The sequence below is a fragment of the Pyxicephalus adspersus genome, chromosome 5 (assembly GCF_032062135.1).
Source record: "Pyxicephalus adspersus chromosome 5, UCB_Pads_2.0, whole genome shotgun sequence".
In the NCBI taxonomy this organism is placed as follows: Eukaryota; Metazoa; Chordata; class Amphibia; order Anura; family Pyxicephalidae; genus Pyxicephalus; species Pyxicephalus adspersus.
In genome coordinates, this window is record NC_092862.1 from 8,680,739 (window position 1) to 8,741,686 (window position 60,948).

Here is a 60,948-nt window from a genome sequence, read left to right on the forward strand (position 1 = left end):
CCAGTGTCAGCTGTGTTATGATCTGGGGTCCCTGTGGGGGGCAGTATTATGATTTGATGTGAATGTGGGGCCCTTGTCATGATTTGAAGAGCCTGTGGGTGCAGTGTTATGATATGAGGTGTCTGTGGGGACAGTGATTTGATCTGGGGTGTGTGTGGGGGCACTGTTTTGATCTGGGGTGTAAGTGTGGACAGTGTATGATCTGGGGTATCTGTGGGGGCAGTGTTATGATCTAGGGTACCTGTGAGGGCAGTGTTATGGTCTGCGGTGGGACAGATTTATTATCTAAGGTTGCTTCCGTTGGTAAGGTCTAGGTACAACAATGGTATTTTCCCATTTAGGAATGACCAGGTTTTTGCATCAATTGATTTTTTTTCCCAATGGCATGGACATATCCTGAGATGACAATGCCAAGAATCATCAGGCTCAAATTGTGAAAGAGTGGTAAAGGAGTATAAACATTTCTTGAACATTTGAGTGCATTGGACACACACTGAGATGATTGGTTGTCTTACCACCATGCACGTTAACCTGCAGCAAAAAGCTCAATAATGCAGATGCGCCACAACAGCGCAATGGTGTGAATGGACCCTTGCAGTTGCCTTTCTTGTCTGCGGCTTGAATAGTCTGTGAAATAGGACGATTCATAAATCTCCTCATCTCGCTACTGGCATGGTGAAAACAAGATAAACACTAATCCCGCTCGTGCCAAGACCTCTTTTAGAATTGCTGGGGATAATCTGCAGAGGCCAGCGCTGGCTTTATGCAATGGTTACAGACAAAAATAGGAGAGATTTAAGGGAACTGTATTCTTGGTAATGTTTTGTTTAGATCATTGAATGACTGGCCATTAGGTTTTTATTGTAGTCCCAGGAATGAGAAGCCTTCATCTCACCACCCTCCCTTCCTTCCTGTATAGCAATCATTCACAAAATTATCACCTGAGCTTCTGTACAATGCTTTAGTGACAATTATTGTAGGATGTAGGGAGAAGTCTCCCCAGCTGGGACACAGACAGCAATAAACTGTCAAAATATCTAACCCTTACCTGCTTAATCAGAACTAAAACACACATAGTGTATTCAGTGGCGGATAACCTTGTATAAGTACATAAATGGTCTATATAGTAGACCAATGGCATCATCAGTTAATGGAAAATCGGTCATTGTAAAGGGGAGAGAACAGAGGTAATGTTCAAATTTGAAAAAAATCCTTTACGGTGGCTCAGTGGTTAAGACCCCTGGCTCGTACAGTTAGCCTTAAGTTTGACTTTGAGGCTGGATGCTAGATACATACATAGGATTTACATGATTTTGTGTGGCTTTCCTCCAAAGACAAAAATCCCTAGACCTTTAAAAAGAAAACTTTGTTCAAATATTGTCAATGTTACAGTACCAGTGAATAAAAATGTGACAAAGACTAGCACAGTGTTTTTCAAACAAAGTTTCATGGAACCCTAAGGTTGGTTCCATAGGGGCTTTTTTGGGTTCCTTAAGCAATGAGAAAATTGTGCCTCTCAGGTCAGATTAAGTGACCTGATCAAGGATCTTTTTGACTATCTGAAAGTGCAATGTACGAGCAATCTTCTCATTGGACACCATGCTAATGTACTGTGAGAGGTGGATATAGTAATTATAGCGGGGGTTCCCTAAAAGCTGAAAGTTATTTCAAGGATTCCCTCATGTTCCAAAGGTTTAGAAACCTGTGTTTCTACATTCACTCATGGCTGCCAAACAATATAGTAGATTGGTTATCCAATAAATATCTATTTGCTTTTGGGGATCAGAATCCAAACTGGGCGCCACCATTTCTTATTCCAACATCTATAGACTGTACCATGTTGGTATAAGTATATATACCGTTGTTTGGGGTTGTGGCACCTTCTTCATTGTGCTTCCAATACAAATTAATAAAATCACACTTGGTAAGGATTTATTTTACTTCCCCTGGATCAGCAGTAGAGGTGTCTACTTTTACTCAGACTAACTACACAATTATGAAAACGTGATGGACCATTACTGGAAAAACCATAAACATGGCAGATGATTAGTTGTAGTTGATACAGTCCCTTAAAAAAATGAAGTCTAGTGTTTTTGCTAGGCCATAAAAGATTGACATAACTATCAAGAGGGCAAAGTTCGGTCTCTAAAACAAACTTATAAACTTACTGTGCAGGATCTTTATTTGAGTTTTATCTTATCACCACCAATAAACAGGAGATATTAGTGTATTATGTGTGGTTGGGGCAAAGATTATGATGCAGGTTATATACCTTGTAGCAAATTTAACCTGAGTTGACCGAATAGTCCCAGGATTCATTTTATTGAATTGGCCTTCTAGTTCAATATCAATTCATAAAAGGGAATATGTTTCTATGGTTTTCTGAATGTTTCCCTATGACTGACCGTTATTCCTTACTCTTTATTCTACAGCTCCCCAACCCTCTGTAGAGAGGGTCTCATACTTTCTAAGAAGTATCCTTTTAAAGGACTTCTACTTGTCACTTCTGGCGTTCAGAACCTATTTCATATACCCTCTCCAATGAAAAGGCCAATTTCTCTTTGTCAATGACATCATGTACAATGCAGGACATGGATGTTACATAGGGACAAAGCATTCTGGGATTTCATTTGGCATAGAGAGCCAGCTACTGGCAAAATGTAAGGGGCTACAGTGGATCAGTAGGGAATGGGATACAAGAATAGAAAAGGATTTAACTCAAAGATAGGTACTGGTGAATATTCTTGGCCATCTGCCTGACGTTTTTGGGGCACAACTTCAGTTCATTTTTAAAGATCACTCAACAGAACAATAAAAGCACACAACAGTACTATATTGGGGAATAGCCTGGGCAATTAGGCCACTCATCATTGGGCAGTGCTCAAAATACAGCAACATTTGCCTTCTTGGTGGACAACCTCCATCAGTAAATGTTTAATGATTTGCCCTTTATTTGAAAAGAGTCCAGCTAGGATCATGATCCAGCTAGGATCATGGTAGGTCACAGCTATGGAACAAGTTATTAGAGGATGGCCATAAATCTCCTGACCTTTGTCTTTGGGCACATATCAGCCTCCAAAACTTGGGTATGTGTCTGATTTAGATTGAGCATAGAAGGAATAAAAATCCTTGTCAATTTATTTTTAGAAATATCCAAAATAAGTAAGGCAAAGTATTTCAATGGTCAATGGTGCTCATAGAAGAGAGAAACTCCCTAATAGTGATACAGAAGTTAAAAACTTCAGGTTTAATTTTTACCCACTTTAGCCAAAACCAAAAGAAAAATTATTGAGTTAAAGATACAGTTTAAGATGGGTTCTACCTGGAGATTAGGGATTTTCCTGAGTTTTTACAACAGGCTACATTGAGTCCTCATCTCCCATGTTTCATTACTGAACTGCTTCCACATCTTTGCCACTGCAAATACCCAGCAGGGGGTCCTTGATCTTTAATTATTACAACAAGGCAAAACAGGAGCTGCTGAATAAAGGAACACATTGTACATTTGTTACCACCTTTCATCTCAAGGTGTTTCATATCACAACATCACAAAACACAAGCCATTACTTTTAATGTGTTTTGTGTTTATTGTTTCAGCTAACAGAGGCACATGTTTGTCACTTTCTGAGTACAACCCCATAGGTTAAATACTTGTTTATGTCCAGGGGAAGTTTTTTAAGTGGAACTATAGTTCTAAAAAAAATGCTGACAGGCAGATTCTAGTCCTCTGTGCAATAAAACATACTTACCTGCCTAAAGATCTGACACCTGGAAGAAGACTGGGTGAAGATGGAAATGCAGCAAGGATAGTGTGAGTATAATTTAAAGAATAGCAATCACCTGCTGCGATAAAACACCTGCCTGTTCCCAAATTAATTATAAGGAAATTTAGGAGGAAGGAGCCTGGAGCATAGGACTGGACAGTTCAGAGGACAGGGAGAAATCAAAGCAAAAATTGTAGGAGCAAAGGTCAGACACGGGTGACAGTCTACCAGACAGAGTACACAGAGGCCAAAGGCAAAAGAGAAGTAAGCAGATGTAGTCTGGGTCAGTCACAGGTGACAGTCCACAAGGTACAGTATCCAAAGGCAGAAGATTAGGGATAGCCAGGTTAAGCAAGGGTCAGGGCAGGTAGCAGACTAGATGGGTCAGACAGGAGGTGGTTAGGATCAAAACACACACAGGCACACCCAGCAGAACAACTAAATTGGATGCAATGGACTGAGGTGCTGTTCAGAATTTATAACCAGCTCACCTAATCAGGGGTCAGATGGGGCCGAACAGGACAGGTCATTGGTTAGGGGCAAGAGGATGCACTAGGCAGAGTGTAACCTGCCATGTCTGGTGGGCAGCACAACAGCAAACACAAACACCCACAGATCCACTGGAGGAGATGAAATATCCTATGGCCATAGAAGAAACAAGCCACCAGGGAGCAAAGTGGGCATGGCTAGTCAGTATAATGCAGACAGTAATGTTGACTTTTACCTGGAAATTTATTCTCCTGCTACCAACATTGATGAAAAACAAGATAACGATTAGTGTTCACTATCCTCAACATTTTATCTCAATACAGTTTTAGCCCTGATGGAGAGAGACTTTCTTTATGAAATGTGTTGGCTTTTTATATTAAACATATGGAGAGGCGCTCCTATTGCTTCTCAATCAGACTGCTTTAGGTTCTATTTGATTGTGTCCATTCTTGATAGAGCTTATGTTTGGTAACAACACCCCACATATCCAGCATTCCTAAAATGTTACAATAACAACCTGAGGAATCACTATCTCCATGTTATCCAAAACCAATACTTGGGTTTGGTTGGCATAGTTGGATCTGCTTTTGGAAAATTCTTCCCTCTCTGCTTTATATATCATCTATCAGATTCAGGGAGTATCTTTAAAAAACATCAGATTGTGGACTGATGCATCCTATTTTCTGGAAGTGAAAGATAGCAAGGAGTCTGCATTGGGAGTATTTGGGAAACTTTTCTATTGTATCATGTACAGGTTCCCAAGTCACAGGATCACCAACACAAGGCAATACGGATATGATAAAATGTAGCAACCATTCTCTTTGTCTTTCAACTTGGCCTATAGTGTTTGTAAACCTTAAATAAATTCCATTTGGTATTTGTTTCCACTATTTTTTCTTATTTCTCATTGCTCAAGGAACTCCTAGCAATCTCTGGAGAATCCCAAGGGTTCCGCGGAACCCTGGTTCAGAAGTCACTTCCCAATGTCTCCTTTCTAGAGCAATGGTTGCATGGCCATTCTCAGGGTGGCTTTCCTGATAATGCCCGATGCACTATCTCTGCCTGTGTGATGAAATGACCACTTGTAACCTCTACAGGAAGCCAGGGTGACAACTCTGAAACACAGTTTGGATACAACCACAGAACGTTGCCACCCCATTACAGAAAGTGCTCAAGCAAGAACCTTCAAAGCAGGATTACCAGGTTCTAATGCAAGCCGCAGATATAAAATCATTGAAAACACCCTTTGAAATGATTTTAGATTTTCAAGGACAACATAGGTTAAATGTTCATTGGATTGCAGTGACTTAGAGAAATGTTGTGTAACATCTGCAATCATTTTACGGGATTGCTTTAAGTTTTATTGACTTGCGTTCGTTTACCACTTTTATTAGACCTACAATTTAACCTCGCGGCTAGGTGTCGGAGCTGGTGGAGACAGCTATCTGTTCCTTGCTTATCACTGGGAAAATGTCTATAAATGTTGTTCCTATGAGTGTAAACAATGAAATGATCGATGGCAATAAATCCATTGGGACTTAAGTGCGAGACACATGATAGATCAAAGCTGACTCTTTTATCTGTCGGGGATGACAATAGCAGCCTATCCAAAAAGTAAAAAATGTGCATGACTTACCTTTAAACTAAATCATAGTCACCAAAATATTCTTTAAATATATTTCAATAGGCATAAGGCCTATAAGTTAATTATTTGTGCAGCAAATACCTTTGCGAACCCAGATAATACATAAAAAAAGTGATATTATGACTGTGCTGCATATATCCTGTGACTTTTTTACATGTACAATTATGGGATTTTTAGGGTACATATCACAAAAATACATCTTTAATAATGAATATCTATAAAACACCTCTTCCATTTCAAGGTATGTGACAATTGCAGCTTATTCAAAATCCATACAAAGCATGTCCCTCTATGCATTTTGAATACATAGCTTCTTTAGGAAAAACATCATATAGTGGTATGTATGGACTGTACATCTTCCTGCTTGCTGCAGCTTCCTTAGGGCTTCTCCTGAAGAAGTATGCGAAACGCGTAGAGGAACATGCTTTGTGTGAATTTTGAATAAGCTGTAATTGTCACTTTGAAATAGAAGAGGTGTTTAATGGGCATGCATTATTAAAGATGTAATTTTTATATGTACCTTAAAAATCCCCAAATTGTTGGTGTAAAAGATTTAAAGTTTTGAACATTTTACTGAGGGTAATAATGATCAATTCAGATGCAGATATAAATGGTAAAATTATTGCAAGTCTCTAATCTTGAATTATCCATATCTGTATTTTCTTAAATTTAGGCAGCCAAAGTCTTGGTATGGACCAGTACTTGCAGGCCCTGTATAGCAGAGCTCAGAATGGGGGAGGGAGAAGCAGTACAAGGAGCTAGTCAGATGTGCTACATTGCAAGCAGTGTGTTAAATGGGGGAGAGAGAGCTGAATGGAGGATGAGTTCATTAGTCTTCTACTTCTCTATGCACTGTCCACTGATAGGGAGGGACAAAACCTGTATGTGCTAACTCTCTGCTAGATCGGGCTGTGCTGTGTGTCACAGCTATGTAAATCCTACTCACTTGGCAGATAAAAACTCCTATTTCACTAGCATAGCAGATTGAAGTTTTTTGACTACTATCAAATACTCTCACAGTCTGCTTCTGTATTGCAATCTCGCCATAAGGTTTGCAGTGTACAGTTTTCCCAAACCGTTTCATTTTGCTTTTCCAAATGTAACCATACAAACAGCTTCTCAGCCTTCTATTGATCAAGCTTGCATCATTTACTTCTGTTAAGTTTCTATGGACGGTTTGAGGTTTCACAATCAGCTGCAACTGCAGAGCCTTCCAGGTCTCCATGACCTTGGCGAAGCAGCCCAAATAATCCTTTGAGAATGAAGTGTTCCTCATTAGTTTTCCCAGCATGACAAGTGTGGTCTCCACCAAATCCAAATGATATTTCTCTAGAGTTTGAATTCTAAAGTTTTTTTGCAGATATTATTCCTTACAATATTAGAATTTTTCTTCTTTGGAAGGACCCATGACAAATGTGGAATGTTTATTTGCTTTACTTTGCTGTACAGCCTGCAGCAAGAACACCAATTATTGACATATTGATGTGTGCGAAATGCAACATACTTAAATCTTGGAACACAGCCAACTCACCCAATCTTTCTCATGTAATTAGAGATATCAACTTATACTGTTCCCATGAAAAAATGTTTTCAATTATGAACAATGGATTACACATATGACAAAACTAATCACAATGTCACTTAGATGTTTAACTCCCTAATGTATGCTTTTCTACTGATTATAGTGTGTGGTTACCTATCCCTTCTTCTTTCACTTTTATATATTTTATTCTCTTCTTTTCTTCTTTTCTCTTCTTCTTTTCTCTTCTTCTTCTCTTCTCCTCCCTTCCTCTTATCTCCTTCTTCTTTTCATTTCTCTTCTAACCATCTTCTCTTCTCTTCTTCTTCACGTCCCTTCTCTTCCTTGTATAGTGTCTTAATTTCTTCTTCTCTTCATCTTCATTTCTCTTTTCTTCCTCGTATAGTCTTTTCATTTCTTCTCTTCTTCTTCACTTCTTTTCTCTTCTTTTACTTCTCTTCTCTTCCTCGTATAGTCTCTTCATTTCTTCTTCTCTATTTCTTCACTTCTCTTCTCTTCCTCATATACTGTCTTCATTTCTTCTTTTTCTCTTCTTCTTCTCTTCTTCTTCCCTTCTCTTCTCTTTTCTTTTTCTCTTCTCATCTCTTCTCTTATCTGTTCTTCTTCTCTTCTCCTTCTCTTCTCTTCTTCTTCCCAATGTCCTACTTTACTAATTCTACCCATATAATTAAGTAATTGTTACTAGGCAATTACAAAGTTGTACAAGTTGTTTTCTTTAACTAGAACTTTCAGTCCCTAACTTTGTGATTCCTAAAAATCTATTAAAACATGAAGTCCCTTTGGCAATAGTTATTTGAGAAAGTGAATGTCTTGAAGGTGAGAAATCATGTTTTACTTTTTCTTTGCATGTCCTGTGATCTATAATTACAGTTTTGGTTTTGACTCAGCATGTAGGCACTTAGTCCTGAAGCGCTGACTGTTTCTACCGAGCTCTCCATAATGTTTGGAACAAAGACACATTTTTCTCTTTTACTCCTTAGGGGGATTATGTAGAAAAAGTATTGCAGGTTCTACATGATGAAACTGAAATGGATGCAAATACCCTTAAAGCCTGGAATATGCATTTTAACCATGTTTGAAGTTTTAATTTAAAAGAAGGCTAACTCAATGAAAAAATTGTCTTTGTCCCAAACATTGGAGGGCACTGTATATAGCCAAATGTTTGTATACTCCTAACCACCGGATGAGCCCCCCCCCCTCCTATTGTGTTTTACTTCCCCCATTTTTTAGATTGTAAGCTCTTCTGGGCAGGGTCCTCTCCACTTCTTGTGATACTGTCTATCTGTGATTACTGTGATACTGTCTATCATTTGAACCATACCATGTATAGGGAAGTTCCTTCTTGCAATCCTTATCAATTGTAATTGAAAAGGTGGTGGTGGGGAGATCAAAAGCTGCTACCTTGCCTAGAGTTCCATTCTGTTTTACGCCATGCCTGCAACAATATTTAGTAACCCACTCCTTGCAGATCGTCATTTAGAACAGCAAGAATAGTCAGGGAATTTATAAATATATATATATATATATATATATATATACATATATATATATATATATATATCACGACAGATATTGTATTTTTTCAAACAATGTTGCTGCTAAGTACACATACAGTCCAGCAAAATTACAATGCACATTACTAATGACCAGCCAGTCATATGTAAAAATCCCACTCCACACAAAGGTGCAGGAAAGGTATATCAATAAGAGTAAAGCTGAAAAGATAAAAAATTCCCCCGGTAATACATACATTTTTTCTACCCTTATGGTGACCGCTCTCTGGATCATTGTACTGTGAGCCGTGGCCAATGTGATCATACACCTCCAGGAGGGTGTCCATAATACCCTGGGATCACATGAAGTTGGTTGTATGACACTAAGAAGATGGGGATGCTAAAGACACACTAAACATGATGGTCAGGGGGACAAAAAAAGGAGTTGGGTTTTGAACTTTAATTAAAGTTTAAACTTTCATTAGTAATGGACTACGACTGCAAATTCTGTTTTGGCAAGGCTGCTTGAAATCTCCATTATCCGAGATGGTGTCAGCACAGAAGAACAACTGCGATACAATTGTCCCCCCATTACAGGAAGTGACTGAAAAAGACCTTCATGGTAAGATCAGCCAATGGAATTTCATTGAAGACTTCAGATTTTAAAATGTGGAAAATTTGTAATGGCATTAGCATGGTAAGTCTCTGAGGCTGCCAACTGTTCTTGGCTATAGACCTACAAGGAGAGTAAAGTAAAACTCTGATTGAGGGTAACCATTATTGATGAGAGGGTTGTCGACCCAGACTCTTACTAAAACTTCATGGCGTGAAGCCCCACAAAAACCAGGCTGGTGTTGCTTCAATAAGCCTGTCTTTGGCTCGGGCCAATGTTTGGCCAAACAGAGGCTCATATTTGGTTTTTGCTAACACTGAAGCTCAACCCAAGTTTGCTTTGCCAACCACTTGTCCATCAGGACCCCATGTTGAATGTTCAGGCAAAACAGCAACACCACACAACCCTCCACCCAGTGATGTGATCATTTTTGACTGTCATGTTTAATTGATAATTAGATCATTGCAAAATAAGACAGAGAAATTCCTTGATTACTTTCATTGCATCCCAAATGGCAGGTGTAGGACAGTCACTGCACCTGTTAGACATAATGGATTAGTGCTAATGAGCCTCCATAATCCATTTTGATCACTGAATCTAGCAGAGCCTTCTCTTTATCACCTGACTAGTATAATGAATGAGCCTATTAAGTGTCAATGTCATTTGGCAATATAATTCTCACCTGTCCAGTTATGGCGGCTGCAACACACTTACAGCTAGATCTGTGGATCATATAATTTTCTATTGGAGTTACAAAATAGGGCGGCATGATAAAAGTCTGGAAGATGCAACACAGAGGGGTAAGATGCTATTTACTTGTTCATTTTTGTGCTGTTGGCTGCACCTGTGGGCCAATGAATGCCTTGTTACCTGATCTGGCTAAGGCACCTGAAGCAGAACTGTACCTGGTAGGTGGTGAGCTTTGGCCATAATCACCTGAGTGTGGCATGGACTCACCTGTGTGCAGCCACCCTGCAGTGATGGCAGCTTTGGGATCCTGGAGTTGCCTAGGAAGTCACAATCTTTGCTGCCAACTGCACGGCAGATTTACGAGAGCATGGCAATCCTCTTCGGCCATTGGTCGGCTCTTTTGGCAATTACCACTACCTCCTGGTGACTTTTTGTTTTTTTTGAGTTTAGGTCTTCTTTAATTGGATTAAAACTCATTGTTTAATGGCTAAATCATGGCAGGTTTCAGGAGATTATTAGAATAAAAGATATTTCTAATGAATATGGTAAAGCAGAAGGTGATATTTTATTCTTTATCCAACTATACATCTTGTAACTCCTTTGCAGAAATCTACATTGATGTGAAATGCTGCAAATTAAAGTTATGCAGCCATTCCCTTGGCACGATGCATTGGTATTCATTCTGATTGTCACTGCAACATACCTGCTTAATGCTTCTGTGTGATATTCTGCTGAAAATTCTTTAAATACTCTTTTGGGTGCATTAGGCAGGCCATTGAAATAAATTGGCTGCCTTACTGCATCATATATTAGTAAGTGTGAGTTAAGCACAACAGTGTCAATAGGGACTTTTTTCCCAAAAAGCCAAAAAATGTTTTTGTACCTGTTCAAAAAGTGTTAGCGGGAACTGGGGTTTAGTTTGTATCTTGGTTCAGTCTATTTAATATATTCATCTTATCTAAAGGTTCACAACGCTGATGTGTCATTGACAGTGTTGTCCACTTGACATGAAAACACAGATCAGGATAAACATGAAATATTATTATATCATGGGGGGGATTGGCGATTGGGTTTGGGGGTTGCCTCATTACTAGTAGCAGAACACATTATTTATGGTACTTTTGATTTTGACCTTTAAAAAACCTATAATTTATGGAAGTTCCCATTGGTGACTTTTTTGCTTCTGCTAATTTTAGTTGCTTGGGTGTCACTCTGACCCCTTGGCTAGGGTACCCTAGATCATGCAGATTAAGGTCATTGATCCAAATATTCCTAATTTTTATCTGATAATAACCTGCAAGTAGTTTTCAAAATGAGTTTCATAACTTGGACATCGCTAAAGGTCCACCTAATAACAATATGGAGGTGGCACATGGTGGGCTTAGTATGTCTCTTATTCTTTGTCAGTGAGACCTCCCTGTCATTAATTCTGACTCTGCTCTTATCTATCTGAATATTGTAGAGAGTTCCTGCTCACATTGTATATAAAACACTTAAAAAGTCCATCAGGGATGTCAAAGACCCCAATATTGGTTGCAACAAGTGAGCAGATCTGGGAGCCAAGACCACCAAGGAGTTTACATTTTGGCACAGTAGTGGTAAGCTTGAAAATTATGGAGGGTTTTAAGTTGGCCTCAACACTTTTAGAGGGTCTCACAATAGTAAAGCTTTATTGTACGTTGAGGTACATTGCATCATTGATGTCAGTGGGCTTACAAAAAATACAATACATTAGTGCCAATGGAATCAGTATATGGCCCACCATTGGTATCAATAACCAAAGGAATATCCCCTACCCCTGGCAACAGTGACCAAAAAATAACCTCCAGCATTAGTGAGAGCAATCACAATAATAGCCCCCAGCATTGGTATCAGTCTATGCTTTAATCTCCCTAGCGGTATTCTCAGATGTGATTCAGGTTAATTTTCAGTACTAAAATAGGTGGCATTGTAAAGGGCTTACCTGGCCCCCATGAGCCCGTGGTGTCCTCCGGCGATGCCTGCCCAGAACTTGTGTCCCCTAGCCTTGTATGCCCGACAGGATCAATGGGACATGTGAGCGTGCTGCGACAATGCGCTGGGGGGCCGTGACCTGGTGAGAAAATATAAAATAATGCACCACTTTGACATTCAAAATTACTAACCTAATCAGAGCGCCAGGAAGGTTAATACCTCCCAATATTTATATGAGTGATCACAATATTAGCCCCCAGCCTTTGTGCCAGTGACTGCACTTTTACCCACAACATTGGTATCAGTGGCCATATTATTAGGCCTCAGCAATGGAGTCATTAATCACAAAATACACCTCAAACATTGGTGTCAGTGACTGCAAAATTAACCTTCAGTTTTAATGCCAGTGACCAAAATAATACCCGCCATCATTGGTGTCAATGACTACAATAATAACCCCCATCATTGGTGTCAATGACTACAATATTAACCCCCATCATTGGTGTCAGTGACTACAAAAATATCCCCAAGCATTGATGTCATTGACCAAAAATCCCCAGCATTGGTGTCGGTGGCTGCAATAATTATACTAATAAAATCATTTTTAAGTTGACTGACACCTTAAAAATTAAACTATTTACCCCTCAGCTGCTTCTTGATCACAAATTTGAGGATACACTGGCAGTGAATAGGTTTTCAATACTTTATTCTGCTCCTTTAATCCTGAAGCTGTGGATTTGGGGATAGCTAAATATTAGTCAGAACTACGAGAGCGTCTATGAGTGTATTTTGTAAATGTCATTGTACCTGGCAGCACTGCTAATTAGTCAGGACACAAGTCGTATGACCGCCCCCCCCTGATTTGGGGGATCAGCAGACTGCGGCTATTTAACTTTGCTTCCCGAAACGAGTCCGTAAGTCCGGCATCTGCTGGGGCGAGTGTGCGGCCAAGCGTGTAAGCACAAAGTATTTTCCAACTGTTCTTCGTCTGCGAATTTAACATTAACATATTTTTAGTCAAGATTAGAGAAGGTTATTTCAGAATTAATTTACTGCAAGCTGTTTCATAGTTCAAAGTCAAAACAAGACCCAACGTTCCCATTCACGCTAAACCCATTTCTCTCCGGCTCATGATTGGTGCGAGGTGTTGACTTGGCTTCAAAATCAAACAGTACCGCTATTAAATAGTATTCCCCCCATGGTGATCCATATGCAAAGGTATTTATGGAGATTCTTACATGCCTCTGTAATCATTGGTATTGGTCATTCTAGAGCAGGGTTTCTCGATCTTTTAATAGGGGGGAGCCCTTGAAATAACTTTCAGGTCTTTAGGGGACATTTGATATAATTAATATATCCACAGCTAACAGTATATTAGTGAGGTGGTCAGTAGGAAGAATTCCTCTTACATTGCTGGCCATTGGGAAGAATATCACCCTTACAGATAGCCAGAAAGATCATTGAGGTTCCTTACACTGACCCATGAGGCATAAACTGCTCAATGCTCAAAGAAAACCTAGCAAGGACACCTGGTTGGGAATCACTGCTCTAGAGGATTTTATGACATTTTTCGGTAATGGACTTTGAAGAGGAGCAGTTCCCTCACAATATTTACATTTTTAGGGTTGTATGAAGTAGGCGGTTTGGCCAAACTGGTCCAAATAGTTCCCAACACCAGTCAAAGCCAGTGGGCAAAGTAATTGCTCCAGCCAAGTGCACCAAAATAGCAAAGAAAGACCACCAAATCAAATGGAAAGAACATTGTGATAAATGGGGTAGGGTAACGGAGGGGCATTATATAAGGCTTGGAGTGCAACATGGTAAAGGCACATATCCTTCTGTTTATGGCTTTGTATGGTCCTTTTTTTCAAGTGCTATACAAAGTGACACACTAAGGAAATAACACCCCCTTTTATAACTGCACAGACTAACTGCAAACATACACACTATAATTTGTACACAATATACACAAAGAGGCTGTGACAACAAGTGTAACAATAAAGAAATAACAGCCCCACTGACAGAAACCAGTAGGAGGTTATATAATGTGCAGACTACTAACAGCAATGTTGCTCAACCCTTGCTGCTAAATATGCTGCACCTCCAAATAATCGAATAGCTTGATTTATTAAAGCTCTCCAAGACTGGGGAAGATAGACGATCATGGATGAATCTGAGCAATTCAGCAAACCTGGAATGGATCGGATCCAGGATTGAAAACATTTGCCAAGTAATAGCAAATGATTTGTAAGAAATCCATTCCAAGTTTGCTGGATCACCTAAGATTTCCCATGATAGTTTATCTCTAGCTTTGATAAATCAGGCCCAATGAGTCCCAGTGACAGCGGACTGCAAGAAGATCATGATCATGATGAAGATGATGACATTAGATTTCTGTTGCTGTAAATTATTTGTACTTTACTGATCTTTACCTTTTCTATAGGAAGGGGAAGGGAGCAAGTGGTACTGATTCTAGGTATTTGCACAACGTCTTGGTTTACATTCATCTGGCACGTGCACATAGATTTACATTACACTCCCTGCCTGACTCGACCCAGCCTGCAATAAGTTCCTGCAAGTGCAATACCAATAAACTCCCCAATCCCTACAGCAGGAGAAATCGGCAGTCCTTGCCTTCCCCTCCTTAAAAACTCAACAATAAACTATCTTGGCAGCAGAAGTTTGCAGACCTGAATGATCTGGTCAGATTTTACATTAACCCAAATCTTAAGAACAACACAAGCTTTCTAAAAAGAAACAATAGCAAATCATGCAGTCAGGTTTATTGGCCCCAAAATTGTCCCCAGACTTTAACAAAGAAATATGACTATGGTACAGATATTAGATTGCTCCCCCAAACAATCATCCTGAAACATGATCTAGAACAGTGTCTCTTACCTAGGGTTCCTCAAAAGGTTTCTAGAGGTTCCTTGAGCAATTTGTGATCCTCGGGTCAGTTTAAGTGACCCCAATGATCTCTAAGGGTGACATTCTTCCCAATGGCCAGCAATGTAAGAGGTATATTTTCTACTGACCACCACACAAATATACTGTGAGCTATGTATGTAGTAATTATAGCAGTGGTTCCGTAGGACCTGAAAGATATTTCAAGGGTTCCCCCATGGAAGAGTTCGGGAAACCCAACTCTAGAAGGACAGGGGAAGGTCGTCTGACTTCACAGAAGTGATTAATGTCAGGTGGAGAAAGATAACCTATCAATAACCTATCATTAACCTTTCATTATAAACCTAGCACAGGAAATGTGCCTGGAGGGCACCTCCACCCCCTGTGCTAAAAGGATTAGGTATACCAAATAATCATCTCATGAATTACTTTGTGATGTGTTTTTCACAGATATCAGCTATACAGCAGGTGTTGTACTGTTATCTAAAAAGTATTTATATGTTACATTAAATGTAGCCAAAACCTAATTTTAGGGGTTTTGTTGGAGGGTAAAAGAGGATCTGACCTCAAAAAGTACAAAATGATTCTATTATTTGAATTGGAAACATCTAGAAAAGGTAATTTTGCCTAAATAACACTATATCAGTGCATTCTACATACTTGGTATGCAAGGCGTCTAGGCACTCCTATGTGTCCTACAGCAACCTTTTGGGGCTTGCGGACCATTAATCTCACAGACTCCTGACCATGCATGTGCGGGAAGCTGTGTGTCATCCAAAGGGGAAGAAACTGGCCCACAGACCATGGTTTGGGGACCCCTGTCCTACAGCCTTATAGATGTATATCTGCAGTAAGAGATCTAAGGAACTGCTGCTGCTGTGACTGCTGGTCTCAGGAGATTCGGTATGAGATTTGGTGCTATCATTATTGCAATTCTTATTGTTCTCCTTGCTGGAGGCTCAAACATAGGGAAGCAAAGCCCTGCTTCTTCCAAGACAGCCATCCAAAGGATGGGCAAAGATCATTTGCATGGAGACTATTCTCAATATTGGTCATTTGCCCTCTGCCGGCCTTTTTGGTCTCAACTTCCAGAATTCAGTTCCTCTTCAATATGCACATATTTTAAGTATATACTTCCAGCAATGAGCTCAGTATAAAGAACTGATGACCTTCCAGCCTGACATCTTCTGCCAGAGAGAGAATGCAAGTAAATATTTAAGAAACAACCCCTAAATGGTAAAACTGCACTTACGTTCATATTATTAACAATCCAAATATTTGCAAATCCATAACTGGTTGCTTTAAGAAGATTTATGTCACCCTGCAAGTCAGAAGTCACAAGACTGAATGAGAATAGAAATCCATCCACGATATGATGCAACATCGAGACATATTCAGCAGTTTACAATGACTTCTCATTCCACTAAGGCAAAACATAAACTCCAAACTACTGAAAAAAAACACAGGAAACCACAAGCTGAGAGTGAATCATCATGTAATAAATCACTTATTCCAAGCTACAGCAGGAAAAGGCCAGAGACGGCAATATCTGACTCCTGCTTGTAAAAGTCGCTAACCTATGGTGATAATAGTTGTAGTAAGGGAAGTGTGGTGTAAACAAGACACATTGGGCCTGATTTATAAAAACTCTCTAAGGCTGGAGAGGATACACTTTCATCAGTGACGCTGGGTGATCCAGCAAACCTGGAATGTGGTCCAGGATTGAAAACATTTGCTAGCAAACCACATACCCTGATTCCTATTCGGTGCCATTGAAATCAAGCAATCATGAGCACCAGAAAAAACTTTTAATTATAAGGGGACCGCCAAGGTATTGATTCTGCAGGTGGGCACTGGTAGGATGGTGAGTCTGAGCAGGTAGTGGTTGGAGTAGCACAGTGTTAGTTTAGCATTGGTTTCTCATTTTAATGTCAGTAGAAAATGAGTTATTAGCCAATTCCACGTTTTGGGGTAAGAGTAACACTCCAAGGAGAGGTGGTCAGGCAGAGAAAGGTAGTAGGTAAAGTATTAGAGCATTGGTGGTTATTGGACAGAAATGGAAAGGGTTGGGTGACGAATTAGGGCATTACTTGGTGGTGACTGGGCATTAAAATGTAATAGGTGAAAAAATGAAGCTTTAGTGTGTGGTGGGCAGGCATGGAAAGGAAGTGGGTGAAGATTTGGAGTATTGGTGGGTGGTAAGCATGCATGGAAAGATAGTGGGTGTAAAAACTGGAGCTTTAGTGGGTGATGGGAGTGCATGTAAGGTAGTAGGTGAAGCATTAGAGCATTGGTGGGCGGTAGACAGGTATGGAAAGGTAGTGGGTAAAGAACTGGAGCAAAAATGGGTGATAGCCATGCATGGAAAGGTAGTGGGTGAAAAATTGGGGCATTGGTGGGTGGTGGGCAGGTAAAGAAAAGTAGTGGGTGAAGAATTGGAACATTAGTGTGTGGTGGGCATGCAAGGAAATATAGTGGGTGAAGAATTGGAGAATTAGAGGCTGGTGGACGTGCATGGAAATTGTGATGAAATCACCAAAGGTTGGTGGGCATGGACAAGTAGTGGGTAAGTGGCACAGCATTGGTTTACTATTAGTTTACATATCAGTAGAAAAAAACTTACTAGCAACTACTACCTTGTGGAACAGGAGTAGAACCCCCTTCATCTCTTAATGTCTCCACTGGCAACAAGTAAAAGTGCCAAAGTAAGTGTATAGTAGGGTAGTTTAGAACCCAAGCAAGGGGGCACCAAAGTTTAATACCACAATATAATACACAGGGTGTTAGGAAACATAAGGTCAACCTTGCTAACTGTTCCCTCTTTGTTCTTGTTTGGATGAAAGCTATATAATTTTGGATTTAGCTTTACGTTCAGACCCAATGACAATGTTACCAAAACAAACATAGGAAGTAATTCTCCTTAATGGGGACACAGACAGTAATAAGGCCCTGAAAGGACTACTCTCAACCCCATCCAAAATATAAGAAAAAGGGCCCTAAAACTAAATACCAAAATACATTACAGTTACAAAAAAGCAAGTTGTGTTTGGATACATATTTACCAGAAAGAAGGAACTTTGTGGGTGTTTGGAATGAGGGCAAAACTCCAACCCAATATCACGGGAATGACATGTTTTTTTTTAGTGGACCTCATTTTTGTCAGTTAAATGTAATATTTTGAAATGTATAAATCAGAAGATTGTAATTGTTGTCTAAGGAAGAAAACACAATTAAATGCCATCCAAGCAAGTCAAAGTTTTTCTTTAACTGGAGTAAGCAGAGCCATTGTCATTTCCTGTCACAGCTGGTAAAAAGGAATGGTTTCTCTAAAACCTCAGCTGTAGGGAAACAAATTTTGTTTCATGGAGGGCCAATCAGACCATCTTAAAAAATAGGCAATGTTTATTGTGCCTCATCACAAAAAAGAGTTAAATTTTCATAGCAACCTTTTCCCATGGATTTGACATCTGGAAAACCGGCTTGCTGATGGGGCCCCCCTGACCTCCTATGTCCTAAATGTTTATTCTGGTCACCAACATGATGATTTGTTGTAATAGCTGTGCTGGTGCCAAACTAGGACATATTGCAAGAGTAGTGGCATGGAGAGATTTTCCATGTTAATATAATCCAGGTATTTCAATCTAAATAAATCAGCAGCTTTTATTGCAGCAAAACCTGGAGATCCGGCCTTAAAGATCTTTGCCCAGATAATAACGTCTACTAATTGTGCTCGGCCAGTGTTACACTTTCTTGTGGGTTTATAATTGAGTCTACAGGTGGCCATAGTACGGCTACTTACACGTTCAATAATTTTCTTTGGAAAGGATCTTTCATGAAGTACATACAGCACCAGTCTGCTCTAAAGAGTGGGGAGAGTGAGTGAGTGGCACCCCGCTGTGCTCTCTCCCCTTCACTTGTGTTACGATAGTTCGTGGATCCTGGATGCATCAGAATGGATCCATGAACGACGTTGTCAGACAAGGGCCAGATTCTCATCCAATACTAGTGCTGAGGCGATTATCAGATGAGAATCATCTGACGTGTGTACATAGCACATTATAAAACCCTTCTGAGAGATGACACAAAAAAGTTGCTGGAGTAAGTATAAGCATATGGAAGCAAATCAAATGTCTGTTTCCAAGGTCAGGTTTTCCCTGTAGCTTTGCAGTAATGCCTTCAGTAATATCATGTGCTTTGGTGCTTTGTGGTGTCGCTAATTTTGAAAGTCATCAACTACATTGCGGCAACACCAGCTCTGTATCACATCACAATGTATGGCAATGCTCTACCATTAGTTGCTTTCCCAAGGTGCAGGGTTCAGGGAGTCCAAATCCAAACTTAGGGTTGCTCCAACTGACCTCCCATGATGGTGATGGTGCTTGCCTACTTCTGGGTCCAAGGCAACTCGACAGAGCCACCTGCATGACAGCAAAGATATTTTTAGATGTCTATAAGGGTGGTATATGGGTTAGGATTACCACTGTAAAGTGAATTTTCCTCAATGGTCTCAAAGAAATTTGTTTTGTAGGGGTTCCCCAACACTTGAAAATTATTTAATTGATTCCTCTGGGGTACAAAAGATTGAGAAAGTGTGGCCACATTACTGACCTTAGAGGAGCTTACAATATAATATCCCTACCACAGTCATATGGTTCTAACATAGTGTAGGGCTATGTGTGGGGAAACCGATTAACCTATCACTATGTTTTTGGTATGTTGGAAAAAGCCTATTGGGTGCGATACAAATATGGGGATGACAAACAATTCCAATGCAGAGAGTCCTGACCTGGAACCCTTGTGTTGCAAGAGCAAGAACACCACTTAAATATGACAAACTAGTAAGTGACCTGCAGGGCATTATGTAGTGTTTCATTGACTTCAGCATCTTCTTCCTTCTCTTACTGAGGTTTGGCTTCCATCTTTCGGTTTTGTGTCATCGTCATACTCCTTTGTACTTTGTATTACTTGACCTGGGCCATATTTCCTTGTAGCCTGCCTTGATCTTATGCCTTATGATTCTTTCTGAGCCCTTCTTGACTTAATACTAGATTATAGAACATAATCTTGCTCATTTGTACTCTACTTTGATAACCAGTTTGGTTACCAATGGAGCAAACTTTACGAAGACCCAAACTTCTATATAAAGTTTCTATGAAGACCAACAATTTAAACTTTAAATCTCAAGCCCAAGACTAGCATTGGCGACACAGAAGATGCACACAATATCCTGGAGCCTTCAGTTCCTCGGCACGATACCAGACTTCCTCTCCTGCAAATTGCAAAAATATTCTTTACAAAAACATTTTTATTATATTGCCTATATTATAAAATGTTGTAATGGCAGAAATATTGCCCTACTGCTCAGGAGTTTTCTGAAGTTCCTGCCAAAGTGCCAGAAAAGCAGTTCAAGAGTTCAACACTCATTAGAAGCCATCAAATGCAAAAAGAAACTTTGCTGGACCCTGCTGTGATGACCGCCACCTATAAACCTCAACGAAATATCAATTAAACCTTTTTATGTAACCACAATAAACAAAACAACTGTGCCGATCAAATATTCTCCTAGCCATAAACCTAAAAGATAAGATTATTTAATTTTATAATACCACTGTTGGATACACATAATGGAATTGGCAGTCTTGGTGGTGGGCCATTGGGTCATTAGTTGGTAGAGCTTGGTACCATTATCTTTGGGTTTGAGCTACCAGCAGAAAGCCAAAGATTGAAGATTGGAGTCCCAAAGGATATATTTTTATAGAAGTAGGTTAGTGTTCGGGTGTATGGAGATATTAAACCTCTTCATTTGGGTGACTTTTGTGGACATTAAAAACATTGGAAATGAAAGTCCTATCGAATCCCTACCATTACCCTCAACCTCCTCTAAATTTATTCAGTACTCCTACTTTGCAAACCCCTTTATTAACTTGTCCTCTCCTCCTGTGTCACTCTCTGTATCTACCTGTCATTTGCAACCCCTATTTATTGTACAGAGCTGCGTAGCATGTTGGCGCTATATAATTCATGTTTATTAATAATAATTATATTAATAACTTCAATACTTGGAGTATAACTTTTATGACCCTGGAATATTCCCAGCCCAAGTACCCCCCCATCATCATCCAGTAGGAAAACCTCAGAGGCCTAAAGGGGCATTGTCATAAACTAGAATGGGAGAATCTTAGCCCAGAGGTCAAACAAGTCACGTTTCCAGTAACAAAGTAAACCTAAATCATAGCACATGGGAAGGTGTCCCAAGTATTCTGAAGAAGCATTCCAATGGAGAGATTTTGTTTTTAAAATGAATGACAGGTCCTCTTTAAGATGGTAAACAATAACTCTCTCCATGTTATTAGTAGAAGGCCTTTTCTTCTGTTTCTTCTTCACTTGCAGAAATGCTGGCAAGGTTGTTTTTCACTGGCAACATTCACATTACTTCCTTATGCATGTATGCAACTGGTACAGCTCAGAACCATAGATCTGGTCTATCTAATTGGGTTTTCCTAAATTTCTTGATACCCCACATGAGGTTGACATATTTTATGGATGCCTGTGGTAATAGACCATAGGCTTCAACCCCCTGGTTCCTTATTTATCCTAAGCCTTATTAAAAAGTGCAATAAGGAACTAATATGGAAGCTCTTCAGGCACAACTGTAAAAGTCAAGATTTATATATAACCTTGCTTGCTAATCTTTCAGTTTTTTCCTTTTTTGACATGAGTTTTGGTTTTCATTGAGAGCCCTTTCACACCATTGTGCAGTGGTCAACAAAGTACAGTGGTATGCCATTCAGATTTAGTGGCACCAAAAGCATGTGTTACCATTGCATGATGATGTGAACATTCCCTGAAGAGTAACCTATGTATTGTTTATATATGTTCATTGATTTTTTTTCCTTCTGATCTCTACTCTATAGATAAGACGTGCTCCAGACATGCCAGAAACAGACACACTCAGCCACGGCAATGGCCCGTGTTTATGCCTCCTGACCCATATAGATATGAATATTGTTTCATGACTAAGCTGCCTGTGCAGTTGAATAAGTCAAGTTGATATAATTGAAGTCCTTGTTACTGTTAGTCTGGCCGTATACGAGTCAATTTACCTGTCCGGTCCAATCAACAGAGTTCCCCAAATCCATTCTTCAATTCTAAATTCTATAGACCAAAAGTGAGCAATGTCAAGTGTAAAATGAAAAGAACTTTGATCATCCAGGTAGAGAACATTTCTGTAAATTGTTCCAGTATGGATTAGTTATTGAGATCTCTCAGTTGATCAAATTTACATTATTATCATCATCAAGTATAATCAATCAAGTAATCAATTTGCATTTTTATCAATTGCAAAGAATCAAGAATCTACTGTACAAAGATAGGCCGATTTATTTATTTTCAATCAGCAGTATATAGAATAGTATTTATATAGAAAAAGTTGATTGAATTGAAAGATGATGAAATGAATGATTCACACATGGCCAGCTTTGCTGATTGGTAGAGCAGGCAGCTCCCCATTTCTCTGATGTTACACTATTTCCTCTTGTCACATTCCAGTGATTTCTAGTGTAACTCTCCCTTTGTTCAGCATAGTTAATCGAGCAATCAACTTTTGTATTCTGAGAAAGACAAAGTAACCTGTAATTGCTTCATACACAAAGGCCGGCTAGTAAAAGATGTGTTCACAATGAGGGATTCCGACAGCGGATGTATTCTGGTTGTATCTGTAAATGAATGGGAATAACCCAACCCTATGGATCTGATTTATTAAAGCTCTACAAGCCTGGAGAAGATAGACTATCATGGGAGAACCTGGGTGATCCAACATATCTCTAATGGATTTTTAAAAATCATATTCTAATATTTTTTAAATCCTGGACCAGATCCATTACAGGTTTCCTGGATCATTCAGGTTCTCCCATGATAGTCTATGTCTTGGAGAGCTTTCGTAAATCAGGATAAATGATGTGAGAATCAGACATTCGCTGATCACATTTCCATAATGTCGGGACAAATATAATATTTAATGTGCAGAGAAAACATTAAATCATGGACAGCATGGTGGCTCAGTGGTTAGCACTCTGGCCTTTGCAGCGCTAGGTCGCAGGATCAAATCTTGACCAGGGTGCTATCTGCATGGAGTTAGGTTAATTGGCTTCCCCCAAAAATTGACTTTAGACTGTATTTAAAAACTTATGACTATGGTAGGGACATTAGATTGTGAGCTCCTTTGAGGGACAGCTAGTGACATGACTATGGACTTTGTACAGTGCTGCGTAATATGATGGCGCTATATAAATACTGTATAATAATAATAATAAAGTAGAATTATGGGCAAAATAAAAACCACATATATGATGCAGATTGTGGGAGCAGTTTTTGTCTTCTGAGAGACTGTTACCACTATGGTTCTTTGTGTTGCCATTTGCAGTTGGTTTGGGTCAGTCCGTACATTTCAATGAGTTTCCAAACACAGCACAATGCATTGATATATAGGTGCATTGGCAAAGGGAATTTGAGGTGTCTCTGCATAGAATTGTGTATGGTAACACAACACACCGGTGAAAACAAGTCCTCCGCCCCTTCTGTAACTTTTTGTAATCTTTTATTCCTGCCAATGGAGCCATTATTTTTTTGTATTTGTTATTCATTCTGCAGTAAAATCGCACATCGGCGTTGTTTTTATGCACCAACAGCAATCAGTTAAAAAGCAACAGGAAAGTTACACAAATAATGAATGCGGTCAAGAGGAAATTGCTGAGTCCCCCTAAAGAAATTCGTTTTGTACTAGGAACAGCTGTCATGTAGACAGAAAAAAGGACAAAATCCAACGTTTTGTTGTTATCAGAACAGGAAATCATGTTCAGTTATCAAGGGCCTGTTTTAATAAATCTCTCCAAAGCTGATGTACATCAGGGAATCTGGGTGATCCAGAAAATATGGAATGGATTTTTTAAAGTCATTTTCTTTTTGCTAGTAAATGTTTTTAATCCTGGACCAGATTCATTCCAGATTTTTTGGATCACCCAGCTTCACTGATGAAAGTGTATCCTCTCCAGAATTGGAGAGCTTTAATAAATCAGGCCCCATGTGTCTTAGGATAAAGCTTCATCACACATCAGATGATTCTAATTCTGACATGTATACAGCCGTCCCCCAATATTGTTCATCAATCTGCTACAACGGATCCATTAATGATCATTTTAATGGAGCAGAGCACTGCAGGGTGCCACTCGATCATAGAACAGTGCTGTGTGTATGGTGGTTGATTCATTTGTTAGTGAAAACAATCACAAAATACAATTTCCAGTGACAATCATCTGATGTATATTGGACCTCTGTGCAGGTTTAATGAGTACTTGCCCCTAGGGCTAGCTGAGATTAGGGCAGGTGGCCAGGCAGCTGCCCTATAACTCCAACCTCATCCATCTATCCAAATCATGCCAAAAATCTGACAACAATGTTACCCATTACCTAATCTACCCAAAAAATGTGACCTTAGTTTTTCTGTAAAATTTATTCTGTTATTTATCAGATTCTGTGAAACAATGAATTGGGATACCCCAGTGTTTCTCAACCTTTTTAGCCTTGCAATAACTTTTGGGAACCCCTGCTATAATTTCTATATCCACAGCTCACAGTACATTAGTGTGGTGGTCAGTAGGAAGAATTCCTCTTATATATAAAACTCCTGCCATGTCTACAATGCTGAGATGTGTAGTTCTTTGACCCGTTTATCTTGCAGGCTGGGGTGATGGGACTGGTATTAGGTGACCCATATCAGTCATTAACTTATAATAAGCCGAGTTTTTCTTACCATTTTTACCATGAGGGAACCCTTAAAGTTATTTTCAGATCTCAGGGAACCCCTGCTATAATTATTATTCATATCTCATATTATTATTATTATTCATATATCATATCAAAGTATATTAGAGGAGGAGGTCATGTCTCTTACATTGCTGGCCATTGGGAAGAAGAATGTCACCCTTACAGATAGCCAAAAAGATCATTGGTGTCAGTTATACTGATCTGAAAGTCACAAATTGCTCATTGCTCAAGGAACCCCTAGGAACCTCTGGAGGAACCCTAGGGTAATCGGCCCGTCTGATTTTAGAACTGAAAATAACCATCACCGTGCTAATATTAACTCGCCCCTTGCTGGAATGTTGTAAATCTGATGAATACGCAGCCACTTCCTCTGTTCTTCATCCCAGACTTGCTGTGTACAGACGTGTGTACAGCCTGGAGTGGGAGGGAGAGTCGGCTCCATGCTGTTCCCCTGTTTACAAGGCGTGCCTGGCTGACCCACTCCTAAGCCAACCCTTCATCCATTACCCAGCCTAAGGGGGCAAGCCGGGGTGGGGCACCGCCAGACCCATATAACCCCCGCGCTGGGCTGTATGGATTAGGAGTAAAAAAAATAAAAAAAATAACAGAGAGAGAAGAGCAGCATCTGGGGACAGACTATCACATCTGACTGCGAGAGGTAAGCCGGGGGCACCGGACAAACTTTCCGTATGGGCTACCGGGGGACTACAAAACTCATTATGTGCAGCTGTTGGGCAACAAGTACTGATAATAATAATATTAAATATTGGTACTTTTTGGGTCCCATAGCTGAGCTCCCATCACCGGGCTGGAGCAGAAATGGCATTGGACTCAAGTCACAAAGCTTTCCCACCAAGATGAAATATCTTTATGTTAGCCATGTGACTATTACTTTCAAATCTCATTGGGCTGAGCTGGAAATAAATGTAACATTTTGTGTTTTTTATTATGTATCCTTTCCAAATCCAGGCCATTGCAGGGTTAGGTCAGAAGTGTACAACTCTTTATGTATTGTTTTTGTTTTGTTTTTTATCAGGAACAATATTTTGCTTTTTTTGTTCCTGGCTGTTATTATTTCTTTTAGATTTGCACCTTCCTATGAGTATATTTGGAGTCACGCAGTTTGCAGAGTTTTAACATCAAGCTGTTATTTCCTTATTGTGTCACTTGTCATGACAATCAATTTGTGGACCGCACAAAGCTGTGAAGGAAATACACATCTCAGTGTGCGTATGTTTGCAGCTCTAACATGAGACTGGCATTTCCTTGTTGTGTCACTCGCTATCACAACCACTTTGTGTCACCGAAAAAAGAAATAAAGAAAGTACACATCTTCATATCAGAATATTTGGTGTCACATAGTTTGCATAGTTCTACAAGAGGCTGTTATTTCTTTATTGTGTTACTTGTTATCCCAACCACTTGTGGACAACACAAACCTGAGAAGTGAATCTATTAGTTCGGCTATACAGGTGTGCAGTGAACAGTGACCTGCTTTTGGATAAAAGTCATCAGCCAATCACAATCATTTCCATCCAACTTTTGTTAGGCATTGTGATCATTATACAAATCGATCCCTAGCAGATCCTTACCACGTACTCAATGTACCATCTGCTTGTTTAATAATCCATCTGTACTGATATCAATAATTATAATTGGATGGCATCATTTATTTTATTGGCATTCTATCCAAATATTTATCAATAGAGTGATAGGAAAACACTTTTTGATTGATTTTGTATTGGTTTCGGGTTTTCTTTTTTTTGTCTAATTATTTGAAAATAATGCTTAGTTTATAGATGGTGTAAGCCGTACCCCTATATTGGGTTGGCTGCATCATGGCCTCCACATAGACGGGGCATTGGGGCAACAATGTACAGCGCTGCGTAATATGTTGGCGCTATATAAATCCTGTTTATTATTATTAATAATAATAATAATAATAATAATAATAATAACAAGGGGAGAGGCAGCAGTGCAGAAGAAATGTTATTTTGATAATATTTTTTTTTTTTATTCAGTGACGGACATAGCCAGCAGAGGGCCCCCGTGCAGAACTGCCCCTGTGGGGACCCCTGTTGGCTGATGAGGGTCTGAGGCCCCAGTGCAGCGGTACACTTTGCCCCGTTTGTTTTAGCTATTTGTTTGTGACATTCAGGGGGCAGTTAGGAAGTTGACTAGGCTAAGAGACCCCAGCTTCCCCAGGGCCCCAATCAACAGAATGGCAGCTGGTGCAGGAAGCTAAAATGGCCGCTCTTTATATTTACCCAGAACCCTAATTTGTATAAAACTGTCCCTGTTAGCACTGAGATTTTGTCCTTTCCTGGTGCCGACTCTCCTCCAGGTCATGTGACCAAAAGCCCGATTTCTAGTATCAATGTGTATGAATTGTGAGCAGCACTGTAGGGAGCTTGGAGCAGCATTTTCCCTAAGAACGTACTACAACCCTTCTATTGTTTGTTTCATTTGCCAAAGGATTTGTATTGCTGGCCATTAGGTTGTAAGATCTACACAGCTGTCTAAATGCAGTTTCACTTTCACTTACTCTGTCTTTCACTGTCACTGGACAGTGAAAAGAGAAGCAGCAGGCTGATGAACTTATTTTCTGGTTACTCTGCCCTCTTCGTTGAGTGGCTTTTTGTGCTGCTTCTCCTTCCTTCATGTGAGTTCTGCTCCAAGAAACTGATCTCATATGTTTGTTTCAGATATTGGCACTGCTTGTATTATTGATTACAGAGCTGCATTGATTTGTCTCTATGGTTCAGATTACAATCCTTCTCTCAGATGACGTTCACATATGTCTTCATAGAATTCTATACATTATACTATAGGGTCTTCATAGAATTCTATAGAGTCTTCTATACTATAGAGTCTTAGATAGTATATATAGTATATAGTATATATAGTATATAGTATATAGTATAGAGTTATACTATAGAGTCTTCATAGAATTCTATATATTATACTATAGAGTCTTCATAGAATTCTATACATTATACTATAGAGTCTTCATAGAATTCTATACATTATACTATAGGGTCTTTATAGAATTCTATACATTATACTATAGAGTCTTCATAGAATTCTATACCATGAAACATTTCTCATTATCAGTAATACCTTGCTGTATGTTTGGCACTGCAGATCCCTTCCCTGGTGACAGGGCCTCTTTATTATTTGCACAGATCAATAGCAATCCATAAGCCATTGCTGCAGGCGTGTGCACATTGTGTGTGTATATAATGTACAAGTGTATGTAAGTTGCTTGCATGTATGTTTTATGTGTGCATTGTATGTATAGGTGCATGTTTATTTATGTGTGTATGTATGTGTGTCTGTTTATGTATGTTCTATGTGTGTATGTATGTTACTTTCATGTGTGTGTCTGCATGTTGCATGTGTGTTGTATGTACGTATTGTATGTATGGGTGCATGTTTATGTGTATATGTAATTACGGTATATGTGTGCCGTATACATATTGGATGTGTGTATATAATGTATATCTGTATGAAAGTTGCTTGCATGTATGTGTATATGTATTTTGCATGTGCATTGTAAGTAATGTATGTGTGTTGTAGGTATGTTCATGTATCTATTGCAGATGTTGCATGTGTGTTGCATGTTTGTGTGTGTGTGTGTGTGTGTCTGTTTATGTATGCTGTTATATATGCTGCACATGCTGTATGCATGTGTGATTGTTTGTTTATGTATCTTATATTTGTATGTATGTTGTAGGCATGTGTATACTGTATATGTGTATATATGTTGCTTGCATGTATTTGTGCATGTATTTTGCATGTGTGTTGTAAGTAATGTACATGTATAAGTATGCATTGTAAATGTTATATGTTTGTTTATGCATGTTATATGTATGCGTGTATGTATTATGCATGTGTGTTGTACATGTGTTTTATGTATGTATTTCATATGCTGTATGTGTAATGTATGTGTATGTGTATGAGTGCTGCTTCCATGTATGTATGTTGTATGTCAGCACATATGGGACCTCGTGTCCTGTGCAGACGGAGATCCATACATCAATGAGCAGAGAAACATTGAAGGAGGGGACATTATATATAAGATATAAAAGTCTGACCCCCCAACAAAGAGATCGGGAGAAACAGACAAACAGATGGATGAGTATTTCTAATTCTTCTTCTACAATCTTAGGAAAACACAAATATTCCCTAAGACAAACACATCCATGGACCCCTAACATGCACACGCGTGTACAGGAACACCGGGCTCCTCTCCTCCTCCTCAGTGCCGTGTTCTGCTCTCCTTGTATTTATAGCCTCCGATAATGGACAGAACCACACCACACTCTGCACTGATTAGATAACCCGGGAGCAGAGGAATACTGATCAGGGAGAACACGGAGGGGACTCCGCATGGAATACACGGACATGACGTGACCGGAATGAGAAAATCCCCCATACACTCGCAACCAAATACATTCCTTCTTCCTAATATGTGTTCAATGAGTCCCCATAAATCTCTTCTTTCTCCCTGCAGAGATCTGCATGTTCCTAATGCCGGGGGCTACAATTCATGCTCTCCGTATGCATTTGTAGCCACTCCAATGAGAGCTGATATTACAAATGTAACCTGCAACACCTACAATGCACAATATGAGGAGTCATGGGACATGGAGTTTTCCTATAGGCTGGAAGCTGCATTGCAGCCACCCTGCTGCCCTCTAGTGTTCAGCCAGGAATAGTGTAAAATGTATACGACTCAGATGAGTGTTTGCTTGTGGTTCCTTATTCATTCCTAATATGACTTTGGAATGCAAATAGGACGCCACTGCTGATGTCCCCTTCCTTAACTGCTGTTTGGCTGGCTGATCCTCATCTGTTGTCTTCATAACTTTCTGAGTTTTTTGGCTCAGAACATAATATCAAATCAGAAGCTTTGGAGAAATTTGCTGCAGCTTGGAAAGTATTAAAGCCAGGAGTGGCCAGGCAGCCGGCATTTTCAGATTGACAATGGCAGCCCACATATTTCCCTAAATCTAAGCTGGGCCGTTAGAGAGAATCAGATGATGTTGCAATAAATTCTGCATGCCCTGCATGCCTGTAGTTGTGATTCCTCTTCCACATAGATAGCAGTGCAGTTTTACGCTCATGATTAGGCAGTGAAGCCACAAGACTAGGGGTGCTGATTTTCCCCATCAGCTGTCCAATCAGCTTAGAGCACAACCTTTGCTGATTGCTCTAACTCACAGGGGTTTGTATCAGAGAGACCACTGCTTCCATGCAGAGTAGAAGGGTCCTGCAGCATGCTGGCAGGGGACAGGCTTTTCTACTTAGACGGTGGGTGCTTTTTGGGGTAAATGACCTGTATATGTTTTCATGCATTTGGAATGCACTTTTAATTAAAATGAGAAATGCCCTCGGTATATCATTAGTGCCCATGGTACAGTCATTAGTCAGTATCTGCTATTGATATTTTTTAAAGGCAGCCGCATGCAACCAATATAATTGCAGTAATGCGATTGGGGGTCTCGGTGTGAATGCAGGATGATAGCTGTCTGCTGCTGTGCCTATGAACACACTTATACTGTGCTGGCATGTGCTCACATGTGACCTCATTCCATGGTCTTGTTTACTGCTTGTGCCCTCATTGCACCAGAAGCCCCCTGGCACCATCTAGAGGAGAGTGGCTGATCTGCGGCAAAGTGAATGCTGAGCAGAAATAATCATTAATCCAAATGGTCTCTGCATCAGATGCTTTGTGAATTGCAGCCACTGGGGAGCCACCAGTCCATTATTAACTCTTTAGAGTAGATTTAAACCCAGACTGACATTTACAAAGTTACTGAGTATCATGAACGACTGCCATGTTTTTTTTTATAAAATGTTTTTTGTCGCTAATCTCATGCAGCCTCGTTCTGTCTACAGATATGATATTTAATCAGATTCTGTGACAACTGTGGAACATACATGTACAATGGCCTTGATTTATTAAAGCTCTCCAAGGCTGGAGAGGATACACTTTCATAAGTGAAGCTGGGTGATCCTGCAAACATGGAATGGATCTGGTCCAGAATTGAAAACGTTTGCTAACAAATAGCTAGAGACTTTTAGGAAACTGATTCCAGGTTTGCTGGATCACCCAGCTTGCCATCTGCTTTTACAAGTTTGATCATAAGACTGGTTACCTATTACAGATCAAAGGTTAGGAATTCACTGATACGGCAGGTAAACATCTTGAAGGTGTGTCATCCTGAATAAAATGGTTTATGAAGTTTCCGATGTTTGCTGAAGTTGCAGAATTGCAGCCAATAACTTGGGGTAAAGTAAGCTCCTCGGGGCAGGGTCCTCTCCTTATCCTGTCACGCTCTGTATCTGTCTGTCATTTGCAGCCCCTATTTGATGTGCAGCACTGCGTGATATGTTGGCGCTATATATCCTGTTTAATAATAATAAAATAGGAAATAAACAAGTGAAATTGAGTTTGGTTGAGATTAAAAACAATCTTCTCTATAAAGGTTGCAAAGACCTTTGATCATTGAGTTTGTAATCATCGGTGATAACTTCATCGGTGGTACATGAGATGTCATGTGATTGAATGCCAAGAGTCATAAAGAAAGTTAATGCTGGAAATATGAAAATGTTCATCGGAATAAGTATATTTTAATCTTCCACCAGGACCACCAATCTCTCTTTCCCCATGGCATACTTTGTGTGCTTCATTTTCTTTAGCCCACAGAAGTCTGTCCTTTCTATTAAAAGACCATTTGGCTATAGTTGTCCCACCAAGGCCAAAGGTTCCCAGTCTTCTCTGGTTGTTTTCTATGTCTAGTTCATGTTGTGGGGTATAATGTTCTATGTATGGAGTCCCATAACATTGCATTATAAACATGGCCAATGGTTGCTCACGTTATGGGGTGTTGAGTTCCAAGTATGAAGTGTAATAGAATTGTATTAAGATTGTGTCCAGTGGTCGGTCATGTTGTGTTCTAAATATAGAATGCAATGGGATTATAATATAATAGTGTTCAGTGGTTGGTTACATTTGGGGTGTAATGATTTATGTATAGTATGTAACTGAATAAAATTATGATCATCTGCACTGTCAGTATTGTTGGATGTGTAGTGTTCTATATATAGAGTGTGATATAACTGTAATAAAATTTTGGTCAGTGGCTGGTCATGTTAGAAGTATTGAGTTCTATGTATAAAGTGTTATAGAGTGTTATAAAGTGTAATGGTGTTATGGTCATGTCCATTGGTCAGTCATGTTGTAATCTATGTATAAAATATAATTATATTACAGCCATGTTGGAGGTGTAAAGTTCTATGTATAGAATGTAATAGAATTATAATATTATGGTGATGTTGGTGGTGTAGTGTCCTATGTACAGAATTTAAGAAAATTGTATTATGATCATGTTGGTCATGTTGGAAGCGTTGAATTCTATGGATAAAGTGTAAAATAATTGTATTGTGATCATATTCAGTAGTCGGTCATGTTGGGTGGTAAAGTATACTCTGTATAGAATGTAATAGAATTGTATTATCATGGTATAAAGTGGTTGGCCATGTTGGGGGGTGCAGTGTTCTTTGTATAGAGTGAATAGAATCGTGTTTGATCATGTTCAGTGGTTGTCAGTTTGGGGGTGTAGTGTTTTATGAATAAAGTGTAATAGAATTGTATTGTGATCATATCTAGTGGCCGGTCATGGTGCATGGTGTAGTGTTCTATGTATTGAGTGTAAAAGAATTATATTATCATGATGTCCATGGTTGGTCATGATGGAGGGGGTATAGTGTTCTTTGTATAGTGTTCTTTGTATAGAGTGTCATTGAATTGCATTTGATCATGTCCAGTAGTCAGTGACGTGTTCTTGATATACAGAGTAAAATAAATATGTTTCATTATCATAGTGTCTAATAGTTGATCATAGGGGGGTGTACTGTTCAATGTATGGAGTATAAAAGAAGATAACAGAGACTGTTGATCCAGGTAACATCCTATTACCTTATGGAATCAGGAAGGTTTTTTTTCCCCAGTTGGAGCAAATTGAATTGAAAAATTGTTTTTTTTGCCTTCCTCTGGATAAACTATGTATATAGGGTTTATTATCTGGGATATGTTTATTTCTCTAGTGGTTGAAGTTGATGGACTTATGTCTTTTTTCAACCTAACTGACTATGTATCTATATGTAGACTGGTTTTATGATCGTGTTCAGTGGTCAGTAATGTTGATGGTGTAGTATTCTTTAAATGAAGTATAAAACAATTATATTATTATGGTGTCCAGTGGTCCGTCATGTTGGGAAGAGGGTTAAAGTATTCGATGTATGGAGTGTAATAGAATCGTATTATGATCATGTCTAGTGGTCAGTAATGTTGGAGGTGTAGTGTTCTATGTACAAAGGTATAGAATTGTATTATGTTCGTGTCTAGTGATCAGTCATGTTGTGTTCTATGTAGAGAATATAATAGAGTTGTATTATTAAATTGTTCAATGATCATTTATGCCTCAGGGCAGCTTCATTTCTGTGCTAAATACCTATCAGAGGTGACAAGTATTTATATTGTACCAAAGCTATAAATGATATATGGACCAATGCTGCAGAAGTGTTTAAAGAGTTACTTATATTCTTAGTGATATTTCCACATTTTTGGACCCCCACTACCCCCCCCAACATATGTACCCTGCCCAATTACACATTTGCATATCCTATTAGCATGGCTTGGTATAAGGTCCAGCATTGTAAATGGTAATCCCCCGGCCACCCCAAACCATGGAACACAGCCAAATCAGAGTCAGCCAAGGAATCTAAATGCAAAATTGTTACTTCTCTGTATCCAAACTGCAATCTGCTACAAGGACAAATTAGTGATTGGATACATTTCTCCAAAAAAACTATTACAAGCCAATTACCTGATCAATCTATTCTGTGTGTTGGAATTAATCAGATGTCCTTTCAGGTTGGCTGAGCTTCTATAAATGTCACGTTCATGATTAAGATCTGAACTAAACAGGGATTGATGAATAACAAACTCTTGGTAATGATCCAGCAAGAGATTTACAACCTCAGATAAAATACTTGAGACTAAATGGCCGGTTTTAGTAGCTTGTATACAGAAAACCTGAACTAGTAAAGGAAATTATTAAGTGTAAGTAGACAAATCTTAGAATATCAAATGAACAACTTGGAGGAAATTCAATAAACATCCTGAAGTGTGCAGATCTTCAGCGGTATTGGTTGTACCATTTAGACATTTATTGTACAACTCTATGACAAGTTGACCTGTCACCTGCAGCCCTGGTACTTTATGACCTCCTTAGAACCCTGTTAGTTGCCTCACATTATTCAAACATTATCCAAACATCTACAGCTAACACACCCTTCTAAATTGCCTGTTATCCTTAAATAACCTTATGGAATGGTGATATAGTGGAACCACTCTAATGGTGTTTACGTTTTTTTGTCCAAGTGCCCAATTTCTATTGATTTATGTTACATTGCATTGTTTATTTTGTGTTTCCTATGGATGTGCATGCCTAATGGGTTTTACTTTAATGAATGTACTTTTAAATGCAGGTTGATAAAATGTCGGGACAAGACTTTAACCTGGGGGAGGTGAAGCCACTCTTGGTGGAAGAGGTAAGTTTTAAATCTTTATTGTAAGACAAATTGTTCAACTGCATGATCAAGTTACTCAAAATCTCTTATGTAGATTTAGCTTGGTAGCAAGCAAGTGGTTAAACCTTTCAGTTGCTATATAAATTATTAATACAGGACAGGTCCACTTTAGGAACAAGAATGTCCCAGAATTACAAGCATGACTCCGAGTTCCTCCATTCTCAGGGTGTGTTTGCCAAACATTTTGGATATGAGCAATTTTTTAGGAATTTCCTTCAGCTTCGTGGCCTCCTACAGCCTGGCTTCAACTTCTTCATCGTGCAAGGGGATAGAGTGATAGAATAAAATAAACATGAAATGTGAGCATAGAAAAACATGAGATGAGATCAGACAGTGAGGAATTGAATGTACTGTATAGCTTACCAGTTGTCTCTGAATCCCATGGACAGTCCCTGGAAATTCTGTCCTTGGAAGTAAAAGTCATAATTGAAAGAGCCAGGTTTGATGGACTGCTTGGTCTTTCACTGCCATTGTTATGGGGTATTGTCCTCTCCAATCTATAGTACCCCACCCTGAAAGGCATACTTCCCTCCATCTATGTCCTCCTGCAAAAACCTTTTCTGAGCTGTCTATACCTGCACAGTTGATCCCCATAGATTTTAATGGGGCCATCTACTGTGGCCGGAGACATGTGGAAGACAGTACCACCAATATCTTTTGGAATCTACAGCACAGAGAAGATTTTCCGGATTTGTAAAATCCGTGTGAGGCCATGGGTAGAGGTTAGTAGGCATCTGTGGAAGGTGGTTTTTTTTCGGTGCAAAAAGGTTAAGTACAATTTGTTTGCAAGTGCACTTAGTGTTTGAAGCTCAACTCCAGCTATAACATTTTATGTTGACTTTGATAGACAAGGGAAGGGTTGGTACCACTTCAAGGTTTTATTGATGTTTACCTGCTGGCTAGATTTCCATTAACCTTCTATCAAGATATTTTGCCATATGTCACATTGTGTTCTTGTTTTAGAAAAGTAAGGCTTGCCCTTGCTCACTGATCCATATACAATTCCTGGTTGGCTAGCTTTCGTGGCATCACCCCCTCCTCCTTTATACAACTTTACAAAACATTAAAGCCACATGACCATTTTTGTGTTGGTCACAAAAACTGTGTTGTGCCTACAAAACAGTGCTGATCCATTGAGCAGAGGACTTCACAGGTCTTCTGCTATCTGGCACCAAGAAGTTGCCAGCCTTTAATTCCCACTGCTCCTGCCAGGATGTCTTTTTTCCATAGTGCACCCTTCTGCCATCTCTTCCCAAATAAAAGACGTACACCCACCCTGATATCCACATTATCTACAAGAAAAGTGGTTTCTCAGACCAAGCCCATATCTACCATGCTTCCATGGCCCAGTTCTAATCCAATGCCCATTGTGGGTGCTTTTGGTGATGAACAGGAGTAAGAATAGGCAGCCTGTGTCCATTGTAGTTGTTTTCAACAATAAGAAGGAATAATAACTGACAGTCTGTGGCTATGTAGCCCCATAGGTAGCACACTGCTCTGACGCCTTTCTCAATGGCCAACGTTAGATATTTTACTACTGTGTGTTCAGAGAGAGGACCAAACAGTCCCCTTCCTCACATAAATCAATGAGCTTGAAGAAATATTACAATGTCATCAGTTTTAAAGTTGCCATTTCTTAAGCCGCTTTTGGTAGCTACTAACCATTGCATACCAGGAATACCTAAGAAGACATGCCAATATGGAAATGCTCTGACCCATTCATCCAGACATCTTTATTCAGTCCTTGTAATTGTTACTGAGATCTTGTGCTCAGTTTTCCTGCTTCCAACACATTACTTTATAAAACTGGCTGTTCACTTGTTACCTAATATATTCTACCTCTCGTCAGGTGCCATTGTAACCAAATCCTAACACTTCCCCTGTCCGTGGTTTAATGTTTTGTGGATCGGTGTCAGTGTCAATGACATAAAAAGCAATGAAACCCAAATAAATAACATAGCAAAGATTTTATAACTATTTATTCGAGTCCTCATATGTTTGTTTTTCCAATTTTAGGGCATTACTGTGTTAATGCAAGACTATGAGATTAAGGTAAGAGACGACACTCTATGGTTACCTGCAAAATTCTGTCTTATATTTGTATATAAATCAGTTCAGTTTTATTACAGTTATAACAAATGATGTAAATTGAAAAATAACACATTGTTCTAGATACCTATTGCCTGTATGTTAACCTATTGCCTGTATGTTATAATTTTGATTTTGGGTTCAGATGTCCTTTACTTGTTCACAGTGCAACATACCAATAATTAACATTAAGACAACAGATATCTATACCCAGCATGTGTTATGTATTGCAGATCTTAGCTGCCGTGGCTGCATTTGATTTCTTTTTACACTTATTTCCCAGACTACATCTATGTTTGAATGTTCCCGCTTTGAAGACAGAGGGAAAATTGATATTTGGGTGGTGAAATCATTTTTCCTCCCCAATCAGATTCCAATAAAGAATTATCTGACATATTTGACTCTACTAGAAAGTTGAACCCTTCATTATCCAAAAACGAATCTGAAAATGTTCAGATCTCAGTAGACTGACCCTTTACTACTGTGTCTACTACTAGCTTAGTATATATATATATATATATTATCAGTCGACAATCACACCATAGCGAAAGTCCCATACCTGGTCTCCTGGTCTTTCCTTAGATCACAGTAGGAAATCCCCGGTCCTGTTACATCTTCCTCTTCCTGGTGACACGTATGTCTGGCCGTGTATAAGTGTGCCACTAAGTGAACAGAGGCTAATCCATTTATACAACCTTATATCCCACAAGGCCCAAATCTTTCCAATCTTCTTCAATTCCAGATCTGCTTAGACAAATGCCACTGAAGAGGGATTCTGGAGACTCTTCTTTATTTAGGGGATGCCAACATCACTTAAGGAGGGCTCCAGAATGAAAATATTGCAGGATGAGGTTGATGTATGGGGATATAGAGGCTAGGAAGATATAGGGGGATGCAGGGATGAGGATAACATAGGAAGGTGTAGGGATGAGGAAGATATAGTGGGATGTAGGGATGAGGATGACATCGGGGGATGTAGGGATGAGGTTGATGTAGGGAGTTGTAGGGATGAGCATGTGTTACATGTATCTGTGCTAACTAGAGAACGCCCAATGTAAAATTAAAAACAAATGCAATCCTACCTTCCAGGTTCTGCCTCTGCTGCTAGCTAGGGCTAGTTGGCTTCTCCATAAAAGTCTATAAGGCATTCCCAGCAATGAGCCAACTGCAATGTGGATCGGGGGGGGGGGGGTTAAATGAGAACTGAACTCTGCAGCTTGAGGTCCTTAAAAATAGGGGACATCAGTGTACTTACCTTATCCCAAGTTGGGGATCCTGTGCATATTGATTTTGCACAACTTTAAATCAAAACCATTGATGGGATACCATGGGATAAGGATTGGTCCTATGCCTGTCCCCCTCTTTCAATCTACTATATGAATTTTAGGGTGGACATACCCAACTGGTATTGATGGTGGTAAACTATGCTAAACTACATTTATTAGTCAAGTTGAAAAAAGACATGGGTCCATCAAGCTTAACAACAAGAAAATATTCATACCAGAAACCAGTATATTCTAGATAGAACACTATACATATAGTAGATCCAGAGGAAGGCAAAACCTTTTTAAACCCCTGTTCAATTTCATCCAACAAGGGAAAAAATCCCTTCTTGATCCCGTGAGGCAATTGGATGTTACCTGGATCATCCTTAAAGCTTTAATTCTCAGTTATATTCTGTAGTTCTAGAAGTCATCCAGCTTTTTCTTAAAGCAATCTATAGTAGTTGCTGAAACTACTTCCTGAGAGAGCTGATTCCACATCTTCACAGACCTTACAGTGAAGAATCCCTTCCTTATCCGGAGCCTAAACTTGTTTTCCTCCAGACGCAAAGAGAGCCCCTTGTCCTTTGTAATGACGATAGAATGCATAAGAGAGAGAGATGAACTCATCAGTCTGCTGCTGCTCCTTTTGTTGCCCATTCACAGGTTAGGGGGGTACCTTTATACGTGTTTATTCTGTGTATTTAGCTGTTGGCCTAGAGTTTCATTTTAAATCTGTTTCTCTTTATAAAATATAGGCCATCCTCTTTAGCATTAACAAGTCATTTGCACTGGAATAACCAGAGAGACTCGTCTGATAACCCGGCTAATCCAATTAATTCTCAAGTCGGAACTCTTTGAAAGAAAGCATTCTAAGGTGATGATGTGACCTGCTTAACATTGAGCAGTCCTTGAAAAACATGCGGGCCACAGTCTTGCTTTAAGATTATTAGAAGTCAATGAGGGGCCTTAGGGGTGGGGTCACCAATGTCCATCTGTGCAAGACCATTTAATGGGCCCCCATGCAAGACCATTTCCTAGGCCCCCTACAGCTTTTTAGCCTGTGTAGTGTTTGACAGATGTAAAGAATAATAATAATGAATAGAATAATGTCCACATCTATAGGTAAGTAGGAGAAACCCCAGCACTCATCTAACCCACATTTAGCAAATGAACCCCCAAGTCATTCAGGACCTCGTTGCAGCTCCAAAGTCTTCCCTAATGGTGTGTCCACCTCCTTGGAGGCAGGCTATTTCTCTTTATGTCAGCTCCATTCAGGGCTGTTTCCGGGCATTTTGCCCCCTTATTCAACTGGCCCTTTAATAGGATAGGAGGAGCTGCACAAGAAAGTGTAGAATAATATTCATAGCTACCTGTCACATCAAATAGGGATTGGCCTTTTTTAGCCCCAGTCTATTGGGCGCTGGAATAGATAGCTATGGATGTTATTCTATACTTCCCTTTGCTGCTCTGTAGTTCTTATCTAATGGGGAGCAGATATGATGGCGGGCATACATGTGAAATGGCACACCAACCAATCAGTGGTAATCTACCCATCTACTAACATCACTTATGCCGAGAAATGGCCTGGATCCATCATTGAACAAATATAATCAGCATGAGAAACAGAGCAGTAAAGCAATCATATTATAAGCTTAGTGCATAGTGAGCTTTTAAATTCTACCAATGTCCTAATACCACCAAACCAATGCGTAAGAGAGGACTTCATTTTTTCCACCTTGTCTCTAGAAGCACAATACATGCTTGGCTGAAAATGCCAACTTAGCTCATTAAACTCATGTGGAAAGGTTGTGACATTTTGATGTGTTGTTCTTCCTTCGTACACACACTTAACCGGCATTATGGCGGGAGCAACGCTGTACTAGATAAAGGTCATGGTGTCTGGACAGATGGCAGGAGCCTTCATCCCTCCATCAGATTACCCAACCAGACGAAGTCTGTATCCCTCCCCTTCCCCGAGATGGTGTTTTAATGCAAAATCGGTGTTTAAAGAGCCTGTTTCCTTAATAACACTGACGTTGGTTCGTTATGAGAAGCCATCTGTCTCTGCAGTCATAGGCTGAGCTTCACCTACAGGTATCTTGATCTGTAAACTATGGATAAAGGGCAGAAATGAAAAGTGTTTGACAATTAAAAATTAAACTGAGATGTATACAAGGAACATAGACGGCTTGCCGGGTAATTTTCTCAAGGACATTGCTCTAGTCCATCAGTCCACTCCACTACCTTGGGATCTGCTAATCCCAGAACTCCTTTGGCTTACCTGTTTATAATACAGGTGGGATTACCAAACACACCCACTGTAGTTGCTGCTTCTCAAATACAGAAAGCCAAAAGGCTAATGCCAACTGGCAAACTAAAATTTGGTTTTTAGGTTCATGGCTACTTTATGAATATGGTGCAGGGTAAGTGGCCAGCTTCCAAAAGCAGTGCTCCTGCTGAAATTTCAGCCAATTAAAACTATTTTTTCTAACAAGCTATTTTTCCTTTAAAATAGCCTCCTAGGCCCCATGCATGAGTTAATTTATATACATTTAGGATCCCAGTATTTTGTAACTTGCAGTGGTCATATTGTGCCATTGGGTTCATACATACCAGGTATGGTGGAGTTCCAATTGTATCAAGTGTTAATTTGTTCCTTTGAGCTCACTGATTGGTCACTTGCTAAAAGCACCTTTCTCATCCAAAGTTCCATGGAACCATTGAGTTCCTTAACAATTTCCTAGGGCTTTCATGATCTGTGGCAGACTGACACAGATCTGTGGCAGACTGACATCGGACTCCCAACCGATGAGTGCCTGCAAAGTTCTAGGCCGATGTCACTTTTCATGGCATGCCATCAATAGTCTCCTTAAATGTCTTTAAGGGTGATATTCTTCTCATTGATCTCCAATATCAAGACCATATCCTCTGATGATCAAGTTTAGTGATTGTTACTAATAATTAGTTTGGGATTATTTTTTAATTTAGACTACCCACCATGATTGTCAAATACTCAATGCATCCCTTTTTTTGTCATAAAATCTCTAGCTTACTTATAGTCATATAATACCATGAGGTTTAGATATCATCATTAGCAGGGATTGTCTAAAACTTGAAAATTATTTTACCTGTTACTCTGGGGAAAAAGACTCAGATCTATCAAAGATCTATCTGGATCCATAAAGGACATAAAAAAACTCAATGTCCCTTAGGTACATTTGTCCTTTATTCAGTTCATCCTACACCCTTAGGTACAGCCTACCTGTCCAAATGTATACCTTCCTCCTTCATCTCCTGCACATGTCTCTTTTGGGTCCTTTTTTTCGTGTGTGGCGTAGTCCCAATAATCAAATCACACCCATGGTTGCCAACGTTGGCCCAGCAGAGTACAGACCACTACTTATGGGAATGAACAAGGTTGTAGTAAACCAACAAAAAGGTTTTGTACTGTAAAGACAATGTGGCACCAAGCAGGGCCATGAAGCAACCATCAATGGTTTGGGAACAACGTAATTTTTTCAGCAGAAGTACATTTGATGTAAGCAATGACAAGTTCTCCCTTTTGGAGTTGAAATGGTGCCATGTCCAATTAAATGTATGTAAGGAATGAAGCTTCTTTGAGACATATTCTTTTCTTCATTCTTGATTATATTCTATTTTTGGAAATATGATGTTGTTGTCATCTCAGCCTTGGATTGGATGACGTGGTTTGAGATAAGCCCCATCCTTCCCATACCAGTGACAGGTGTAAGCTGCTTTATCGTGGCAGATTTTGAGTTGTTGTTTTGCATCCCGGGGCAGTCCTGAAATGCCTGGCTTACATCCGCAGCCTTGCACTTCTTAAGAGGTGGAAAAGGGATTTATATTGTTGGTGAGGTGCCAGGTTGCATGGTCCCCCAATCTTTTTCTTTGCCTTGACCTTGTTTTTGTTGTCTGAGCTGGATTGGAAGAGCATTTGTCATATCATGAATCTTTGACACAGATCCTGTTTAAGAACATCGTCATCCCAACTTAGCTTGTTGGGTTGGCAATGCATGCTGGGAGTTAGCGTGCTTAAGCGGGCTGGCATGTGATCTATATAAGCTTGTTACATAGAAAGCTTACTCTGAACTGTGCAGCCACCAGTCACTGGTCACCAGTGCGATCGGACTATAACGCTTTCTACATAATAATGGTTATGGATATGGATGATTGTGTCTTCTACAAAATAGATGTAAGTACAATGAAACATATTATTACTTTCCAGGAACTGAGGGTGGACGGATCAATGGAGAGAAAAGATAGATAGATAGATAGATAGATAGATAGATAGATAGATAGATAGATAGATAGATAGAAAGCTCTCCAAGACTGGGAAAAGTAGATCATCATAGAAGAACCTGCATGATCCAGCAAATCTGGAATGGATCCTAGGGTAGATCCTAGGGTAAAAAGATCAACAGTAAATAGATTAGATAGATAGTAGATAGATATATTGATAGATGGGGACCTGATTTACCAAAGATCTTCAAGACTGGAGAAGTTAAACTATCATAGAAGAACCTGCATGATCCAGAAAACCTGGAATGGATCTGGTCCAGGACTGAAAACATTTACCAACTAAATGTAAACAATTTTATAAAAATCCATTCCAGATTTGCTGGATCTCCCAGTTTCTCCTGTTAAAGTCTATCTTCTCCAGTCTTGGAAAGCTTTGATATGTCAGAGCCATGTATTGAGAGATGGGTTGTCTGATATTGTTGTCTGTTGTCGTACCGGGAATGGAGGCTTGGATTGTCCTTGTCACTGTGAAAGAGGGGATGATTATGGTACAAACTGAGGAGCGTGTGGATAATTCTCTTGCATCCTTAGCTATATATTCACTGATTTCATTTGTTCAATTAATATTTTTGGAATCAACAGGGCAATATTGTTTCTTGGAGGTTCATTGTCCTACCCTTTAGTTTAGCTTTAGATTTGTCTTGCTTTTCTATTTTAAATATTTTGTATAGGCAGAATGTATGGTTGCTCCCCCATTGTATGCTATGCCTGCATTACTGTTACTGCTGTGTTAAAGTTTATTTAATGCCAAAACCTTTTTTTGTGGTTAGAAAAGAAAATTAGTAAAATCCCAGCCAGTTTTTGTCTTTAAATTCCCATAGGCTGAATTTTGGGCATGGAAAATCTGATGAATAAAGCTATATACTGCAATATAAATGTTTTCATCATTGGAATTCTGCTTTAAAGAATAATATATCACAAAGGTAGCAATAACAGAGATCAGTACTGTACTGGAGGTTTTATGTAAACATAAAAAAATATATTTTCCTAATGATCTAAATAATCCTAAATCTTGCTATTAAACAAGCAGCAATGCATCAGCACCCTATTTAATGTACAGCGCTGCGTAATATGTTGGTGCTATATAAATCCTGCTTAATATTAATAACAATAATAATATTAATAATAATAGTAATAATAATAATAATTTGGAATGTACAGCAATGCGTAATATGTTGGTGCTTTATAAATCCTGCTTATTAACAATAATATTAATAATTTTAATAGTAATAATATGGAAGCCTCCACTCAAAGGAATGATCACCAAGAGTAGAGAGGAATGTAAATATAATTTTGTAGCAAAGTTTGTTTTATTACAAGGCATGGGACAGTTTTAAATTCCAGTTGTGATTTCCAAAATATATTTAGGATTAATATAGTTTGCAATTTTCAGGTTTTTGAGGCTCCTATATATTTATGCTGATCTATCTTACTTGGGGTGAATCTTGTAAAATATAATTCAATCAATTATGATTTATGCTCTGAAGGTTGGACAAACCTGAATGCAAATTATAGATCTCACAGTTCATTCCATTGAAACTGCCTTAGGAAAATATGAACCATGCTATTGGATCACCACCCAAAACAAAAGTGCCAATCAGAAGTCAGATTTCCTTTAGGAACTTGCATACTTATTCAAGATCATGGGTTTAATACATAGAAGTAACAGAGAAAACCTTCTTATTTTATCATAAACCCCAGCCCTTCAGCTTCCATCCAATAAGGTAATCAGTGCCCAAATCAATAGATGCATGCAGCGGGAGCATTGCTCATTGGTGTAGGATGAGCATATAAGGGTTCATTTCCACTTTTAGTGAAAGAATATTAAAGAATATATAGTGAATGTAGAGTAATAAAAAATAAGGATAAAAACAAAGAATACCTATATGCATAGACTCTTGATCATTGATGCAAACAGCACAGGAAAAGCTGGAGTATAAAAGTTGTGCAATCAACATTTATATAAAAGAAAGATCCGCAAATACAAACTCCTTTACAATTATAATACTAAAGCTAGCCAGTACCTAGATTTGGTGACTTCTTTCCTTTTTACCTGGTGATCCATTGTTATTTCCTTGTTTATGTTTGTGTTTTGTTTTACCTTTTTTGGTGATTATTTCCTTTTTAGGCTTTTTTTACTTGGGTATCTTGCCAGTGATACACTTCTTGACCATGAGTGGCAACACAAACTTAATGTATACTGTATATATAGAGCAGCAACTTTGTCACCTTTGTACAGGAAGTGTTCTTGGGACTATATTATATAAGGAGTGGTGTTATTTAGTTCATAGAGAGAGAGACAAAAATAGTAATATGTAATAAGCATGCAGCACAAGCAGAGGTCATAGAAACACATGGGGCTCTATTTATAAATGATCCCCCTGACAATTAGTCTCAAATTTGCTTGACTGTGGCAAGCAATAGCTGTGCAGATGCACCTTACAAACTTGCCCTTCCCCTTTATTCCAATCTCCCACCCCCCCCCCCCTAAGTACCCCCACATCCAAATCCCCCCACCAATGAATTACACTCCAAGCATTGCTTAAATGGCCCGTAGGCTTTTTATTAACAGAATTATAACCAAAATTAACTTAATATCCAATAAAATAAAAATAACAATATAAATAACAATAAAACAGTATAAATAAACGCATACATAGAATAACCAATATAACTTAATAACACCATAATTAAAGAATAGGTACCAGATAAACAATAACAGATCCTAACCATATTGCCTTCCCAACTTTCTTACTGGTTGCAGGTCCTCGAAGGCCACCACTTTACACTTTTGGGTTCTGCACCTTAAAGACAGTTGCTCCCAGCCGTCCATACTCCCAGCTCGGGAATGAATATATCTTTTTCTTGTGCAGACCCTCCCCAAAACACTTTACCACACCATTAACCCAAACCAGGGATTCCATACCAAAGATGGAACCCTAACCAAAATATTGCCACCAGCACACTGCCCCCAAGGACCGCAATTGCCCGCCCTACTAGCCAAACCAGCAATCAAAAACCCAAACTGCCAACCACATAAGCACTAAAAGGGGAGGGAGGGTGGGAAAACTTTTCCTGAACGCTGTCTTGCTCTGAAAGCGGGGGTCCCTCCTTCTCCTGCCCATTTTACCTACTCTTGTCCCTCCTTAAACCTCCTCCCCCTCCTTCCCCCTCCCTTTCGCTCACTCTCGTCCAAAACTTTTAACTCTATGCTATCTGCCCCCTGACTGCCCAGTCTTCCCCTATGCTCCTTCCTCGCTCCATACAGGCCTCACTGAAGTGTTTGGATCTCTCTACACATCTTGCTTCAGTTCCCTATTAAAACAATGACTTGTGCTGCCACCTAATGGCCAATTGTCAAAGTGCACAGCTGTCACAATGGGAAATGCTAAGTCTATAAATGAAAATTATGGGTGAATTTAGAGTCAATTGACACCCAAGCAAAAGAGCTTAAATTCTTCAATGATGGTACTTTTAGACCTAGGGCTCAAGAAATTTACCTAGTATGGGGCCCATGTTTCTATGGCGGTCAATATATCAGCTTGCAGGATTTCTAGCAGCTTCAACAGAGCAAAATAATTTAAATGGTCCATTTATAGTGCAAACAATAAAGTTTATTGCTGGGTTTGACACGTTAATGAAATGATTGCAAGGAATTGGTGAGCTTGAGAGAATTTTCAAATTCTTTCCAGGAACATGACATCGAGACAGCTCACGGAATCGTCCATGTCACCATGTGTGGGACGCCAAGACAGAACAGACCTGTGATACTGACATACCACGACATCGGACTGAATCGTAAGTCACATTTCATACTGCCTTTTAGGTCTTATGCACATAGGCGCCATTTTTATTAAGACAGCAAGGTGCAGCACTCCTAATCATGCTTTGCTCTGGATTCTGAAATGGAAAATCTGGTTGGCTGGTTTATTTGGTTTATTTATTGTTGGTACAATGTGCAGTGGTTAACCCTAAGGCTATACCTTACTATTCGCTAAGTGACCACTTCATCTAAACACCTGTCCTCTGAGGCACAGACTTGTTCACCCCCTGATGAAGCATTTTTTGTGAAACACGTTGGGTGAAAAAAACTAAAAAGTGGATAGCATGGATATACCTTGAGCTCCCCAATTTTGAAATCTTGTTCCATATATATGAAATACCATTACTAATCTTTAAGTACAAGACAGCTTTTGTTAGCTTGCTTTATGTACAATACATTGTTTAAGCTTTGAATATACCTATATGTTTTTTATTCTTTGTTGAAACTGGGCAGACATTGAGCTCCCTACTAATGCCAGCGATTGGTTCTGATTTGTAGCTGACAATATAATCTTTTCGTATCCAGCAATTTCTAACTGAGCCCATAGAGGTGAATTTGGAGCATTTGTAGCTGGCAATCCCCTAGCATAGTAAATTAGATGAAGTTCTGTTGACTTCAGCCATCAAATCATATGCAACAGAAATCCTGTTTTTTAGGGTTCCTTGCATGTGATTGGGTTTTCCCAGCAAAGTGAATTTTCTCCACATTTAATAAAGTTAAGTGATTTTGTCCTTGAATGATGATTCACCTTGGTTAGTGAACAGCCTAAATTCCTTTAGTGAATCACCCCCTTTGAGTCATGAATTCACCTGTGGGGGAACATGCAGTATTTGCTTGGAGCTCACACCAGTCTGCACTGGGTTTTTGTTATAGTCCAACTGCCAACTCTGGAATATTTATAAAAGTGCAGCCTTGCCTTTAAGGAACTGAGTTTTTTTTTAGTTATGTATTTGTATTCTCTCCCTGTCAGAACAGATATACCAGGTTGAATGTAAGGCAGAAAGGTCATTCTGTTTGCTTCCTCAAACATGTCATGATTACAAGGTGCTTTCAGCAATACATCAAATAGAACTAAAGTAAACTTTAGTAAACTTTGTTACTTAAGCCTACTATTATTATAGTTATTACTCATAGTTACTACTATTCAGCTGCTCTGCAAAAGTGTCAATCAAATCAACCCTGAACTCTAACTCTAACAGATCACAGGTTAGCCTTTGATGGGGCCCTTTAGCCTGACGTCTCTGCTCTGACAGGGAGAGAATACAGAAAATAATAGCACACACACCTATCACTGAAAATAAAGCTGCAACTTCTCAACAATGTATTTCTTTTTATTTCCTGCCTGTTTTTGTTTTTTTCTCTTTGTAACTTATTGGCTATGGTATCTTAGTTCTGTGATGGGCAAACATTACTGTGTAATGTGAATTTGGTAATTATTAAGTAAATCCTGTAATGATTGGGACCCTAACACTGGCTGCTTTCTTTGCAGATAAAACCTGCTTCAATGCCCTGTTCAGCTGTGAGGACATGCATGAAATCACCCAGCACTTCTCTGTATGCCATGTGGATGCTCCTGGCCAGCACGAAGGAGCCGCTACCTTTCCAGCAGGGTAAGAGTCTATGTGATGGACCACTAAGACCTGTCAGTTTGATGGAGACTTACAGGAATTAGGCTTTAACGAAGATTAGGGAGTTTAGGAGCCTGAGAAAATCATTACTCTAATGTTAAGGAGCTTTCCTCTTTCTTTGTGCTCTTTCACTTCTTCTTTATTGCCTTGATGTCTAGCAGAGCATACAATCATCCACATATAAAACACAAGAGGACATGTTTTGTACTTTCCAACCATCCATTGTATCTCTTACATCATCCTGTTTTCTTCTTTGGATTATTCCTCCTTCTGTTCCCCCTTTTGTCCATCCTTCCTATCTGGTTGGCAGTAAAAGACCTTTTGATGGCCATATGTAAAGTGAAGAAATCAAATGCATCTTTAGACATTAGACCACTCTTATAACAATTGGATCTTTGAGGAACACAAGGCCAGAGAGCCCAAGAAGATTTGTACCACCCAATGGGTTATTGTGGGACCTTATCCAATCTCCCCGAAGTCATGAAGTGTCTTCATCCTTAATCCTGGAGACCTCATACATTCTTTTCTGAGAGTCTTCTCTGACATCTTCCCAGGACCTAAAACCAGGGTTCCATCTTCTTCCACCAATACACCAAAGCTGACTCTTCCCACTGTGCTCCGATGCATTCCATTTGTTTCTTTGTTTCTTTGTCCAGGATATTATTCCATCCCTCTAAAACATGAATTGCCTTCATTGTTAATCTTAAAGTCTGGCGACCTCTTACATTCTCATCTAGAAGTCTTCTCTGGCTTTTTCCCAGGACCTAAAACCAGGGTTCCATCTTCTGCCACCAATAAACCAAGGCTACCTCTTCCCATGGAGTTTCAGTGTGTTCTATTGGCTTCTTTGAGGGTTGTCCAGGACTTTATTCCATCCCTCAAATGACATGAATTGCCTTCATCGTTAATCTTAAACCTAATCCTGGAGACCTCATACATTCAACTCTAGAAGTCTTCCTGTCTTCCCAGAACCAGGATTCCATCTTCTGCATTCATTACACCAAGGCTGCCTCTTCCTATCACACCTGGATGCTAGTATTTATCCCCATTTGCATGCTTAGAAACTTTTACTGAAGATTTCTCATAAGAGAAACCATATGGTATGTTGATCTTCAGACCAGGCACTTGCTTCATTCAGAAGAACCTTAGAACAAAATGAATAAAGCACATACTTGTTGTATACCAGCCCTGATATATGGAGTTTGTCATTTCCAAAATTTCCAAAATTTTTGGAAGTCCATGAGGAACATAAACCCAGCCCCATGCTTCTGGAGGACATAAGCACTTCACCCTGAACTTATATGACCGGCTTCAGCAAAGCAATCTTTCTGGGACTATAGAATGACCTTCATACTTCATGTATAGGTATCCATTCTGGTGATTGGGGACAATTGTTCCCCAATCAAAGAGTAGATGTTCTTACATTCCGTATCTCCAGCCTTACTTTCCCGTAGAGCATGGATGTTAAAATTTTGCATAAAGACATTAACGTTCCAGACTGAGAGTCCTCCCCACATGATGGATTTCTGGCCACATTGGTGGTGTTCATGGCCTCTAAATAACTATTTCTTAAGTCACCCATATGATGAATGATTGGCACCCAACTACAGGGTAAAGAAGTTGGGTTTGGATTGAGGGGGAAGGTTTTGGTTAAAAGTTTGTATTTTTTTAATTGTTTTTTTTTCTATATCCTTTCTTTCCAGGTATGTGTACCCATCAATGGACCAGTTGGCTGAAATGTTGCCCGGAGTAGTACAGCAGCTCGGGTAATTGTCGCATTGGTCATATCAAGATATGTTTTTGTTGCATTGTAAACTTTCAGCCCTGGCTGGGCCCATCCACCCTCTGTTTGGCACCCTGTTCATCATAGTTCATATTGGGGTGAAGAGCACAATTTTTTTAGTTCTGCAGCTTTCTTATGAAGTCTTCTTTTGATGTCTACTAGAATTTAATTGGCTGCAGGGTTAGATGACATAACTCCCACTAATTTGCACAGCAGTAGACATATTTCTATGATACAGTAAAGGGACATTTCCAGGGATTACCGCAAAGACTCCAATCCAGCTGCTGGAAAATGGGCATTTACCAAATAACCAATTCCTATGTATACTGTGACTGTATGATGCCCCCTGCTGGCCATACATCATCAATGTAATTGTATTCATCCATATACTCAATAAGTGATTTTATTTTTTTTTTCATGCTTACAGACTAAAAAGTGTGATTGGAATGGGAATAGGAGCTGGAGCTTATATCCTTACAAGATTTGCTGTAAGTAATCTTAACATTTTGTAATGTAAGTAGAATTTAAAGTGGAGCGGTTATGGGCACTACCTTGGGACCCAACTAGAACAGTGGATCATTGGTAAAGAGGGGAATCTCTTTTTAAAGCATAGACACTATCTAAAGATATGTGAACATCAGATATATATTGGGGCTTCATTAGTTAAACATTCTACTCATCTAATCATGTTACCAGGCAGATACTTCTACTTGCCTACTAGCCTGATTTTGGCTTTTGGAGAGTAGAACTCATTGTAGGACAGATTTAATATGAAAACTCTGACTTGAGGACAGGAAATGGCTGTCATTGTGGAGACGGCACATTAAACTTTTGGTGTTACATCAATGATAAATGATTGATTTTTAACAATTAGCTCTTTCTGTTCCAGCTGAACCACCCCAGCATGGTGGAGGGCCTGGTGCTCATTAACATTAACCCCTGTGCAGAAGGATGGATGGACTGGGCAGCCACTAAGGTACAGTAACTACTTAAATCCCCTTTTCCCAACACAATATTGTTATTGTAGAATTTTAAGGTTATATTTATGTTTACATTTTTTATTTTACAAATAATTAATTATTACACTGGGTAGGACTGTATAATATAGGAAAGGTCAACCCTGTTTGCAAAGGTGACAGAGCTGCCTAAATATAGCTCTCTGTCAATTTTAAAAATTAAAACAAAACTTTTTTTTTATCTTTTCTTTTCAAAGTCACATGACCTCCTTTTTGTTCTTTGTTGCATTTTTAATACATGGTCATTCATTTGTGTTTTTGCCTCCCTATTGCATTGACAGCTTTCAGGACTGACCCATGGCTTACCCGATATGGTGATCTCTCATCTGTTTGCCAAGGTGAGTAGAATGGAGAATAGAATTTTTAAAGATGAAAGCTTTCTTTGAACCCCAAAACAGGTCATTTCCACATCATACCCACCTCTCATTGGGTAGTCTCCAGTTAGTGTGTTAACGGGACCAATAGAAATTCCCTTTAATTTAGAAATAATGTGGCACATGACCTGATGGGTGTGGTCCAACTCAAAAAACAATTCTACCCATTAAGTTGGCATAAGGAATATATGCCAAGCAGAACTTTCAGCTTTACTGTTCCTTCCAACTTTGACAGGCCATACCATAGTTTATTGACCAAATATAGCATTCCTTATCTCAGCAGCTGTTAATCAGGGATGCTGATTGAGTCTGAACCTAGTACAAGAGCTCCCTCTAGTGGCTAATCTGCACATTACTATGTTTAACACACCACACTATATATATTACAGTGGTACCTTGGTATAATTCCTTAATCCATTCCAGATCCTTGGACTTATACCAAACAGGACTTATACCAAACAAATTTTTCCCATAGGAAATAAAAGGAAAATGATTAATTAAAAAAAATCCTATTGTTATTGTCATAATATACATTCAAGGGGCTGTATGAAATAACTTAAACAGTACCTAATACTAAAATACATAAATACAAAAGCAATTAGATTAGGTAAATGAAAATGTAACCTCACTTTATCCTGCTGAGAAGAGTTGAGTGCCTACTAGGATGGTGCTGAGAAGGGAGGAGATGTTATGTAATTCACAGAGAGTTATAGTGCGGGTTGTTCACTGAATGGTGATAACTGACGTACTGACACTCGTGGGCAATCGTGGCTTTGTCTCGAGAGAGGTAAATAAGGGTAGTACGCGGTGTTAAGACTTATTTTGACCCATACAAGTTCTAGCACAAAGGTTGTATACCAAGCAAAATTTTCCGTGTCCAAAAAGGACTTATACCAAGTTGCACTTATTCCAAAGCGGACTTATACCGAGGTACCACGGTACTTACATTTAAAATAATTTGAATGTAGATTAATTTAAAATCATTTGAATGTAGAATAATTTGGTAAATTTTAAATTTCAATACCAAGAAACCAAACAGAAAAATTTAATCAACACTAGTGACCATGTGACACTCAAAGTAGAAAGATTAAATTTCCCAGCATACTGGTATCATGGTTCCCATTGGTAATATGTCGGGATCCATGTGTCTACATGGGATGGTAGGACTTACAGTCCCAGGAAATAGATGGAGTGAGGAGAGATCAGACATCCAAGAACAATGGGAGTTATGATTTTTTAAAGTTAATTTCCAAAGTTGATACTTATAATTTACACTAATTACCATGATTGCTTTAGGAATTCGGTTGTTTAGTTTTGGGTGTGGTTGAGCTTAAATTCTTCAGCATTGCTTAATAGAATTCAGTTTACCTATATCTCTCTGTTCATCCCTTCTATTTAGTAGTTATAAAACATACTTTATGGGGTCATACGAAGTGTGTTTCATCAACCAGCTTGTGTACACAAAACTTTTAGCCGATATAACATTTGATAAACCTGGGCAATAAGCTCAGTGATTGCCGGGAACTGGCGGTGACCCATTCTCGGTGTTGTGCCCGGTCCCACCTCCCGTCCTTGTGTCTGAGCCTTGTGTATGTGAAGGGCTGTTGTTGCTGTTGTTGTTATTGTGGGGCTCGGGAGAAACAGCTTGTGTCCTGACCTACTTTACAATTTCATAGCTGCAGGAAATCACCGCCTCGCTCGTACGTCGTGTAATTGTTTTCTGCTCTAACTTTCCGTTTTCTGTGTCTGTCTAGGATGAAATCCACAACAACCATGATCTGATACATACCTATCGCCAGCATATCATGAGCATCAACCAAAATAACCTGACGCTCTTTATCAAATCCTACAACAGGTAAGTGCAGAATGCCTCATAGGGTGTAAATACAGTCTAGGCAATGTAAACCTGCAGCCACAAAGATACTACAGTTCCTAGCATGCCATACCCATTTAAACACAAACTACCCAGTCATTGATGTGTTGGTCTTCAGCCCTCAAACCCCTTTGCCAAATAGTTGAATTGTCTGAACTACAGAATGGATTTTTGTTTCAACAAAGCAGCTAAAAGTTGGCCAGTAAACATTGAAAAAGAACACTAGAGCTCCACCTGCTGGACAGAATTTAGAATGTCAAGCAGTCAAAAACTATCTTCCATATTTGCTTGACAAAAATGTAAATATTATTAAATTAGCTCTTTACCCCTCATCATCATCATCAAAAAATGCCACACAGTACATTCAATTTACGTTTTTTGCCCCAAGTGTTTTGAGTGGTGAAGGATTAGAGACAATGAGCCCAGACTGTCATTTTTACTTCTTTATTATGGAGTCAGGGGAGCTGTAGTGTTGAGTTGCTGAAATCATCTATATTGCATAACTTTGGTGGTCTGTCTTTTCTGCCTGTATTTTTTTTTCATTCAGAAGCTCCCCTTTTAAAATCAAACAACACAGCAGTACACTTTATCACTTACACTTCTTTGGGTTTACAATATCTATCTACTTTTATATTCTCCACCAAAATTTCAGTCCCCACTATATCAGTTTTTAGAGTGGCTACAATGGGCTCGATGGGACACCGCAAGTTTGTGTAGCCACCAAAGAATGGAAATTGTTGGGATTGGAACTTTGTTGTTTGATACTGACCGGGCCTGTAGTTGGACCTCCCATGAGGAACTCATGAAATTAGGCCACTCCTCCGCTGTTCAGCTAATAGCTTTGAGTACCATAAGCAAAAAAAGAAAGTTTAACACTACTTTAAGGTATATCAGGGTACAGGTAGAAAAGCCCAGTAGAAGTCCCTGGTGGAAATCCCATTCTCACTTACCCAAAGAGCTGTTCATTGCCTCGTATATATAGACAATAACTCTTTCTTCTCATTTCCAGCCGAAGAGATCTTGAAATTGAACGTCCAATTCCTGGGACAAGCGCCGTTACATTAAAGTAAGTGCTGTATTTGTCTTCAGCTGGCTCCTAATCAGACCAAACATCTACATGATTGTCTGGAATTCACACATTATATTCACATATATTCACATATTTCAATGCTGCATAGGAAGAGCCTTTTATCAGAGATTTGGAGCTCCAGCACCCCTGGGGGAGAATCAGAAATTGATATATACTAGTGCTGTACATCCCTACAGTATATGGAGCTCCAACACCTCTAAGTTTGAATATTCTAAGATGCTGATATGATGCCTATTGGTTCTGTACAACGCTACACTATATGGAGCTCCAGTACTTCTATGCATGAATATTATCAGAAGTCGATATGTATCATTGCTGTACAACACTACAGTATATGGTACTCCGATACCTTTGAATGTGAATATTATCAGAAGCTGATGTGATGTGTATCGGTGCTGTACAATGCTACAGTATATGGCACTGCCAAAAACACAATGGCTTTTATCCCACTGAACCATCCCATATGCAACAGGCTGCTCTGCATAGAGGTCAATGAGCCTGATTTTATTAAAGCTCTCCAAGGCTGGAGAGGATACACTTTCATCAGTGAAGCTGGGTGATCCAGCAAACCTGGACTGGATTACCTCAAAGTCATTTGCTAGCAAATGTTTTTATCCCGGACCAGATACATTCCAAATTTGATGGATCACCCAGTTTCACTGATGAAAGTGTAACCTCTCCAACCTTGGAGAGCTTTAATAAAATCAGATCCAATAAGAGAAAAATCAATCAATGAAATGCATTGTATCTATGAATTGCAGCATGCATTCACAATACACACCAATGATATCATGCATGCTTTATTGTGAATGCATAATAACAGAGAAATCCATCATGCTGGCTGTGCTGTGTAATAGCCAGGAATAGATGGAGAAAAAAATAATAAAATAACAATTTGTTTGTTTTTCATCTTAAATTTTATGAACTTGGCGAGTTTACTTATTTGACATCAGTTTGCCTCTTTGCAGTTTCCTGAGTGTGTCACTTTTGTGTTTTTAGGTGTCCTTCACTGCTGGTGGTTGGTGACAGTTCTCCTGCTGTAGACGCAGTGGTATGTCTTATTTTTACTTGCTTTCAATCTATTATTTTCTGATTGTTGGTTACAGAACTAAAAAATGCAGGTAAAATTTGAAATTCACATGTGAGTGAAGCAAAGCTATTCCTTCTATCTGTCCTTGACTGCTCTGTTCAGACTGCTCAATCAAATGTGCAATCAATGAGAGAGAGATGTCTAAAAGCAAACAGCTACTGCTATGCTCTCTCCAGAAAAGGAATATTACTTTGGAACACCAAAGTCATAAATGCACCCCATTGTGAACCGGTGCACTAATTCTTATAATCTGGTTTTTGTTAGGTTAGAAGAGTGGGGTGTCCCTTCCTAATAGCTGATTGTGGAAGCTGACCCCTCTTATTCTTTAGGTGTATTTCATCTGTACTGCAGCCACCAGGGAGTTTCAGTTCTTATATGGAGATAGCCATCCACTAGTTCCAATTGTAAAGGTATATATATTCTAAAACAAAGTTCCAAAGACGGGTTAGGTGCCTGAAATTAGGACAGGGTGCATAGGGCATAGGGCAATCATACAATTGTAAGTGCATGGTGCAATGGAGATGGCAGGTTTGACTACCACATTGGACCAACTATATCTATTCTTTTATGGTTCATTTGTAAAAAGTAAAACAGAATAACAAGCAAACAATTCCTTGAATAAATATGTTAACACTTTCACTTTTTCTTTTTTCATAGGTGGAATGCAACTCAAAGCTGGACCCCACAAAGACCACATTGCTGAAGGTAGGGCCAAAAAAAGTTAGAGCAGCTCTCATTCACCAAACAGTTCAATGAACAGCATACAAAGTGCAAATTGTAAAAACTAGATCAACGCAGAACCTTTAAAAAATATTTATGCATCATCTATGTGCCCTTTAAAGCCATGCACAGGTGTAAATGGTCCCAATCACCCCATCCATTGTAGTTTCTTCTGTCATAAGGTAAAAGAGGTGGACTAGCTATCCTCTAACAGTAAGTCTATTTTGCCAACCCTAAAATATATCTTTACTATAAAGAAGAACGACAGAAAAGGACAGGGTTTTCTTTTGGCAATAAAGAAATGTATTAAGTAAGATTAAATCATATAAAAAAAACACATATAGTTACATGATAAACATTTATACAAGGCAAGGTTGGTCATTCCCAATTGTAGCTTAGTGGGAAGTGTGACCTTTACAAAGTATTCTTAAATACAAAAAGTCGCAAGTATAGTAACATCTTATACCACGACACATTTCGTCTGTTGGCTTCCTCAGGGGATTTGTGGGGAACATTGTTTAAAAGCTGTAGTAGATTAAGGACCTAATACCAGGGATATAACAGAAATGGATATATATGGGTGAATTCGCTATGTAGTCTCATAAGGATGCAAAAGAGCAACACTTTATGCAAAGTTCGGCAGACGGAGGTGCAGCTGTATGATCCCCATGGGGAAATGTTCTCTTACTTCCTGTCCCTATGATGCCCATGCAATCAATGGTAGTGCCAGAGTAGAGCTCTGGGTTGGATTGTGCCGTTACTATTGTTTGAAATTCATTTCTGATTTCTTTTCTTTTCCCTCAGATGTCAGACTGTGGAGGATTTCCCCAAGTCGTTCAGGTAAATATGACCGCTATTAGATATCAGTTATGTCGTCCTTACATGATGGTGATCCAATTAGCCATAGCTTTCAAGAGATCTTTTATTTGGAAACAATCGTTCAGAACAAGAAAGATTTGGTCTTATTATTATATTGGAGGTTTTTCTTGGACCGATCACCCTTTTGGATGAAATCATTGTTGATTAAAATGATTGTTTGATGAAGTTAATTTTCACAGATAGATAAGGATGGGATTGATCTTTCTTATAAAGATTACAAGAATTATATGACTACATGTTTAATGTGCAGCGCTAAATATTATGTTGGTGCTATATAAATACTGTTTATTAGTAATAATAACAATAATAATAATACATGCATGACAAGCACAAAGTGATATTTATTTAGTTATTCATCATTTTATTTTTATTTTTCAGCCTGCAAAGCTTACTGAAGCCTTCAAATACTTTGTCCAAGGGATGGGATACAGTAAGTAATATTATTATATAGGGGAATATTGTCCTAAATAGGGGGGACAAATAATTGCAGCTCTGTAATACACAATGCATCAATAAATGTATTGTTGGAAATGTAAGCAATGCAAGTATTGGAACTGGACATGGCACCAGCCTTGTGTAGTCCCTGTATAGGAGAGCTCTGACTAGGAGAGAGAAGAGAAGTAGGGATAGAGAAGAAGAGAAAAGAGACGAGGCAGAAGAAAAAGGGAGAGGAGGCGAGGCAGTAGAGAAGAGAAGAAGAGAATAGGGAAGCAGCTGGTTGTGCTGCAGTCCTAATGTGCTAACAAGGAGCGTGCGTTACCATGTGTCTCCTTTCACTGACCAGGCACAGGCTAAAGGGGGGACAATATAGAATATGGAGAAGTTGACCTTTTTACTTTTCTTAGTACATGATTCTGTAGTAAAAAGCCTTCCCTCTAAAGTTAGTAAGAGTAAATAAATAGTAATAAAAAGAGAAGAGAGATATATTTAGTAATTTTTTAAAGCAAGGACGGGTATGTATCAAACTGTATTTGTATACATCCATTTCCCATTATTTAGTTATGGGGTGGATGCTGCTGGACTATACTTAAAGCACCTATACTAGGTATTAATAATAATATATTTTTGCGCAAGTATTAAAAAAAGTAATGTTATCCAACACGTTTCGCCTCATAGGCATTCTCAGGGGTATGTAACAGACATGTGCGCTCTAGCATTTAAAAAAAGGGACAAGGTTAAAGGATATACAAGAAATATAGCTTCGTGGTCATATTTTAACAAACATAGATGGTTCATAAATATGTACAATAGTTCTTGCTGGATAGATAGGTATATATATATATATATTAAAAAATATATATATATATAATAAACAATATAGACATTGGCATAATGCATTAGCATACCTCAATCATATATTTATCATTATGTTTTTGAGCCAGCGATATGGTGTGTGTTATCGTTGGCTCAAAAACTTAATGTTTTATAGCCTATGAGGAATGAGGAATCCTATGAGGCGAAACGCGTTGGAAACCGTGACATTCCTTTCGAATACTTGTGCAAGAATATATCATTATTATATCTTGCATATGTGCTTTGTGTAATGTCCAGGAGCATCCACATCATGACTAATGGGAAACAGATGTATACAAATATTCTTTGATACATACTCTTCCTTGCTGTAAAGATTTACTAAATATATTTATTTACAAGCAGCCTTAAAACCCCTCTCTTCTCTTTCTTTAATACTATTCACTTACTCTAAAGGGAGGACAAGGCCAGTGTTACTGAATAAAAAATAAAATACAGAGCTTTGTCCTATCTTTGAGTCCAAAACTTACCAGCTCCAGGAATAGCATACGTACTGCCAGTTAAATGACAGCGGCTGGGCTACAGGATGGGCATGGTCAGACAAAGGAGCTCTAACAAATCAGGATATGAAATAAAAACATCAAAACTCAAAATAATATAAGAAAATAAAAATATGAAGAACATATTTTAATTTTTTTTAATACAGGCTACAGTAATAATACCATTTGGAAAAAAAAACTAATTCAAATCTTTATTACAGTGCCCGCAGCCAGCATGACCAGGCTCATGAGATCCAGAACAAACTCCGGTGCCAGCGTCTCCTCCCTGGACGGTAATAGGAGCCGGTCTCACACCAATGAAGGATCACGCAGCCGCTCCCACACCGGCGAAGGCAACCGCAGCCGAGCACAGACAGGGGAAGGGAACCGGGGCCGGTCTCACACAGACACCAGAATGGAAGACCACAACAATGTTAAATCCATGGAGGTTTCCTGCTAAGCCCCCACCGGGCTCAGTTTGAACCTAATTTGCCAACTGTACATACTGACCTGACTTTATCCCCTGGGATGTCTCCAACAGCCAAGGGGTAAAGTTCGATAAAAACGGAGCTATGAGGACCAAAGATTGTTTTGTAAGGTAGTTCCCCATTAGTAGCCCAGCACACCCCACTAAGTCTTTAACCCAAATAACGTCTAAGGGCAATAGAAGGATCATTATGAAGTTTGTGATCGCTGGAAAAAAGGGTTAGGACCTCTGTCTGGTTTTTTTGCATCAAATGGTGTTAGGAAAAAAAAAAGTTGGTACCAATGGCAATGAAAACTCGACATGTTCCAACCCTTCTCCATTCTATGTACACAAAGTTACATTTGTATAGCTTGTGATCATTTTAAGGGAGGATTCTATTCACAATAAAATAAAATCAGTAAACTTTTGAAATGTTGTCATGTTGGCACTGTATTTTGTTGTTTCCAAATTTTTTTCTAATGTTCTAGCAGTACCTCTTTCTCTCTTTAATAGTTTAATGTTGGATCACATTGCTTGCAATGCCTAGCCATGCCCCCTTCAAAAAAAACTAAAAAATAAAAAAATATATAAATATAAAAAATAATAATTAAAAAATATATATATAAATAATTAGATACAAATATATAAAATATATATTTAAGCAACAAGATTTTGTTAAAGATGCAAAATTAGGTAGAAAATGTTATTCTAATCTTCTAATTTCTAAAGTGAAAAACAAATAAAAAAAGTATTTTAGTTTAATAATTGGATTTTGTGTTTGGCTAGAGCTTAATTTTGATGCCATTAGAATCAGACAGACATTGGATACTCAATGGGCTGCAGAACATGATATATCGCAAAATGTAAATATGCAGTTGAAAATATTTATAAAAGTGTTGTGCATTTAAAATCTATTTTAATAGTTTATAAATATTAGAAAGTTTTTATGATAACCACTGGCTTCTGGCTGTTTTCTATGTAAAATCTCATATTTTATTCAGATGTTAAGCGAGAAGATCAATTTTTTCCTAATTTTTTTTAATTGTAGATTTCCTTCCAAGCTTTTCATTTTATTAAACCAAAAAATGTATTTCTTTGAAATTAAAAATGTGACATACAACAACAAAAAATATTTATAATGATATTATATAATTTTTTAATTATTTGAATTGTAGAATTTTTCCCAAGCTTTTATTAACCATAGAATGCATTGTTTTTATTTCTTTGAAATAAAAAATAGAAATTTTGAATTTTAATTTAAATTAAAAATATATACAACATATAAACATTAAAAAAAATCTTAATTAATGATAAGATATGCAGATCAAAGGAAATGCAAGCTCATAGTTTAAATAAATTTAGATATTTTGGCTGCCATATTAAAAAAAGATAAAATACGTTTTGATGATGATTATATTCTATTTAATTTAAATTGTAAATTGCTGCTGATGGCTTTTTTTTTTTAATCTTTGTCAACTATAAGGTTGAAACAAAAATAAAATATATCCACTTGTTCAATAACTGAGACTAAAAATGTTTCAATATTCTCTTTTATTAAATGTTTGTTTTATCACTGAATAAAACTGCTTATATTACTTTGTAAATGTGTTGATTTAAAAGCTTTTGCCCGTCTTCTGTGCTACTCAATAATATCCAGTGTTTTTTTTTTTTTTTATTATTTTATTTTAAAAGTGTTTTTGAGCAGAAAATACTGTGATTTCTAGCTTGTCAAGGCTGAAGGAGCACATTGTGTACACACAATTGGGATCATTGTATTTATTAAAGAACAATAAAATGGTAACTTTGCACTGGTGCGTCTCTGAGTTTCTCTGTCATGCGATTTATGGTATAAAATGGCCTTTTGTTTATTTTTAGACACATGTTGTGCTCTCAATAAATAGTTTAAACAAACAACCATTCTATTTTTATGTTAGGATTAAAAAGGGCAAGTAAACAAAGTGAGAAAAACAACAATTCAGAAAGCAAATTAAAATAAAATTAAATCTGATGTGTGTACAAATGCAAAAATATAATAAAGAAAAAAGGAACCACTTTGGGTTTTCATTAGAAATGTTTTACTCAAGATTTACCCAAATTTTACCCCAAATTGCCCATATTCACACTTAATTACAAAAATATATGAACCTTTAGTAAGAGACTATTTATA

At 38.7% G+C, this 60,948-nt stretch overlaps 1 protein-coding gene across 2 annotated transcripts; it reads left to right on the forward strand.

Annotated features, from left to right (window-relative positions):
* The first annotated feature begins 25,420 nt into the window (after nucleotides 1-25,420).
* Nucleotides 25,421-60,589, forward strand: NDRG1 (N-myc downstream regulated 1). Of its 2 annotated transcripts, XM_072410638.1 has the most exons (16): nucleotides 25,421-25,571; nucleotides 34,475-34,537; nucleotides 36,593-36,628; nucleotides 45,942-46,047; nucleotides 47,562-47,682; nucleotides 49,404-49,466; nucleotides 49,911-49,971; nucleotides 50,373-50,459; nucleotides 50,781-50,837; nucleotides 52,628-52,728; nucleotides 53,756-53,812; nucleotides 54,836-54,887; nucleotides 55,584-55,631; nucleotides 56,451-56,486; nucleotides 56,904-56,955; nucleotides 58,537-60,589. In XM_072410638.1, the coding sequence occupies exons 2-16, from the start codon at nucleotides 34,484-34,486 to the stop codon at nucleotides 58,773-58,775; spliced, it is 1,170 nt and encodes a 389-aa protein (XP_072266739.1). In that variant the 5' UTR covers nucleotides 25,421-25,571; nucleotides 34,475-34,483; the 3' UTR covers nucleotides 58,776-60,589. The 2 variants fall into 2 exon arrangements, with proteins under 2 accessions (XP_072266739.1, XP_072266740.1); XM_072410639.1 differs by lacking the exons at nucleotides 25,421-25,571; nucleotides 34,475-34,537; nucleotides 36,593-36,628 and adding an exon at nucleotides 41,878-42,142.
* Nucleotides 60,590-60,948: the final 359 nt, after the last annotated feature.

Bases quoted from the DNA above. Each gene is read 5' to 3' on its own strand.
- NDRG1 (XM_072410638.1), top strand. From the start codon at position 34,484: ATGTCGGGACAAGACTTTAACCTGGGGGAGGTGAAGCCACTCTTGGTG. The intron at 49,972-50,372 runs GTAAGTAATCTT...TTTCTGTTCCAG, and splicing joins ATATCCTTACAAGATTTGCT to CTGAACCACCCCAGCATGGT. The intron at 55,632-56,450 runs GTAGGGCCAAAA...CTTTTCCCTCAG, and splicing joins CAAAGACCACATTGCTGAAG to ATGTCAGACTGTGGAGGATT.